General features: G+C 36.4%; 1 protein-coding gene and 1 pseudogene across 1 annotated transcript; both read left to right on the forward strand.

Annotated features, from left to right (window-relative positions):
- Window positions 1–193: 193 nt before the first annotated feature.
- On the forward strand, window positions 194–9064 carry LOC149214240 (putative L-gulonolactone oxidase 6). Its single transcript, XM_089389343.1, has 6 exons — window positions 194–868; window positions 1633–1881; window positions 2009–2191; window positions 3064–3279; window positions 8366–8594; window positions 8895–9064. The coding sequence occupies exons 1-6, from the start codon at window positions 194–196 to the stop codon at window positions 9062–9064; spliced, it is 1722 nt and encodes a 573-aa protein (XP_089245469.1).
- Window positions 9065–25923: 16859 nt separating this feature from the next.
- On the forward strand, window positions 25924–53302 carry LOC149214241 (L-gulonolactone oxidase 5 pseudogene; annotated as a pseudogene).
- Window positions 53303–72089: the final 18787 nt, after the last annotated feature.

The following is a 72089-nucleotide window of genomic DNA, read 5'->3' on the forward strand; positions in this document are numbered from 1 at the left end:
AGAAACTAAGTGAAGCTTAGTTGTACATGCAATAACTAAAGCTAAGTGTGCTTTATCTTATGTTAATGTGTACATGTGCCACATGCAGGCAATAAGTTAACTGGAGCTAATCTAGGTGCATGTACACCAACACAGCTAGTCTAAGTGCATGTACACCAACAACTCTGCTTCCGTTCATTACTTACGTTGCGCAATGGAGTTTCACATCGCAGCTATTTTGTTGTCATGCCATGCCTTTTTTCTGTTAGTCTCCATTGTGAAATCTAGCCCGCCTGGTCCCGTGGTGAAATGCTCTGATGGATCCACTAACTGCACAGTTTCTAATGCTTATGGTGTGTTTCCTGATCATAGCACCTACAGGGCTGCGCGGGTTGTGTATCCCTCCACCGAAGAGGAGCTTGTGGCCTACGTTGGCGAGGTCGTTCAAAAGAACCACAAGATGATAGTTGTGACTCGCTATGCCCACAACATTCCCAAACTTGTATGCCCTGCTGGAGACGCTGGTCTCATCATCAGCACTCTGCATCTAAACCACTTTTTTGCTGTGGATGAACACAACATGAGGATGACGTTCGAAAGTGGTGTGACCCTTAATGATCTCATTGATGCCGTTGCCAATGAAGGTCTTGCGTTACCTTATTCGCCATACTGGTTGGGTGTAACCCTAGGAGGAATGCTAGGCACTGGTGCTCATGGTAGTTCCCTCTTTGGCAAAGGCAGTGTTGTTCATGAATTTGTTGTGGGCATGAGATTAGTAGTGCCAGCTTCAGAAGACGAGGGATATGCGAAGGTTATGACCCTCACTGAAGCAAATAAGGAGCTAAATGCGCTCAAAGTTTCTTTGGGGGTTCTCGGAGTCATTTGTCAGGTATGAATGATTTGCAATATTTGTAAAAAGGAATTTAATTGCTCAGCCTAGGGTTTTGTCATTTAAATGTTTTTGATGTAATTTTTGGGATTGATTAAATTGAATGATTTGGGTAGTTGGGAAGCAGCCGTAAATTATCTATAATGATAAATCACACGAGTAAATGTCTATTCAAATTATTTCATGCAACTAATTAGCAAAATCCTAATAATGAACTATATTAGATAATTCTAAATATATCCACTAGTTTATTCTAAACTTAGACCCAAATTATTCAATGAATAAAAAGTTTACATGGAAGAATTTTATTAATATTTTTGCACTGATAATGAACATGTTATGGCCATTTTCTAAAGTGGGTGAAATGTTTATTATGATCTTATGGGCATTTTTAAAGGGTCCGAATTTGTGAAATTTTTGTTCGAATTTTGGAAAATAAGTTTTAAGAAATTTAATTTTGTGAATGTTTAAATTATGATGGTGGAAATGGATTGAACACCATCAAGAATTCTGAAATATTAAAATCCATCAAGAATTCTTCTGAAATATTAAAATCTTAAGATTTGACACTTCTAAAATTTTCAACTAAATTTTTCCAAAATCATACCAAAATTTTTATTATTTAAAAAAAAAAATTATGGTGTTTTCTCTTACCAATTCATTGTATGGATCAATGATTTTATTGATATAAGAGATCATAGCAAGGTTGAGTATTTCTTTCCATCAATACTAGGGATCTTTAGGTTTTTCTCTGTGCTGGGTAGGTCACCCTCCAATTGCAACTGATGTTCAAGCAATCCATCACGTACGTTGAGCAAGATGACTTTGATCTCGAGAACAGGATAGCACAGTTTGGCTTGGACCACGAATTGGCAGATGTTACGTGGCATCCTGCTCAGCAAAAGCTTGTCTATAGAGTGGACGATCGAGTGCCTGTTAATACATCCGGCAATGGAGTAAATGATTTCATAGGGTTTCGCCCTACCTTTTCTCCTCTGCTAGCCACTGCCAGGGTAGCAAGTAATAGAATCCAACATGCATGCCCATCCACATTGTTACACGTTTGATATCATCTAAGGTTGAGTTTATCAAATTTATTGTTCTTGATTTCTATTAATTCATTAATGTTTGAATTTGTAGAGGAGGTCGAACAAAGCCATAATAACACTCACAGCCGCCGTTCAAGTTAATTCCATTATGGAAGTGGATAGAGGACTGAAGAATAACGATCTTCTGTTTCATGGATATCCAGTGATTGCCTACCAGAATAACATGCAAGCTGCAGGAACTTGTCTTAGAAGCCCCGAGGACGGACTAGAGACAGTGTGTGCATGGGATCCTTCCAAAATCTGACAATTTCTTTCTGACATAAAGAATATTAGGGAAATGGTTCCGAAGAGTCTGTGTGGGGTTGAACTATACAATGGTTTTTTGATGCGTTATGTAAAAGCTTCAAGTGTTTATTTGGGGAATGATGGGAATTTATGGTTATTCAAAACATAAATTGAACAGAATAGAACAGAGAATAATTCTCTGTATTTACCACAGGATCTTAGCATAGGGAAGCAAAAATTGTTTGCTGAAGAACAAAGTTCACATGCACAATAAAACTTTGTTTTTACCACAGGATCTTAGCATAGGGAAGCAAAAATTGTTTGCTGCAGAACAAAGTTCACATGCACAATAAAACTTTGTATTCATTACACGAGGAATGGTTCAGTTCCACAAAAAGAACAAATTACTCTGTCTCTGTCTTCACAATATTACTGATGTGTGTAAATTTCTTACTTTACATTCACTGCTGTGTGAAAAAACAAAACACTCTGTTCCAGGTCAAAACTGAAAAATCAACACACTGCTGTGTAAAATTACATATATTTATGCTGTTGCATATTCCATTACAAGAAAAAAAAACTTACACTCTGCTGCGTTTTTCACATTCTGCGTTCAACAAACAAAAAACACTCCCTTCGCACTACAGCGAGTTTCACATTGCATATGCAATAATACAACATAACAAAAAAAACATAACAATACTATTACCTATTGCTATACTCCCGAAAATAATAATAAAAAATTAAAATTAAAAGTTTTACCTATATTTACCAATCGCCATAAAATTCATTAATTACATTGCTGAGAAAAAACTGGCGGTCAAAAATGAAACTTTCACTTCATGTAAGTTCATATTGCAGGCTTGTACACAACTTTGGTTTCAATCGACGGACATCAACCACGCTTTCAATCGAACGGCTGCAATCAATATCGCACGGCCTCTTCATACTAAACTTTATGCTCTGGGAAGAAACCACTTTGGAAAAACTGCCAGCCACGTGTCAGCTGGTGTACATTATCACTGCCCTCCGGAGGAAAACCACTTGCTCGTGAAAAGCGGTGCGATGGAAGATCTGGTGGTTTTCTGGAGTAAGTACGCGGCAGTTGAAATTATAATTTCAACACTCCCCTTTAATTTCAACTGCTGGGTTATCAGTCATACCCAGAAATTTTCTCAAAAATTCAAAACTTTTCTGCCCCAATGGTTTGGTCAGAATGTCTGCAACTTGCTCCTGAGTCCTGCAGTGTTCTAAAACAATTTCTCCATTGTTTACCAACTCCCTAATGTAATGAAACTTTGTGTCAATGTGTTTCGTTCTCTTATGAAACATAGAATTCTTGGATAATGCAATCGTTGAGCTATTGTCACAAAAAATCACAGTTCCTTTTGTTTTGCTCTTGGCATAAACTCGTTAACATCCTTCTAATCCAAATTGCTTGACATGCTGCTGCTATAGCTGCCACATATTCTGCCTCTGTTGTAGACAATGCTACAATAGGTTGTTTTTTAGAAGCCCATGAAATGGCTCCTGAACCCATGTGAAAAACATAACCGGATGTGTTTTTCCGATCATCTACACTTCCAGCCCAATCACTATCAGTGTATCCAATTAAATCTGAACATTCTAAAGTATTATATAAAATGTCAAACCTTTTAGTACCTTTAACATACCTCAGAATCCTTTTTGCTGCCTGCCAATGTAGTTCTTTTGGTCTCTCCATGAATCTGGAAATTAAACTAACAACATACATTATATACGGCCTAGTTGCAGTCAAATACATGAGGCTTCCAACTATGCTCCTGTACAAACTAGGATCAAAATCCTTGTTGCTGCCCTCTTTGCTGAGTTTTAATCCCATCACCGTGGGAGTGATTGCTGCTTTGCACTCCTGCATATTAAATCTTTCCAACACTTCATTAATATATTTTGCTTGTGAGATAAAAATCCCATTTCCATTTTGTTCTACTTCTATTCCTAAGAAGTATCTCAGCAAACCCATGTCAGTCATTTCAAATTCTTCTTTCATGACTGTTTTGAAATTTTCAAAGAGATAATCATCATTACCTGTGTAAATAACACCATCAACATATAACACAGAAATTAGTAATTTACCATCATTTTCTTTGATGTAGAGGGTGGGTTCTCCCTCACACTTTTCAAAACCATTTTCCAGTAGATAGGAATCTATCATACTATACCATGCTCTTGGTGCTTGCTTCAGCCCATAAAGAGTTTTCTTCAATCTACACACTTTGTGCTCTTGGCCTTTCTTTTCATATCGTAGAGGTTGTTCATTGTAGACCTCTTACTTTAACACTCCATTTAGGAATGCTGACTTCACGTCATTTGGTAAGCTTTCCACTTGTTTTGTGCTGCTATGGACAGCACTGCTCTCAATGTTTCCATTCTAGCAACTGTTGCAAAATTTTCCTCATAAACTCTCCCATACTGCTGCTTATATCCTTTGACAACCAATCTTGCCTTGTATCTTTCTATTTTTCCTTCAGCATTACTCTTGGTCTTGTAGACCCATTTAACTCCAATGACTTCCTTTCCTTTTGGTAGTTCAACCAAATCTCATGTCTTGTTTCTTTCTATGGCATTGATCTCCTCATCCATAGCTTCTATCCATTTCCTATCCTTAATTGCTTCTTCGAAATGAATAGGGTCATCAACATGACAATATAATGCAAACAAAGAATTCAGACCTTAATTTGCTGCCTCTTGTTCATAAATGTCACTTAAATTTTTGAAATTCTTACCTCTTTCATTTGGTGTACAAGTGCTTGAAGAAGCACTTGAATTTACTCCTTGTGATGTGCTTGAAGAAGCAATTTCATTTCTCCTCAAGGGTGTCCCTTGTTGTCCTTGTGATGGTGTTGCTGTTTGGGGATGTATTTCAGCCATCTCCTCATCATTTTCATTATGTGACAAAGGGTTTTTAACATTCACTGTCTTCTCTATGCTTGCATCCCAAGCTTCCTCCTCATTGAAATGAACATCTCTACTCACAATAAGCTTCTTGGTGGATGGGTTATACAACCTATAAGCTTTGGATTGCTCACTGTATCCAATGAAAATACATTTCTCCCCTTTGCTATCCAACTTCTTCCTTAGCTGATCTGGAATGTGTGCATAAGCCACACATCCAAAAACTTTCATGTGGGTGACTCCTTGCTTTGTCCCACTCCATGCTTCTTCCGGCACTCTGTTCATGACTGCTTTTGTAGGGCACCTATTCAAAATGTATGTTGCACAGTGTACAGCTTTAGCCCAATAATCACTTGGAAAATGCTTTGCCTTTAACATACTCCTCGCCATATCCATGATTGTCCTGTTCTTCCTTTCGGCAACTCCATTTTGCTGCGGAGTGTACCTAGTGGTAAACTGCTTATGAATTCCATTTTCTCTACAAAAACGTAGAAATTCCTTGGAGATATACTCACCTCCTCTATCAGTTCTTAGAACTTTGATATGCAGCCCGCTTTGGTTTTCTACAAGTGCTTTGAAATTGCAAAATCTTTCAAACACTTCACTTTTGTTCTTCAGGAAATAAACCCAAGTTTTTCTAGTAAAATCATTAATGAATGTTAGTATGTAGTGGTTGCCTGCAAGTGATGGAGTTTGCATCGGTCCACATAAATCTGAGTGGACAATCTCTAAGGGTGATTTTGCCCTTATGCTTTTCCAAGATGGAAAAATTTCTCTGTGTTGTTTCCCCAAGATACAACCTTCACAAAGGTTGTCTGGTTTCTCTATCAATGGTAATCCTCTTACCATTCCTTTTCGACTCAACAAGTTAAGACCTCCAAAGTTGAGATGTCCAAATCTCAAGTGCCGCAACCAATTTTCATCCTTTGGTTCGCTTTGGAAAGCCTCTTGAGTCACTGCTGCTATTACTTCTTTATTTTTTAAATTTGATTTCATTCTAAGAGGGAACATCCTGTTCCTTGTCATCTTCACTTCAGCAATACATTTTTTGCTGGGTGCTCTATCCATGATGGTGCATACATCATCCACAAAGAAAACATTTTACCCCTTTTGAACAAGTTGTCCAATACTTAAGAGGTTACATTTCATTCCAAGAACATAATAAACATTTGCTATGGTTTTCCTTTCACCTTTCTTTGTTAAAACTTTTACTTCTCCTTTTCCCATAACATAAACTTTATTATCAGTCCTTAGTTTGACTTGTGACTTCACATTCTGATCTAACATAGAAAACAGGGCTATGTTTCCTATCATATGGTTACTGCAACCAGAGTCTAGAAACCATACATCTTCACTATTTTCTTCAGTCATATTACAAGCTAAAAACAAATTATTTTCGCTGATATTTTCTCTAGTGAAATTTTCACTAGTTCTATTGCTCATATCACGCTGCTTCTTCCTACATTAATTTGCATAATGCTCATATTTTCTACAATAATGACATTGGACATTGGATTTATCATACCTTTGTCCTTGAGCATGATGTTGTCCACTTTGTTGGTTGCTGCCTTGGCCTTGGTTCTGATTTGGATTGTGTTCCTTGAGCATTTGCTGGACTGTTTCTTCCACCTCTGTTTTGACTTCTGCCTCTTCCTCTCTTGTTTCCTCTGCCTTGACCTCTTCCTTTTCCAACGAACATCTGGGTCTTGAAGGCATGCTCTAGAGATGAGTTCTCATTTCTACTCAATCTCTGCTCATGTGTTATTAGTGATGCATGTAGTTCATCAACTGAAAAGTTTGTGAGATCCTTTGTCTCTTCTATGATGGTGACAATCACATCGAACCTTTAGGGTAGGATCCTCAATAGTTTCTCCACAATCCTCCTTTCTTCAAGAATCTCTCCATGAGACCTTATCTGTGTGACCAGACCAATCACATGTGCGAAGAATGAGTCAATATTATCTGAATCCTTCATGCATAGATTCCCAAAATCTCTCCTCAGAAATTATAGTTTTGTTGTCTTCACTTTCTCCATGCCTTGATAGGCTGTCTTGAGAGTTTTCCATGCTTCTTTGGATGTCTTCGCTGCTGTTATCCTTGGAAACACACTCTCATGCACTACTTGATACAAAAAGCAAATGGCTTTAGAATCATTCTTCTTATAGCTCTTCAATAGATCTTTCTCTGCCTGAGTCAACTATTAAACTCATTTTCATCTGCTGGTTTTTCAAATCCATCCTCAACAAATTCCCATAAGTCTTGGGAAGCAAGCAAAGCTTTCATGGTTATTTCCCAATAGTCATAGTTTTTCCCATTAAATTGTGGGAGCTGAGTATTAAAGATACCCATGCTAGTTCTGGCTCTAGCCATTCTTGCACCCTTAACTATGCTTCCAAATACTTGACTGTGTATTTAAAATCACTGACTGTCCTCAGCAAAAAAACTAATCTTGAGAAATACCTTGGATTTTTTACTGAGTCTTCACTCTGTTGGAGAAGCTGCAGCAGCAAGAAATCCTTCCTTCAGTTGCTTTGACACCTTCAAAGAGCCTGGACAAGCTCTGATACCATGATGGGAATTTCTGGTAATTCCAAACAAAAACTGAACATAACAGAACAGAGAATAATTCTCTGTTTTTACCACAGGATCTTAGCATAGGGAAGCAAAAATTGTTTGTTGAAGAACAGAGTTCACATCCACAATAAAAATTTGTATTCATTAATAAAAATACCTGATACAAAAGGATCTTCCTCTTAACAGAGGGATTACACCAGGAACGGTTCAATTCCACAAAAAGAACAAATTACTCTGTCTCTGCCTTCACAATATTACACTGTTGTGTGTAAATTTCTTACATTACATTCACTTCTGTGTGAAAAAACAAAACACTTTGTTCCTGCTGAAAAATCAACACACTGTTGTGTGTAAAATTACATATATTTATGTTGCTACATATTCCATTACAAGAAAAAAATTATGTGTTCAACGAACAAAAAACACTCCCTTCGCACTGCAGTGAGTTTCACATTGCATATGCAATAATACAACATAACAAAAAAAACATAACAGTACTATTACCTATTGCTATACTCCCAACAATAATAAAAAAACATTAACATTAAATGTTTTACCTATATTTACCAACCACCTTAAAATTCATTAATTACATTGCTGAAAAAAATTGGCGGTCAAAAATGAAACTTTCACTTCACGTAAGTTCATATTGCAGGCTTGTACACAACTTTGGTTTCAATCGACGGACATCAACCATGCTTTCAATCGGACGGTTGCAATCAATATCGTGCAGCCTCTTCATACTGAACTTTATGCTCCGGGAAGAAACCACTTTTGCAAAATTGCCAGCCACATGTCAGCTGATGTACATTATCGCTGCCCTCCGGAGGAAAACCACTTGCTCGTGAAAAGCGGTGCGATGGAAGATCTGGTGGTTTTCTGGAGTAAGTACGTGGCAGTTGAAATTATAATTTCAACACGGAATCAAGAGGATTCAGTTGACATTTAAATGACTTATTATCGATCCAACGATCCAAACACTCCCAGGCTCTATGAAGATGTGTTGGAGGAAATTGAACAAATGGCTCTCATGAAATATGGAGGTTTTCCTCACTGGGAAAGAACAGGAACATTGCATTTAATGGGTCATGAAGAAATATAGCAAATATGAGGCCTTTCTGGTAGCCACAACCAAATACGAGGACTTTTTTCCAGTGAGTGGACGGATGGTGTTCTGGGAATAGGAGAGGCGGGAGTGATCATCAAGAAGGATGGATGTGCTCTGGAAGGACTGTGCGTGTGCTCAGAAGATTCGCAGTGTGCTCCTAATAAAGGCTACTTCTGCAAACCTGGGAGGGTGTACATAGAAGCACGTGTTTGCAGACAAGAGGAACATAATATTGCTACATTCTGAGTATCGCATAAGTTCATATGACCTTTATTTACTAAATGTTAGAAAAATTTTTGGTAAATTTAATTTTTCGGGTAGTTAGGTTCCGTACAGCGGAGTGGATTTTGTCCACCAATCTTCTTCGCGCATGGTGAAGTTGATTTCGTGTACTTGGATTTCGCACACGGCGGAACTATTTCAAAGACTATAACAAAATAGGTTTGCAGCAACACACTAAAACTTAGTATTCATTTCTTAAACATGAAAATACATTTACATGAGACTGCTGCTCATTCACCAAGTAAAGTAAAAGTTTTACAATGATTTAAACTTAGGTGGAATAACACACAGTAAAACACAGTAAATGTTGTTTTCACATGCCCACCAAAATTTGTTCCACCATTTTCTCTGAGAGACTTGCAATCTTTTTCTCCAACCTCTTGCTCTCTAACATACAGAAAATGCTCTCTGAGCTTCATATATAACTCAACATACAATTTTACATTTAATTCATGACAGGGAGAAATTAATATGATGTTGTTGTTGGGTGTGATCAAAATCGCGCAGGTGTTTCTGGAGTGTGGGCAATAGTCACTGAATGAAAGCTTGCCCATATCTATTTACTAAAGTACATTGACTGCTTTAAATTCCTTGCTGAGTTTCAGAATGGTTCACGTCTGGCTTCAGTCCTTCGATCTTCAAACAGAGACGCAACCTGCAAAAATACGTCTGACAAGTATGATTGTTGTCAGAATGTTTAGTGCAGTGGTTGGTATTATTATTTCCAACACTCCCCCTTAATCACAATTGTCACCATTGACAATTCCCAAACAGTTTATGAGATAAACAAAACTTTCACATGTCAATGGCTTTGTGAAGATGTCAGCAAATTGTTCCTGTGACCTACAGTGCTACAACACAATTTCATCATTGTTAATCAACTCTCTAATAAAATGATATTTAGCATCAATATGCTTGGTCCTCTTGTGGAAGACAGAATTATTTGACAATGCAATTGTTGAGGTGTTGTCGCAGAAAATAGTTGTCGCACCCTCTTGGTCATGGCGAAGATCCCTCAACATCCTTCTCATACAAACTGCCTGACACACTGTTGTTGTTGCTGCGAGATATTCAGCTTATGTTTTTGACAGTGACACTATTGGTTGCTTCTTGGAATCCCAGGAAGTGGCTCCGAAACCCAAATGAAAAAATATCATGACGTGCTCTTTTTGTCATTGACACTGCCTGCCCAATCACTGTCAGTGTAACGAACCAGCCTGAAATCACTGGTTTCTGTGTACAAAATGCCATATTGTTTTGTCCCAATGACATACCTCAGAATCTTTTTCGCTCCTTTCTAGTGTGTCTCCTTGGGTGTCTCCATGAACATCGACACCAAACTTACTGCATACATTATATCCAGCCTAGTGGCGATCAAATACATCAAGCTGCCTATCATGATTTTGTATAGTGTTGGATTGACATTGCTGCTGCAATCTTCTTTTCTCAACTTCAAACCTATGACAGTTGGAGTTGGTGCAGACTTGTTGTTTTGCATTTTAAACCTCTCCAAAATTTTTGCCACATACTTTGCTTGAGAGATAAAAATTTCATTTTCTGTTTGCTTCACTTCTATGCCCAAAAAATATCTTAACAATCCCAAGTTAGTCATTTCAAATTCACTCTTCATGACTTGTTTGAAATCAACGATGAGGAAATCATCGCTACCTGTAAAAATCAAATCATCTTCATATAAGACAACAATGAGAATCTTACCTTCGCTCTTTTTGGTGTAGAGAGTAGGCTCACTGTCACATTTATCGAAACCATTATCCAACAAATAAGCATCTATCCTGTTGTACCATGCGCGCGGTGCTTGCTTCAACCCATAAAGAGCTTTCCTCAACCAATATACTTTGTCTTCTTGGCCTTCAATCTCATAACCAGGCGGTTGCATGACATACACTTCCTCTTTTAGCACTCCATTCAAGAACGTTGATTTTATGTCCGTTTGATACACTCTCCATTTGTGTTGTGTGGAAATCGCCACAACTACGCGCAATGTCTCCATTCACGTCACTGGCATGAACGGTTCTGCATAATCTCTTCCATGCTGCTACTTGTATCCTTTGACAACTAGTCTTGCTTTGTGCATTTTAATCTTTCTCTCAACGCTGCTTTCGGTCTTATAGACTCATTTCACTCCAATGACATGTTTTCCTTTTGGAAGTCTAACTAACTCCCATGTGTTGTTCCTTTCTATTGCTTCTATTTCTTCCTCCATCACCGCAACCCATTTTTCTTCTTTGACTGCATCTTCAAAGTGGATTGGGTCATCTCCATGACAAAATAATGCAAATAAGGAATTTAGACCTGCGCTACTATCAACTTCATCTTGCTCACAAATTTCATTTAAATTTGTGAATTTTGGCCTTCTTGTGCTCGCTGAAGATGGGCTTGACATGTCACTTAGTGTCGCGCTTTGTGGTGTGCTTGGAGAAGCACTTGTATGGCTGCACGAAACTGTCTTGTTATTTGTTGATGGAGTTGCCTACTACCTTTGTTGTTGCGCTTGAATAGGAGTATAGGGAGTCACAGTTGAGAAATTACTTGATGTTGTTAATTCCTCTCTATCCTCACAGGTTATGCATGCTTTGACATTGATTGTCTTCTCTAAACTTCCATCCCATGCTTCCTCTTCTATAAACTGCACATCTTTGTTAATTATGACCTTCTTGGTTGATGGATTGTAGAGCTTGTATGCCTTGGATTCATCACTGTATCCAACAAATATACATTTCTCCCCCTTGTTGTCCAACTTCTTCTTTTAACTCATTCGGGACATGTTCATATGCCACACATCCAAAAACACATTTTGTTTTCTTCCACTACATGCCTCTTCAGGAACAATGTTTTGGATGCTTTTGGTTGGACATCTATTCAATATATATGCTACACAAGCGACAGCTTCAACCCAATAGTCATTTGGCAAATGCTTTGCCTTCAACATACTCCTTGCCATCTCCATAAGGGTCTTATTCTTCCTTTCTACAACACCATTTTGCTGTGGTGTATATATTGTTGTAAATTTCTTGTGAATTCCATACTCCCTACAAAATCGAAGGAAGTCATTTGAGATGTATTCTCCACCACTATCAGTTCTAAGAACTTTGATGTAGTGTCCACTTTGCTTTTCAACAAGAGCCTTGTATTGGTGAAAGTGTTCAAACACTTCACTTTTCTTATTTAGGAGAAAGGCCCATGTCTTCCTTATGTAATCATCTATGAAGGTTAGTACATAGTGACTGCCACCAATTAGTGGTGCCTACATTGTTCCACATAAATCTGAGTGGACAATCTCCAAAGGTGCCTTTGTCCTCATTGACTGTCCTACTGGAAATGTCTCTCTATGTTGCTTGCCCAAGATACATCCTTCACATATGCTGTCTGGTTTTTCTATCAGTGGTATATCCTTCACCATGCCTTTCCTATGCAGCAAATTCAAACCTCCAAAGCTGAGATGTACAAATCTCAAGTGCCATAACCAGTTTTCATCTTTTACCTTTGCTTGAAAGTTTACTTGTGTGACAACTGTCGTATTTCTTCCATCTTCTTGTGAGTCCATAGATAGTTGTGCTTGTACACCATGTTTTTGGAAGTCTGATATTATTTTTAGGGGTAACATTCTATTGTTTGTCATCTGAACCTATGCAATCAGCTGTCTGCTTGGAGGCCTATCCAAAATTGTGCATAAATCATTCTTAAAGAAGACAATGTAGCCCTTTTGCATGAGTTGTCCAACACTGATGAGGTTATGCTTCAGACCGAGGACAAAGTAAACATTTGAGATGTATTTCTTCTCCCCATTCTTTGTTAGGATATTAACTCTTCATTTTCCCATGACAAAGACTTTGCTATCAATCCCTAATGTCAGTTCAGATTTCACACTTTCATCTAGATTAGAAAACATTTCTATGTTTCTTGACATGTGGTTGCTACACCCTAAATCTAGATACCATATATGACTCTATATTTTTTGTGCTACATTACAAGCTAAAAAAATGTTATCATGATTTTGATTTTCTCTTGTGAAATTTACACTTGGTTTGTTACTAATGTCATATTGCTTCCTTCTACATTCATTTTCATAATGACCATACTTTTTACAGTAATGAAATTGAACTTGAGATTTATCATACCTCTGACCTTGTGCTTGATTTTGGCTTGGGCCTTGACTTGGATTTTGATTGTTGCCTCTTCCATTTGAGCTTGAAGAGTTGCTTCTTCCACCTCTGTGTGGGCTTCTTCCTCTTCCTCTAGCATATGATCTTCCTCTGCCTTCACCTTGACCAAATGATACTTTTGTCTTCAAGGCATTCTCCAATGAGGAGCTTGCTGCTCTATTTAGTCTATATTCATGAGAAATCAGTGATGCATTAAGCTCATCCACTGAGAACTATGAGAGATCCTTTGTCTCTTCTATGGCCACAACAATGGCCTTAAACCTTGCTAGCAAACTTCTCAAAAATTTCTCAACTATTCTTCTTTCCTCAAGTGTCTCACCATGAGACCTAATTTGAGTAACTAACCCACTTACATGTGTAAAAAATGAGTCTATATTCTTAGACTCTTTCATACAAAGTATTTCAAAATCTATCCTCAACATTTGCAGCTTTGATGTCTTGACTTTTGCATGCCTTGGTAGGTTGTCTAGAGGGTGTCCCATGCTTGCTTTGACTTCATTGCTGTTGCAGCCCTTGGGAAAACAATTTCATGAACTGCTTGGAAAATATAAAACAGGGATTTTGAATCCTTCTTCCTATTGTCCCTTAACAAATCCTTTTCTTGTTGACATAAGGCATTGTATGTTGCTGCATCTGTTGGTTCTTGAAAACCATTCTCCACCAAATCCCAAATGTCTTGAGAAGAAAATAGAGTCTTCATTGTGATAGCCCAATAATCATAATTTTTTCCATTAAACTGAGGTATTTGAGGATTAGTCAAGCTTGTGCTTGATGTTGCCATTTCTGAGTGTAAAAAAAACTTTCTACCTGCTGGTAAATATGCTAAAAAAAAAAATATGTGCTCAAAACAATTTTCACTATTAGTAGGAACACTTGCTTTTACGCTAACAATATTTAACCCGCTTTGATACCATGTTAGAAATTTTTTTGGTAAATTTAATTTCGCGGAGGGCAGAAAGCTATGACTTCCGCATAGCTAGGTTTGCGCATCGTGGACCTGATTTCATGCACCGCGAAGCTGATTTCGTGCACTTGGATTTCGCGCACTGCGGAACTATTCCAGAGACTTAATGAATACTCACAACAAAAATAACAATATTTCACGCACCACAAAGCTGATTTCGCGCACCGCAGAACTATTCCAGAGACTTAATGAATACTCACAACAAAAATAACAAGATAGGTTTGGAGCAACACACTAAAACTTAGTATTCATTTCTTAAACATGAAAATACATTTACATGATACTGCGGCTCATTCACCAAGTAAAATAAAATTTTTACAATGATTTAAACTTACGCGGAATAACACATAGTAAAACAAAGTAACTGTTGTTTTCACACGCCCACCAAAATTTTCTCCACCATTTTCTCCCAGAGACTTGCACTCTTTTTCTCTAACATTTTGCCCTATAACCCATTACAAAATGAATTTTACATTCATATATAACTCAACATACAATTTTACATTTAATTCCGCACAGAGCGAAATTAATATGATGTTGTTGTTGAGTGTGATAAGAATCGTGCAGGTGTTTCTGGAGTGTGGGCAATAGTAGCTGAATGAAAGCTTGCCCATATCTATTTACTAAAGTACAGTGACTGCGTTAAATTCCTTGCTGAGTTTCAGAATGGTTCACATCTGGCTCCAATCCTTCAATCTTCAAACAGAGACGCAACCTGCAAAAATACGTCTGACAAGTATGGTTGTTGTCAGGTTGTTTATTACGATGGTTGTGATTATTATTTCCAACACTAAGTTGATATCATATTTTACTGTTGTCTTTGTTTCAGGTGTCTGGTTTTATTGGTATGTTTTAAAAGAGTACTCTCACCCAATGGAAAATTTGGTGGAAATTTAGCGGGTCACCATTGTGGTTAAATTTTAAGATTCTGAATATCTGGATTTTTGATAGTGTTAAATCAACTTATATTATAAAAAAATTATTCAAATGCTCAACAACTTGATATTTTAAGATTTTCTAACCAAATTTAATCCCGCAAAAAAATTTCTACCCAGTCCAAATTATATCATCTATAGAGAACGCTAATTTTAAATAACTGTCATCATTGAAGATTGTTGTATTTCCTTCGGGAGCATGCTATTGTGATAAGTTATTCTTTTGAATAAAAGTACCAACCTCTTCTCAAATACACAAAACTTTGACCATTTTAACAAGAAATTAATACATCTAATATGAAGATACAATTAATATGCTCAAATTGATGATTTCCCCAATATCCAAGAATTAGGGAGGTCAAATGACCCAACTGGACACCAAGATATCCTGGGATGGATAAAACCAGAGTAAACTATGTTTATGGCTGGGTTCGAACTAACTTTATTTAGTTTTATTGTAGATTTTGAAATATTTTAGTTTTATCCCCTATATTTATATATATCTATTAAATGAAATAATGTGAATTTTAGATTAAATTCTACCTTCGTCATTCTTACATTCCCCAGCATTAAGCACACTCTCACAAACCTTAGAAATAATCACATTTTTATGAGAGCTAGCCAATCTTTTCTCTTCTCAGAAATTACCAAAACTTGCGCTCATCTTTCAATCTTAATCTAAAATTCAATCTCCTTCATTCCTACATTAGCCAGAATCAAGCACACCCTCACAAACCCTATAAATAATCACATTTTTATCAGAGCCATCCAATCCCTTCTCCGCTCAAAAACTACCAAAACCCACGCTCATCTTTCAATCTTAATCTAAAATTCAACCTCCATCATTCCTACATTCCCCAGCATCAATCACACCCTCAAAAACCATAGAAATAATCACATTATTAAGTTTTATTATTAATTATTACTTAACCTTCCCTAAGATATGGTTGGCTACCATCATTCTTGTTCCATCACTATCTCATACCTCTATTTTTTCATTCGTCTTATACACTTATTGATCTTCCTGATGATGAGCCATGGTGGAAGGCTCGAAATGTCGATTCAACCAATTATGGATGCGATGATTCCCGAAGAAAGCTCTACATAAAATCAAAATAGCAAAAGCCTAAAAACAATAATCTCATCCTCATTGTGGTCATTTGGTTGGTTGTTGATATTACAATCAAACATGAAAAAGAAATGGTAAAAATATTTCACTTTCACTTTGGGAGTTATAAATAAAATATTTCCATGTCTATGTTAAATAATATAGTTTTATATAACTTTATAAAAATAAAGTAATTAATATATATATACACTTATCATTTTTATATGCATAGTGTTTGTATATATGTGTTAATATTGACCTTAATAAAATATTTCGATACTGAAAAAGAAATGTATTTAAAGATAAAATATTTTGGTACTTCTTAATAAGAGAGAAATATGTGACTTTGGATTAAAAAAATAATTATAAATTGTAAATTGATAAATACCAAACAAAATATCTCTCATTCTCATTAAGGTTTCTAGCCACTACTCTGTGAAGTTTGGCGCCGTGGTTTTGGATCCTTTTGATGCCATGGTGGCCAGGGGCAAGTGGGACTAGAGATATTTAGTGAAAACAAACATGGATATCATCATGGTTTCTATTTTCTGGTGAGAACTTATTTGGATCGATGACACTTTGTTCCCATGGGTCTCCTTGAAATAAGAAAGCAAGATTTTATGGTTGCATGTTGTATGGAGGATAGTCAAAAGACAGAAGACGACACCCTTTTGGTTGATTAGTGGACCATGACCGTGTATGAAGAAGATTTACAAATGTGGTGGTGGTTAATTTGGGATGGATGGGCCAGTTTTGTGAGGTTATTCCTCTCTTCACACTTATATTTTTCTTTTATATTAAATTTTCAGGTTCCCCTAGTGGGGTTTCACTTGGCATTGACGATACATGTAAGCACGTTGCGATTGGTGCCTCCTTGTGTGGGGTTTTGTATGTTCTTGGTCATTGTGTCGAGACCCTTCACCGTGGATTTACATATGATCATGCTCCCAAATTGTTGATCTTCCCACGCCCCACTCATGGCGAATTGGGTGCACCTTTGTGATCTACGTCATCTCCCTTCCTTTTTTTGTCGGGGAGATTACTTTTCGTCTCTTCCCATCTATCAGTCGGTTCATTAGACCATTCCTTGGTTCCTTATGGAATCAATCTCGATGTGTTAGCATTGTATAGGGTAGACGTTTGTGGCCCTCGGAAGATTAAAGAGTCTGAACATATGAACCATGACTTTGCTAGGAGCCTGTTGTTCCCGAGTCTCGTGTAGAGCCCATTACATTCCATATTTTTATTAAAAGCTTACAAGGGAAAACATCGTTGTATTAGATTAATGCCTTAGATGCTATCTACATCCTAAAACATAGTATAAATAACTCATGGAATATTCCAGTATAGGATCAAAATCTCATTTATGTAGGGTTTTACTTAAAGGCAGTACAAAGATTCAATAAAATGGCATTTGCAGGAACTCTTCCATTACCTTGAATTTGCGGTTGCGTGGTGGGGCTCCAAATTTCAAGGCATCAAATGGAGATTTTTTTTACAGGGACATAGCCTAGGGAAACACTACCTTTCCTTTTGGTCTTCAACAAAAAAAACATTGGACCTTAGATCCAAAATAATCTCGGTCCCTACATTTAAAAAAAAATGGTGAATTCTCTTACCATGGTAGTAAATTTTACAGAGGTAAACACTCTCTTATCTTCCATCAAATCAAAGGTTGTTATTTGTAGATTCAATGGGTTCTAGTCCAAACTTGAGGATCTATACCAATGGATTTTAACAATTTGGATGCCAAATTGCACCATTTTTGGTTGTCCAATTTGACACTAAAAAAGAAACGGAAAATGTGTTAAATGAGGGCCCATGATTTTCGAGTAAGGCAGTCCTTTTCATTATTCCATGGTTTCCAGAATTTGATGCTACAACTATGGTGGTTTACACCATGCTTGTTTGGGTGAGACTCCCAAATCTTCCCCTTCCTTTTTGGCACCTCAAGGTCAGAGAGGACATTAGGAACACACTTGGGAAATTCAAGAAAATGGGCAATGAAAGGATAGAGAAAGATATCTTTACTTTTGCTAGAATATGTGGTTAGATTGACCTCAGTAAAGAGCTTCCTCCTCATTTTCTTTTGAAACACAAGGATATATATTTATTAGACACCAATTATAGATTACAAGAACACAAATTTTCGATGTCAAGAATGCTTCCAAACCAGCGATTTATAAAACACATGTCCCTAGGTAAAGAAGAACCCAAAAGTCAAGAAGAGGCTGACAAATAAATAAATAAGATGGCAGTATACAGAGCCACACCTTATAGATGATAAGGAGGAAGAAACTTTGAAAAACAAACCAGTACAAACATAAAAGGAAGCTCAGGCACACTAGGGTTTACAGGAGAGTGGGGTCACTCCTGTTGATGTCACTCTTAAACAAAATATGGCAGATTATGAAACTCACATGGTTTCAGAACAACAAAATACATAGATACACACGGAGGAAGGTCTGGGGAGCACAAAATGTGTCCATGTATGTGAAAGCTCAAACTCGGACAAAGAACACCATCCAAATATGTCAGAAGATACTTTCGCTTTGGTCCCAGTTGGATCTGACTTGGGGGTTTGGCAGTAAGTCTAAAAAAAAGGAAAAAGGAAAAAAGGAGAAGATTATCTCTACTTGATCTTCCATAAAATTTACTTTTATATTTGTATATTTTTTCTGTGCCATTTGGCCATTATTGTGTATGATTTATGCATTTTTCTTCTTAGCATCATGTGTGATTAGCGCATATCCCCAAGAATGCATACATCTTCGGTGCATATACATAATGTATTTTAACTTCAATTTATGAATGAAAATACAAACTTTCTTTTCAAGAAATATGTATAATTCATTCAATTTATAATCCTGATGATGAATCACCTTTGTTGGTTCGAAACATTGATACAACCAATACTTATGCAATGGATTAAAAACGATTTCTACACAAAAATAATCATAGAAATCTAATTCTGAAATAAAAAATACAATTTAAACAATAAAAAAATACTCATAATCTATATCAAAACACAAAAAACCACCATAAATCCATCTAAATCATTGATTAATTAAACACTAAAAAAATCCTTTGACCTATAAATCCTTTTCCAAATTTTACATTCTAAAAAATAAATCCTTTTCAAATTTTAGATTCTAAAAAATAAATCCTTTTCAAATTTTACATTCTAAAAAATAAAATCCTTAGCCAAGATCAAACAATACTAATCATTAAGCGAAACCTTTGAAATTTGAAGACATAAAATAATCATATTCCACGTGGCAACGAATTAGACGATAGGGAAATTACACGTTTATAATGGTGCCACATGAATATGCAGGCTATGCATGTATTTAAAGCATTACGACTTCTAATAGAGTTAAAATTGATTTTTGATATTATTTTCTATATCCACATGGAGAACTAACATGAGACAGTCACGCCTTCTAATGGAAATCGAAATTTTTAATGAAATTTTTATGACGTAGGACAATTACACTAAGGGAATTTGAGAAGCATCAGATAAAAAAATATGTAGACAAATAAAATAATCATTTCACTTAAAAACAAGGTATCTCGTGAGGAATATTGACCCACAGGTAACATGGAATAAGACAAATAGGATATGACAATTACGTGTCCTCCAACTCGAGTTTGATTAATGTTGCTGAATAAATAAATAGGTACAGATTCTCCATCTTAAATGTGCTCTAATAGCATTACTTCTAATAGTGTTAAACATCAATTTTAAAGAAAAGGAGAAATAAGCTAAGCTAATCACAACTTCCAAAGGATAAGAAAATTATATATATATTAGGGATCAATTGCATGCATGGTATTTATATTTATTATTTATGTAAATATTTACTTGCCTTTAATAATAGATTTTTATCAAGTGCTAATTTTTATTTCTATTTGTAAGTACATGAATTTGAAAACTTTTCATGGAAGATGACATTTGCTAACACTAACCATATGATGAGGTACATATTGAGAAATGTAGATTGAGTAGGAATTTGCAGATGTTTAATGTGGATATGTATGAAGTTGTTTGAGACATTTCTTTAGTGAACACTTAGGAAATGTGAGAAATAATTTCAATTTATAATTTAAATAAAAAGTAAAAGTCTTAGCTTTTGAAGTCAATTAGTCTTAGAAATCTAAACGAAATGTTCAAGAAGTTCTAGAACATTATTGGTTTAGATTAGGATATAATCTTAGCTACACATCTCATGACCGACATAGATAGTTGCTAGGATTGAGAAAATTAGTTATCTTCTCTTAAGACATAAGTAGGAACTAATGGGAGAGGTCAATCAAACACATGAGAAGATAACAATAGAGCTAGAGCTAGGTAGAGTGCATTCAAGCAAGACAAAAGCAGTATATTATTGAAGTAACTAGTAAGTATGGAAAGCTATAAAGGCCATAATAGTAATATAATACTCATTTATATATACATAGGTTATAACTCTTAGATTTGGCCATATACTAATATTTGAGGCGATTTCATTGATTGTAAAAATGCTAGTTTAAAGCAAGTTGTAGAGGTCATCTAGTAAGCTTTGATAAAAGTAACATGACAATATGATTAAACGGAAAAATCCATGTGTATGTGTTTTATTTCTTCCATTTCTCATTTTTCAACAATTGTGTGATGCAATGTTTAAAAAATTAATTTGATGTTCTTAAATACATTTTATTTTTTATTTATTTCATGTGAGAACTAGGACAATAGTCAACTAAATTGAAAATTTTACAAGATATTAGAGTGATTTGTCTTATTGGGATTCCAAAGCATTTTCATTGGAAAATAAAATATCGAAAAAAAGGATCAATAGTTAGAGGGTTTCAATAATCCTCTTAAGGACTAATTTTCAAATCTATGAGTCTTTTCATTAGATCTTAAAGATGGCCTTCGCTAACATTACATTCAAGGATAGTTTAGATGGAACCTCAAGTTTCATGCCATGTAAATGGAGGGTTGTGCTCTTATTAAAAAAGAATAATCTCTAAGATGTTGTCAAAGATGTTATGCCTTCACCTACAAACTTGTAGCAATTGACAACTCACAAGAAGAAGAAAATAAAGGCCTAGTGGACTATCATGGATTCAATAAAGAATCATTCGATCCTACATATATATAAGTAGAAAAGGACAAAGTAAATTCTTGATGCATTGGTAACCCTCTACTATAAGAAGAACATCAGGATGATGTTGTGAAATAAACTTACATCTATAGAGATACTAGATTATATTGAGCTTCCATTTACCTTATGAGATTCACAAAGAATCATAATCAATTTGTAGTACATGGGGAGAATGTCGTATATGCAATGCTAGTGAACATGGCATTGGATCAATTCCTAACTTCATGGAAATCATTACCAAAGGTATTTTTTTTCTCGTGAGATATTTCCCAACTTTGAAAGCAAATTGGATGACTATATCTAGAAGGAGACTCATATGGAGTCAAAGGCCAGTAAGAAGGCTGATGATTAGGACGTATCTCTATTTGGTTAGAAAAATAAGGGCAGAGGAAAATAACCTAATAAGGGTAAGGGAAAGAGTGAAGAGTTATTCTTCACAACTAGAATAGGACTTAAATAGAATCAATTTCTCTTTATTTTGTAAGCATGATCATTATGTCACAATGCCTGAATAATAGGAATGTTAAAGGGAATCAATAGTAGAAGCAAGTGTAAACCTTTGCAAAATCTTAGATGATGAGTTTTTGCCAAGTTTGAGAAGGAATTCCTAATGGCACCTTACCTTTATACTAACATGATTCCTACAAATGCATAGTATGTGGACAATGGGGCATTTTTTTCATATGACATTAGAATGAAAATATTTTTTTCATATAATGGAGGACTGAAGAATACTAGTTAAGTTTGGTGATGATTCCAAGTACCTAATAGGAAGAGATGATAGTATTCCCTTCTGACTCAAGTCAATTAACCTTTTAAACACAAAAGATGTTTTTTTTTCGTTCCAAGTTTTACAAGAAATTTTTGCAGTTTTGGTTATGGAGGATGAAATATTTGTAGTTGAATTTAATAACTAATAATTCCTCATCAAGTAGAAGGAATCTATCCTAGATGACTCAAGTAATAGGAATAAGAGAAGTTAATATTTATAGGTTATAGGGTGAACTTGTCACTAATGCCTAATTCATAAAAATGATAGCTTGTGTTAGGTGTCACAAGAGGATGGATAATATACATCACAAGGAATTTCCTATTTTGAGAGAGATAAAAAAACATCTCCCAAAGTTCAATATTGAGTAACATGGAGTATGTAAAGGATGCACACTTGGAAAAGGTTTCTTTCCCAATAAGTGAGGATAGCTCTAAGAGAGTTTTAAACCTATTACACAAATGTTTGTGGACTAATGTTAATAGCATTATTTATAGGAATCAAGTATTATGTTTCCTTCACTAATGAATTCCTCTCTAAACTAGGATCTATTTCTTAAAGACCAAGGATGAGGTATTAAGTAGTTTTTATGAGTTCAAAGATCTAGTTTAAAACTAGATGGGGGGAGAGAACAAAATATTGAGATCACACAATGGTAGTGAGCATAGCTCCAAGGAGTTCGAGTGTTCTACATGGAGGTAGGAATCAATAGGGAGTTGGTTGTTACATATAAAATACAAAAAAATGGCATTGCACAGTATATCAATCAATCCTTCATAACAAATGCTAAGGCCATGATTCATGAATAGGGGTTGTGATCCAAGATCTTTTACCTATAGATGCATTAGAATTACATATAACATAACTAGTTAACAATGGAACTTAAAATAACGTAAATAATGCAGAAATAAACAGAAGAACATGAAACCATGACACAACGATTTGACTACGGAGTTCGACCAATTTGGACTATGTCTCCAGGCCCTCCTCAATAGTGGGGAGGCCTCCATTCATTAAGTGGCATAAAAAGAGATTAAAATACAAGAAACATATTATACAATCCTTATACCTCCAAGCTAGAAACTGGGCAAAAAATGGAGAGACCAACTTCAAAAACAGATAGAACCACTGAACTACTGGCAAAAAATCACGTAAAAACACCTATCCAAACACCCAATTTGGATAATCAGGCCTTCTGCAACTTCTCGGAACCTCCCTACTACTCAAGGCGAGGTCTCGGTCTGCTACGTGCAATTCTTCTGAACCATTCTATTGATTCCCTCTGCCTTTCTTCCAACACAAAATGGCCTTTTATAGGCATGGCGGCGAACCGTCAATACCCGGGCAGTTCTAAACGATGAACCAAGTTGAGCAGGCGGGATAGTCATATTTTTGGCTTAACTTGGCTATCTATTAGTAGTAGCACTAGATATGGACTCACTCCTTGCTATGCACCTTGGTATGGGCCTTTAATTGCTCCTATCCCTATTGGAACCACATAATATTGTACTATTATTAGTTTTGAAATTTCTTAACCAATAAAACCAACATCAAACTTTTATGTTGGATCTACCACTAAGTCAACAAGAATTTATGGGAATTTAAAATCTTGGCTTTATCTATCTACCACAAACATCCATATATACTATTACATGTGTAATTTTTGGATATTCTGTATATATTTGTGTTGATGTTCTTAATATTATTGGTAGATATGTTTCTTCTACTACTTGATATTGAATACTATAATCTCGATCATGAACGTATTTTTTGGTTCTAGACCTATAATTGCTCATAGGAGTAGAACTCTATATTTATTTGGAAAATATTCTATACATAGTGTAGTGCAAAAATGGTATGCTAGATAATGGGTTAGGGGTAAACTAGTGGAAGATATGCTACATGTAATGGTAGTGGGTAAAGGGGATGCTAAATTATGAGTTAGGGGATAAGTGGATAATTATGAAGGATAAGTTAGTCCCACTTCCAAGCTTCAAAGTACTCTAATAAGCTATAACTTAGTATTTTCTATTGTTCCTAGGTGTAGAAATCTATCTTTATTTGGAAAATATTCTATACATAGTGTGGTGGGAAAAGGGTATGCTAGATAATGGGTTAGGGGTAAACTAGTGAAAGATATGCTACATGTAGTGGTAGTGGGTAAAGGGGATGCTAAATTATGAGTTAGGGAATAAGTGGATAGTTATGAAAAATAAGTTAGCCCCACTTCTAAGCTTCAAAGTACTCTGATACACTATAACTTTGTATTTACTAGTGTATATTATAACCATGTATCTCAATTAAAAAAGATATAATACCATGTACCCGACTTCATTTATATCAACTGCTCCTAAAATACAAGAAAATATTTATGCTCTAGTTAATTTAAAAATAGATATAAATATGCAAGATCTTGCCATAAATATGTTATGAGGTAATAAAGCTGGTGACTGAGCTTACCTAATAACCCTTATATAGATTTTATATGTTCTCATCCATTTAATTTTGTAGCCCTTATATAGATTTTATATATTCTCATGCACTCAATTTTGCAACACCTATGAACTTCTTAATTTAAATGTACCAGTTCTTGATGAAAGACTTCAACGTTATGCTTTAGCTGCAAATATTTAATAACTCATATCACCATTAATTCTGAATTAGTTACACCATTAAACCTCAATTGGACACCCTACAAGTGGTAGGGCTGTCAGCAACTCCAGTAACTATATTTAGATGGATAAGACAAGGGACATTTTATAAATGAAATATGTATTGGCCACGTAGCTACCAATATGTAATAACTTCAACATCTTTAAATCTCAATTGGACACCCTGCAACTGTAATTACACCATTAAACCTCAATTGGACACCCTACAAGTGGTAGGGCTGTCAGCAACTCGAGTAACTATATTTAGATGGATGAGACAAGGGACATTTTATAAATGAAAAGCTACCAATATGTAATAACTTCAGCATCTTTAAATCTCAATTGGACACCCTGCAAGTGTAATTACACATTAAACCTCAATTGGACACCCTACAAGTGGTAGGGCTGTCAGCAACTCGAGTAACTATATTTAGATGGATAAGACAAGGGACATTTTATAATGAAATATGTATTGGCCAGGTAGCTACCAATATGTAATAACTTCAACATCTTTAAATCTCAATTGGACACCCTGCAAGTGGCAGGGGTGTCGGATCCACGGTAACTATATTTAGATGGATAAAGAAGACAAAAAGAAGAGGACATTTCATAAATTTGCGCATTAAAATCTTTTAAGTGGTGAAATTTTTATTGGACTGCTAGCGACCAATATCTAATAACTTGCAACACCATTAAAAATCAAATGGACACCGTGCAACTGGCAGGGGTGTCAGCAACCACATAGAAACTACGTTAGGATGGATACAGAAGACAAAAACAAAAGGACAAATTTGCCTATGAAAAACATTTCAGTGATTAATTTTTTATTCGACAGGCAGGGCTTGGAAATTGTTAAATTCCTGGTATGGTTTACAAACCCACGTGCAAGAGAGGCGAACTAAGTCGCTGATAGCAACGATTTCAGCTACCTCTCGGACCAGAACAGAACGTGAGGCCACCCTCACTCGTCCTGTGCTCAGTATACGCCTGTCAAAACTAAGTTCTTATGCGTACTCTGCTTCCGTTCATTAGTTACGTTGCGCAATGGAGTTTCACATGGCAGCTATTTTGTTGTCGTCCCATGCCTTTTTTCCGTTAGTCTCCGTTGTGAAATCTAGCCCGCCTGGTCCCGTGGTGAAATGCTCCAATGGATCCACTAACTGCATAGTTTCTGCTGCTTATGGTGTGTTTCCTGATCGTAGCACCTGCAGGGCTGCGCGGGTTGTGTATCCCTCTACCGAAGAGCATCTTGTGGCCTACGTTGCCGAGGCCGTACAGAAGAACCAGACGATGAGTGTTGTGACTCGCTACGCCCACAGCATTCCCAAACTTGTATGCCCTGCTGGAGATGCCGGTCTCATCATGATCAGCACTCTCCATCTAAACCATGTTGTTGCTGTGGACGAACACAGCATGAGCATGACGTTCGAAAGTGGTGTGACCCTTAAGGATCTCATTGATGCCGCTGCCAACGAAGGTCTTGCGTTACCTTATTCGCCATACTGGTTGGGTGTAACCCTAGGGGGAATGCTAGGCACTGGTGCTCATGGTAGTTCCCTCTTTGGCAAGGGCAGTGCTGTTCATGAATTTGTTGTGGGCATGAGATTAGTAGTCCCAGCTTCGGAAGACGAGGGATATGCTAAGGTTGTGACCCTCAATGAAGCAGATAAGGAGCTAAATGCGCTCAAAGTTTCTTTGGGGGTTCTCGGAGTCATTGGTCAGGTATGAAAGATTTTCAATATTTGTAAAAATGAATTAATTTCTCAGCCTAGGTTTCTGTGATTCAAATACCCTTGTTATATACTTGGGATTATGTAGATAATGATGAGGTTTCTGTGATTCAAATACCCTTGTTATATACTTGGGATTATGTAGATAATGATGATGAATCATACTAGCTTTTTCTAAATATCTATCCAAGTTATTTAAGGTAATAATATTCAAAATTTTAATAATACATTATACTAAATAGAAAATCTTAATAATGAATTATACTAAACTAGCAATTGCACTACATGTTGCAATGGAAACCCCTTAACGGTGTAGGATGTTATAAAAAATTTTAGAAACTAGATAAATCTTGAAAAGAAAATATTTAATTGGATCATCCATATGAAGTTTTCTTTGACTTCTTACTAGGAAAATATTTTTACAAAGTTACCAAGATATAGCTAAGATTTTTATTAGTATTAAAAATGATGAGGAAAGCCATTATGGAGTAATTTACTATGTTTTTTACTAGATTACATCATTTGCTTGTATACTAAGTAATAATAAAGCTAAAACGAAATCATAAATGTGGGCACATGACTTTTGTGGCCCATGGTCTTAGAGCCTGTCAATTATATGTGATGAAGTTGTTAAAATCTTGAGGATTCTCTATTGTAATATTCCTGAATTGATTGGAGGGCTCACTTTGGCTAGTTTGGATTCTTTTAAGCCATGAGAAATAGTAGATATATTATTCAATTTTCTCGTAAGGGATTCTAGGGTAAAATATGGTGTTCATGTATTTTTAATTGTTTTTGTGTTATCATGTATTATAAAACATATTTATTTCTATCTCATTTTTTACTACAAGTGGTTTCAAAGCCAAGAGATTGTGGCTTGTAGAAGGAGGTATGGTTGCAAATGACAACATGTTGAGAGTAAAACTAACATTGAGAAGCCTGATTACAGAGAAGCCTGATTGGGATTTTATGTACATACATGAATATTGTATGAGAGGATAGATGTCTAGTAGGGTGATAAGCAACTAATTATTTAGATATAGGAAATAGATCTTACAAACTAATAACACCTTACTAAGATTATTTGCAACCAAATAAAATAAAAAATAAAACATTATTAGAATTATTCTTTCATTAATAATAAAACTAGCTATTCAATTATACAAATTTCCTTCTATAATGATATAAAAATAATCTAATTATTTTATTACTCTTAAAATTATATATATATATATATATATATATGATAAAATAATCTAATTATTTTATTACTCTTAAAGTTAAAAGAATTGACTAAATAAACAAAAATATATAGTTCAAAAACCAAATCCATATTAAAAGCATTTATAAAATTGCACCACAAATACCAAAGGGCCAAAACTCTTAATATGTATAATTTAAAAACCAAATTCATATATACATATTAAAAACCAAATTCATATTAAAAACATTTATAGAATTGCAATACAGATACCAAAAGGTCAGATTTCTTACTATAGAAATCTCTTATAGCCAGAATGAGAAACAATGTGCACTATGGATTCCAACAATCTAATATGAAATTCTTTTAAATATTTTAGAAAAAATAATAAAAAAAATTGAGACGAAAAAATAATAAATAGCAATGTGCATTATAATTTATGAAAAGAAAAAATAATAAATAAAAATATGTAATATAATTTATTACAATTTAATTTAGAAATTTCTTAGACATGAACTTAAAAAAACAATAGCGAACAATAATAAAAATATTTGAAAAGAAAAAATAATAAATAACCATGTGCATTATAATTTATTACATTTAATTTAGAAATGTCTAAATTAAATTTCTTAGACATGAACGAAGAAGAAACAACACGAACAACTAAGAAAAAACAATATAAATCTGAAGAAAAATAGAATATATATATATATATATATATATATATATATATATATATATATATATATATATATATATATATATATATAAACATTCAAAAACCAATCTTTGAATTTTATGTTTAAACTGCTCTTTACATGATTTTTAAAATTGATTTTTCCCCATTTTATTTGATTTGTGAAAATAATTTAAATAATTGTGATTTGTGTCATTGGTTAAAATCATTAAAAGATTAATCATAATATAGTGTTAATACTCATCAAAGTTGATGAGTGAATTTGATTACCACGGAACAGAAAGTAGGCCCCTCTCTTTAAAGTTGTCAATGTCCTTAAGACGGAACAAATTTGGCTGGATCCTTAGACTTCTCAATGAAGAAAGCTCCCAAAAACTACTAGGGAGCATTTTCAACCCCATAATTTTCAAATCAAGCTTTCGCAGCAGTAATGCCATTTGTGAACTGCAGCGTTAGATTATAATATCTTTCATAAACCTATTTCCCTTCTTCTATTTGCTGGCTTTTTTGAAAGTTTCTATAATGTGCCTTTCAATAGGTAGTGGAATTCAGACCAAGTCCTCAACATATAAGCCGTCACATGAGCAGAAATGGAAGTTCGGTGATTTTTCAAGGGGGTGAATCCTTAAAAATGAATACACGGGCAAAAGTTATAATTATAGCTGACCACCATTGGGACTTTATAGTTTTTTATTACGAAGTACTCTGTGTTTCTGCAGACTCTTAGTGGCTCTATACAGTCTCTTCTGAGATTGATTGAAACTTGGGAACAAACTCCTCTCATTTCCCTTGGGACCATGTCAAAGGTTTAGGAATGTTTGCACAGTGGATAGTACTCTCACAAGATTCCCTTGCCATTACCCTTATCATGTCTGAGACCTCACCGCTAGCTTCTAATATATGTATTTTTCTTGCCCCGTAGTTCCTTCCCTGCAAAACTCCAGTATTAATGGCAATATCATTTGAAATGATCATGTGGTTATAACAAAGAGAATGTGGAACCCTGGGAAATTGGGGATCTAAGTTGAGAAACATGATAGCTACAACAAGGCCATCTCAGCAATTCAAATATGATGCGGGAAACTATGCTCTGAACTTTGATGATGGGTGCTAGAAGGAACTGCATGAGCATTACATGGCCTACAAATATCATGCCTTAACCCTGGGAAATTAGGGAGCCAAGTTGAGAAACATGATAGCTACAACAATGCCATCTCACGAATTCAAATATGATGCTAGAAGCTATGCTCTGAACCTTGATGATGGGTGCTAGCAAGAACTGCATGAGCATTGTTTGGCCTGCAAATATCATGCAGATGCAGTGCACCCAGTAGTAGTTGACACATGCAAACACAACTCTTAGGTTTGAACGTACTGTGATATAACAGTTGGTTGAAGTCTGAGACAAAATAGCAATGGGTTTGGATTATTTTGTAGAGTCTTTGATTAGTTTCTCCTTGCTATTTGAATTTGATTACTTGTTGAAAAGGGACAAAGCACATCCAAATCCGGAGGGGATGAAATTCACTATTATACTGTTATCTGTTTCCACTTTAGTAATCTACTCCCTTGCCTTACTGTCATGACCAACTACAACATCATATCCTCATTAATCGTCATGAACAATTCATTACTCAAGTTGTCAACTCTCCATAAGGGATTGTTAGATTGCATTAAACTAGATATCATCACCCTTATATGCCAAACCAATTCCATCCCTTTGGGTGTGGAAGTTCCAAGAATGCATGTCGTCCCACTAGAAGAGGCCATCAAATTGACCTTGGGTTGAATTAAATCTGTTAGTACAATTTTTTTCTACAACTACGCCAACCACTATAACCATACAACAACATTAACTATACAACAAATATATCTATATGCATATAATTAATATGATTTTTAGGGAGTAGCTTGTAAGCAGAGGTTGTCAAGACCTCAAGAGCTCATGAAACTTAGCTTCATAATGAGAGGAATTTCCCAATCTTGTATGTTAAAATTAGTTTATACTGTCTCACCATTTTTCTCAAACTTACGTTCCTATTTTCAGAGGAGTATGGTATGGAATTGAAGTTTTTGGTAAGAAAATGTCATCATGCCCACACTATTTTGTTACAAATGTGGGACGAAATGAATGTTGTCTGGGAGTAATAGATTTTGGTTATCAGAGATTGGGACTGCTTCTCTCTTTCATTGTATTTAGAAATGCCTTTATTGAAGGAGTGGTGGGGAATCTGTTCCATGTTGTAGTTGTTGATTGCATAATTGGTTGGATGGTTGGCATGGCTTTCTACTATTGCCTTGGCACAATTTGAGGTCGGTGAAGCTGAAGTTGTAAAAGCAGCAAGTAGCAATATTCCTAATGTAGGAATTGCTTGGGTAGGAAATATAGCAATTTTTGTTGCAAGCCTATTAAGGGGTAGGTTCAAGCTGGAGATTGGTGCCAGAGATGTTTTGCCTACCAATAGAGGTCCTGAGATGAAGGAAATTAATGGGTTTGGATCGACCACATGTACAAGGAAATCTGAAGATGAAAATAAATATGGTAATGTTGTTGTTATAATGTTGTCAGGTCACATGCCTAGTTCCTCTATGAAGCAATTCATGAAGTATATCCACCATTCCCATGGTGTGGATTCCATATGCTTGAATTTCCTTTCTTTAGGGTCTACACCAGTCCATGCAGAGGTTTTCTTATGTCAATACATTGCATTCTGGACAGTCTCTGTTGCATAGGAGCAGAGATTTCAATGCATTGCATTCTGGATAGTAGAAGAGATTACAACCATTCTTTCTCTTCGGATGCCTTGTACATTAAAAATACTATCATTCCTCGTGCCTATTGCCATGTTCAAATTTCCTAACAAATGGCTGCCATGGGTATAAACAGGACCTGTTGCATGTCACGGAGAATGGGGAAGAATCCCTTGTTGCATTCTGTGAAATTCTTCATCATATTTCTTCGATATCGAAAGAAAACAATTTCATCTACATTCTAGTGCGTCTAGTGGGCAGTGATGACTAGACCAAGCAAACACATCAAGCACCAATTCATAATGAAATGCAAGTGGAAATCCCTATACTAACTACTATCTAGATGCTCCTGAAATGACAAGCATTGTGAAAACAAAGACATTAAAGCATACTGAAGCTGCATCCAAAGGTCTAACTGGTGAATTATCAGACATCACAAGTATCTCCAACATTGACATGTTTTCTGGTTTGAATATCCCAACTGCCATAGTGCAGAATAAAGCACATCAAACTTCAGGTCATAGTGAAAATGTTAGTGAGTAAGAGGATCAATGGACAAATATTTTATCACTTGGATCACCAAGTTAGTGATATAATTAATAGGATTTTTAGGGAGCCATTTGTAAGTAGAAGTTGCCAAGAGCTCATGAAGCTTAGCTACATAATCAGAGGAATTTCACAATCTAGTATGTTAAAATTAGTTTATATTTTCTCATCATTTTTCTCAAACTTAAGTTCTTGTATTCACACGTGTATGGTATGGAATTTAACTTTGTTTTAAAGAAAATGTCATCATGCCCTCACTATTTTTTTATAAATGTGGGACGACATGAACGTTGTTTGGGAGTGATAGATTTTAGCTATCAGAGATTAGGATTGCTTCTCTCTTTCATTGTATTTAGAAATGGCTTTATTGAATAAGTGTCAGGGAATCTGATCCATGTTGTATTTGTTGATTGCATACTTGGTTCCATGGTTGGCATGCTATCTGTTATTGCCTTGGCACAATTTGAGGTAGGTGAAGCTAAAGTTATAAAAGCAAGTAGCAATATTCCTGATGTAGGACTTGCTTGGGTAGGAAATTTAGAAATTTTTGTTACAAGACTATTAAGAGGTAGGCTCGATCTGGAGATTAGTGCCAGAAATGTTCAGGTTACAAATAGAGGTCTTGAGATGAAAAAAATTAATGGTTTTGGACTGACCACAGGTACAAGGAAATCTGAAGATGAAAAGGAATATGGAAATGATGTTGTTTTAATGTTGTGAGGTCACACGCCCAGTTCCTCTATGAAGCAATTCATGAAGTATATCTAGCATTCCCATGGTGTGGATTCCATAGGCCTGAATTTCCTTCCTTTAGGGTCTGCACCATTCCATGTAGACATTTGCTTATGTGAATGCATTACATTATGGACAGTCTCTGTTGCAGAGGAATAGAGATGTCATTGCATTGCATTCCAGACTATAGAAGAGATCAAAACCACGCTTGCTCTTCGGATCCCAAGTAAACTAAAATGACTCTAATTCCTAGTGCCTATTGCCAAGTTCAAATTTCCTTACAAATGGTTGCCATGGGAGTAAATAGGACCTGTTGCATGTCACCGAGAATGAGGCAGAATCCCCTACCACAGCCTTTGAACTGCTTCATCATGTATCTTCGATATCAGTAGAAAACAGTTGCATTTGCATTCTTGTGTTTCCAACAGGCAGTGATGATTGGACCAATCAAAGTAAAATCTGTCAAAGAATTAGTGTTGCAGGGGGAGGCTATCAGTTCTATAAATTTATTGAGGGATTGTTTTCTCCTTAGGAGCTGTGGGAATGATCTAATGAAATTCATGGTATATAGTACATGCAATTCAATCCTAGTCTAGGCTCCATAGAACAAACTAGGACCATTGATCTATGCCAAACAGGTGGTAACAAAATTGATTTAGAGAACGTCACAAGTAGCTCCAACATCAATGCAATTTTATGTCTACTAGTTAATTTTACAGATTCTTTATTTTTGTTTTCCTTTTCTAGGTCATGCTTCAAAAATTTTCCCTACAACAAAACATTATGTTTTAAAAAAATTCTATCCTGGATTTATGATTAAAATAATTTCTTATGATGCAAAAGCATCCTAGATTTATTGTGAAACTATTTACTTATGATGCAAGAAAGAAGTAGAAGGTGGAGAGAAGGGCCATCACATCCTAATTAGAACCTGGAGTGGAACCTAAAATTCCAATAGGGCCTCCATAATCTTTAGTAAGAACTCAAATGCATTGGAAGGATAGGGAATGGAGCTCGCGCTGCATGAAGAAATGGCGATGGCTAGGGTTCTGCCCTAGCCCCCTTGCGAGCCAAACCCATCCGTGATCTAGCTTCTCATGGCTGGATTAACCTCATCAAGCTTTGATTCTAGGCATTTGTCCTCGAGGATGGTTGATCAGATCCTTTCAACCTCCCCTCAAAACTCTGACATTTGTCTTTTCAAGCTCATTTAGTTTCAGCTGTCTTCCTCCCCTGGTGCATCTGAGTCCTCCGTGACAGTGATGGCTACCCTCCTAGAGTTGATCTGCACAAATGAACTTCAGAATTGTGAAAACCTTAGTTAAAAGAGGAGGCTATTTTCTTAGGAAAACCAATACATAGTTCAATGTTCAAAATATTCAAGATATCCCTTTTCAAATGTCTCCATGTTCAACATTCTATGTATATACAAATACTAACTGCTACAACATTCAACAGATACAAACTATCAAAACTCTATATCTAAAGCCATACGGAAAGCATATAATGGGCCAGAGTATCCATGTGCACCGAGCAAAAATAGAGAATCCATGGGACCTATTTTTCAGTAGACATACATTCCCATCAAGTCTATCCATCCATACGCACCCATATTGTAAACAAATCCATTTTTATGGCCAGAAGGAAATGGCAGTGGAACACACCAGTTATAATTACAGCTGCCCACCATTGGGACTTTACATTTTTTTATTACGAAGTACTTTGTGTTTCTGCATACTCTTAGTGGCTCTATACAGTCTCTTTGAGATTAATTTCATTCTAGTGCATCCAGTGGGCAGTGATGACTGGACCAAGCAAAACATCAAGCAACAATTCATAATGAAAATGAAAGTGGAAATCCCTATTCTAACTACTATCTAGATGCCCTTGAAATGACAAGCATTGTGAAAACAAAGACACTTAAGCATACTGACGCTACATCCAAAGGTATAACTACTGAATTAGAGGACATCACGAGTATCTCCAACATTGACATGTTTTCTGGTTTGAATATCCCAACTGCCAAAGTGCAGAATAATGCACATAAAACTTCAGGTCATAGTGAAAATGTTAGTGACTAAGAGGATCGGTGGACAAAGATTTTATGGCTTGGATCACCAAGTTATTGATATAATTAATAGGAATTTTAGGGAGCCGTTTGTAAGCAGAAGTTGCCAAGAGCTCATGAAGCTTAGCTACATAATCGGAGGAATTTCACAATCTATTATGTTAAAATTAGTTTATATTATCTCATCACTTTGCTCAAACTTAAGTTCTTGTTTTCACACGAGTATGGTATGGAATTTAACTTTTTGTTAAGAAAATGCCATCACGCCCTCACTATTTTGTTATAAATGTGGGATGGCATGAACGTTGTTTGGGAGTGATAGATTTTAGCTATAAGAGATAGGACTGCTTCTCTATTTCATTGTATTTAGAACTGGCTTTATTGAAGAAGTGTCAGGGAATCTGATCCATGTTGCAACTGTTGATCGCATACTTGGTTCCGTGCTTGGCACGCTATTTGCTATTTCCTTGGCACAATTTGAGGTTGGCGAAGCTAAAGTTGTAAAAGCAAGTAGCAATATTCCTGATGTAGGACTTGCACGCCCTCACTATTAGGGAGCCGTTTGTAAGCAGAGGTTGCCAAGAGCTCATGAAGCTTAGCTACATAATCGAAGGAATTTCACAATCTAGTATGTTAAAATTAGTTTATACTATCTCATCACTTTGCTCATGCTTAAGTTCTTGTTTTCACACGAGTATAGTATGGAATTTAACTTTTTGTTAAGAAAATGCCATCACGCCCTCACTATTTTGTTATAAATGTGAGACGGCATGAACGTTGTTTGGGAGTGATAGATTTTAGCTATCAGAGATTAGAACTGCTTCTCTCTTTCATTGTATTTAGAAGTCGCTTTATTGAAGAAGTGTCAGGGAATCTGATCCATGTTGTAGCTGTTGATCACATACTTGGTTCCATGGTTGGCACGCTATTTGCTATTGCCTTGGCACAATTTAAGGTCGGCGAAGCTGAAGTTGTAAAAGCAAGTAGCAATATTCTTGATGTAGGACTTGCACGCCCTCACTGTTAGGGAGCCGTTTGTAAGCAGAAGTTGCCAAGAGCTCATGAAGCTTAGCTACATAATTGGAGGAATTTCACAATCTAGTATGTTAAAATTAGTTTATACTCTCTCATCACTTTGCTCAAACTTAAGTTCTTGTTTTCACACGAGTATGGTATGGAATTTAACTTTTTTTTAAGAAAATGCCATCATGCCCTCACTATTTTGTTATAAATGTGGGACAACATGAACATTGTTTGGGAGTGATAGGTTTTAGCTATCAGAGATTAGGGCTGATTCTCTCTTTCATTTTATTTAGAAGTGGCTTTATTGAAGAAGTTTCAGGGAATCTGATCCATGTTGCAACTGTTGATCGCATACTTGGTTCCATGGTTGGCAGGCTATTTGCTATTTCCTTGACACAATTTGAGGTCAGCGAAGCTGAAGTTGTAAAAGCAAGTAGCAATATTCCATATGTAAGACTTGCTTGGGTAGGAAATTTAGAAATTTTTATTACAAGCCTGTTAAGAGGTAGGCTCGATCTGGAGATTAGTGCCAGAAATTTTCTGGCTATAAATAGAGGTCATGAGATGAACGAAATTAATGGTTTTGGACTGACCACATGTACAAGGAAATCTGAAGATGAAAAGGAATATGAAAATGATGTTGTTGTAATGTTGTGAGGTCACAAGCCCAGTTCCTCTATGAAGCAATTCGTGAAGTATATCTGGCATTCCCATGGTGTGGATACTATAGGCCTGAATTTCCTTCCTTTAGGGTCTACACCATTACATGTAGATGTTTGCTTATGTCAATGCATTGCATTTCGGATAGTCTCTATTGCAGAGGAATAGAGATGTGAATGCATTGCATTCCCGATTATAGAAGAGATCACAACCACGCTTGCTCTTCGGATGACTAGTACATTAAAAGACTCTAATTCCTGGTGCCTATTGCCATGTTCAAATTTCCTAACAAATGGTTTCCATGGGTATAAATGTGACCGGTTGCATGTCAGCGAGAATGAGGAAGAATCCCCTACCGCAGCCTTTGAAATACTTCATCATATATCCTTGATATCAGAGGAAAATAGTTGCATCTTCGTTCCTGTGCGTCCAGTGGGCAGTGATGATCGGACCAAGCAAAGTAAAACTCCCAAAGAATCAGTGTTACAAGTGGAGGCTATCAGTTCTATAAATTTATGGAGGGATTTTTTTCGCCTTAGGAGTTGTGGGAATGATCTAATGAAATTTGTGGTATATAGTACATGCAATTCATTTCCTATTCTAGGATCCATAAAACAAACTGGGACAACTGATCTATGCCAAATAGGTGGCAGGAAAATTGATTTAGAGAACATCACAAGTAGCTCAAACATCAATGTGATTGTATGTCTGCTAGTTAATTTTACAGATTCTTTATTTTTGTTTTCCTTTTCTAGGTCATGCTTCAAAAATTTTCCCTGCAACAAAACCATATGCTTAAAGAAAAATGATATCCTAGATTTATGATTAAAATAATTTCTTATGATGCAAAAGCATCCTAGATTTATTGTGAAATTATTTAGTTATGATGCAAGAAAGTAGTAGAAGGTGGAGAAAAGCGCCATCACATCCTAATTAGAGCCTGGAGTGGAACCTAAAATTCCAATAGGGCCTCCATAATATTTTGTAAGAATTTGAATGCATTGGAAGGATAGGGAATGGAGCTCGCGCTGCATGAAGAAATGGCGACGGCTAGGGTTCTTCCCTAGCCCCCTTGCGGGCCAAACCCATCCGTGATCCAGCTTCTCATGGCTGGCTTAACCTCATCAAGCTTCGATTCTAGGCATTCGTCCTCGGGGATGGTCGATCCGATCCTTTCGACCTCCCCTCACAACTTTGACATTTGTATTTTGCAGCTCATTTCATTTCAATTGTATTCCTCCCCTGGTGCATCTGAGTCCTCCGTGATGGTGATGGCTACACTCTTAGAGTTGATCTGCACAAATGAACTTCATAATTGTGAAAACCTTAGTTAAAAGAGGAGGCTATCTTCTTAGGAAAACCAGTACATAGTTCGATGTTCAAAATATTCAAGATATCCCTTTTCAAATGTCTCCATGTTCAGCATTCTATGTATATACAAATAGTAACTGCTACAACATTCAACAGATACAAACTATCAAAATTGTATATCTAAAGCCATATAGAAAGCATATAATGGGCCAGAGTATCCACGTGCACTGAGCAAAAACAGAGAATCCATGGGACCTCTTGTTCAGTAGACATACATTCCCATCAAGTCTATCCATCCATACGCACCCATATCATAAACAAATCCATTTTTATGGCCAGAAGGAAATGGCAGTGGAACACACCAGTTATAATTATAGCTGACCACCATTGGGACTTTACAGTTTTTTATTAGGAAGTACTATGTGTTTCTGCAGACTCTCAGTGGCTCTATACAATATCTTCTGAGATTGATTGAAACTTGGGAACAAAATCATCTCATTTCCCTTGGGACCATGTCAAAGGTTTAGGAAACATCTGCATATGGGATAGTACTCTCACAAGATTCCCCTGCCATTACCCTTGTCATGTCTGAGACCTCACCGCTGGCTTCTAATATATGTATTTTTCTTGGCCCATAGTTCCTTCCCTACAGAACTCCAGTATTAATGGCAATATCATTTGAAATTCTCATGTGGTTATAGCAAAGGGAATGTGGAACCCTGGGAAATTAGGGATCCAAGTTGAGAAACATGATAGCTACAACAAGGCCATCTCAAGGATTCAAATATGATGCTGGAAGCTATGCTCTGAACTTTGATGATGGGTGCTGGCATGAATTGCATGAGCATTACTTGGCTTGAAAATATCATGCCTTAACCCTGGGAAATTAGGGAGCCAAGTTGAGAAACATGATAGATACAACAAGGCCATCTCAGGGATTCAAAAATGATGCTAGAAGCTATGCTCTAAGCGTTGATGATGGGTGCTGGTAGGAACTGCATGAGCATTGTTTCGCGGCTGGCCTGTAATATCATGCCTATGCAGTGCACCCAGTAGTACTTGACACATGCAAACCCAACTCTTAGGTTTGAATGTACTGTGAAATAACAGTTGGTGGATGTTTGAGAGAAAATATCAATGGGTTTGGATTATTTTTTAGTGTCTTGGATTAGTTTCTCCTTGCTATTTAAATTTGATTACTTGTTGAAAAGGGACAAATCACATCCAAATCCGGAGGGGATGAAATTCATTGTTATACTGTAATCTATTTCCACTTTAGTAATCTACTTCCTTTCCTTACTGTCATGACCAAATAAGACATCATATCCTCATTAATTGTCATGAATAATCCATTGCTCAAGTTGTCAACTTTCCATAAGGGATTGGTAGATTGCATTAAAATAGATATCATCACCCTTATATGCCAAACCAATTCCATCCATTTGGATGTGGAAGTTCCAAGAATGCATGTCGTCCCGCTAGAGGAGGCCATAAAATTGACCTTATGTTGAATTAAATCTGTTAGTACAATTTTTTTTACAACTACACCAGCCACTATAACCTTACAACAACATTAACCATACAACAACTATATCTATATGCATATAATTAATATGATTTTTAGGGAGCAGCTTGTAAGCAGAGGTTGCCAAGAGCTCAAGAGCTCAAGAGCTCATGAAGTTTAGCTTCATAATGAGAGGAATTTCACAATCTAGTATGTTAAAATTAGTTTATACTGTCTCACCACTTTTCTCAAACTTATGTTCCTATTTTTAGAGGAGTATGGTATGGAATTGAACTTTTTGCTAAGAAAATGTCGTCATGCCCACACTTTTTTGTTATAAATGTGGGACAAAATGAATGTTGTCTAGGAGTAATAGATTTTGGTTATCAGAAATTGGGATTGGTTCTCTCTTTCATTGTATTTAGAAATGTCTTTATTGAAGGAGTGGTGGGGAATCTGATCCATGTTGTAGTTGTTGATTGCATACTTGGTTGCATGGTTGGCATGGCTATCCGCTATTGCCTTGGCACAATTTGAGGTTGGTAAAGCTAAAGTTGTAAAAGCAGCAAGTAGCAATATTCCTGATGTAGGAATTGCTTGGGTAGGAAATATAGAAATTTTTGTTACAAGCCTGTTAAGAGGTAGCTTCGATCTGGAGATTGTTGCCATAGATGTTCTGCCTACCAACAGAGGTCATGAGCTGAAGGAAATTAATGGGTTTGGACTGACCACATGTACAATGAAATCTGAAGATGGAAAGGAATATGGTAATGTTGTTTTTATAATGTTGTCAGGTCACATGCCCAGTTCCTCTCTGAAGCAATTCATGAAGTATAACCACCATTCTCATGGTGTGGATTCCATATGCTTGAATTTCCTTCCTTTAGGGTCTACACCAGTCCATGCAGAGGTTTTCTTATGTCAAGGCATTGCATTCCGGACAATCTTTGTTATAGAGGACCATAGATGTCAATGCATTGCATTACGAATGGTAGAAGAGATCACAACCATGCTTTCTCTTCAAATGCCTCGTACATTAAAAAGACTATCATTCTTGCTGCCTATTTCCATGTTAAAATTTCCTATCAAATGGATGCCATGGGTATAAATAGGCCCTGTTGCATGTCACTGAGAATGGGGAAGAATCCCTTGCTACATTTTGTGAAATGCTTAATCATATTTCTTCGATATTAGAGGAAAACAGTTTCATCTGCATTCTAGTGTATCCAGTGGGTAGTGATGACTGGACCAAGCAAACACATCAAGCACCAATTCATAGTGAAAATGCAAGTGGAAATCCCTCTACTAACTACTATCTAGATGCTCTTGAAATGACAAGCATTGTGAAAACAAAGACACTAAAGCATACTGAAGTTGCATCCAAAGGTCTAACTGGTGAATTAGTGGACATCACGAGTATCTCCAACATTGACATGTTTTCTATAGAATAATTCACATCAAACTCCAGGTCATAGTGAAAATGTTAGTGAGTAAGAGGATCAAAAGACAAAGATTTTATGGCTTGGATCACCAATTTAGTGATATAACTAATAGTATTTTTAGGGAGTCGTTTGTAAGCAGAAGTTGCCAAGAGCTCATGAAGCTTAGCTACATAATCAGAGGAATTTCACAATCTAGTATGTTAAAATTAGCTTATACTGTCTAATCACTTTGCTCAAACTTAAGTTCTCGTTTTCACATGAGTATGGTATGGAATTTAACTTTTTGTTAAGAAAATTCCATCACGCCCTCACTATTTTGTTATAAATGTGGGTACGGCATGAACGTTGTTTGGGAGTGATAGATTTTAGCTATAAGAGATTAGGACTGCTTCTCTCTTTCATTGTATTCAGAAATGGCTTTATTGAATAAGTGCCAAGGAATCTGATCCATGTTGCAGCTGTTGATCGCATACTTGGTTCCATGGTTGGCACACTATCTACTATTGCCTTGACACAATTTGAGGTCAACGAAGTTGATGTTGTAAAAGCAAGTAGCAATATTCCGGATGTAAGACTTGCTTGGGTAGGAAATTTAGAAATTTTTGTTACAAGTCTTTTAAGAGGTAGGCTCGATCTGGAGATTAGTGCCAAAAATGTTCTGGCTACAAATAGAGGTCTTGAGATGAAGGAAATAAATGGTTTTGGACTGACCACATGTACAAGGAAATCTGAAGATGAAAAGGAAAATGGAAATGATGTTGTTGTAATGTTGTGAGGTCACATGCCGAGTACCTCTATGAAGCAATTCCTGAAGTATATCTAGCATTCCCATGGTGTGGATTTCATAGGCCTGAATTTCCTTCCTTTAGGGTCTGCACCATTCCATGTAGAGGTTTGCTTATGTCAATGCATTCCATTCCGGATAGGCTCTGTTGCAAAGGAATAGAGATGTCAATGCATTGCATTCCAGTCTATAGAAGAGATCACAACCATGCTTGCTCTTCCGATGCCTAGTAAATTAAAAAGAATCTAATTCCTGGCGCCTATTGCCATGTTCAAATTTCCTAACAAATGGTTTCCATGGCTATAAATAGGACCTGTTGCATGTCACTGAGAATGAGGCAGAATCCCCTACCACAGCCTTTGAAATGCTTCATCATATATCTTCGATATCAGAAGAAAACAATTGCATCTGCATTCCTGTGCGTCCAGCAGGTAGTGATGATTGGACCAAGCAAAGTAAAAACTGCCAAAGAATCAGTGTTGCAGGTGGAGGCTATCAGTTCTATAAATTTATGGAGGGATTGTTTTCGCCTTAGGAGTTGTGGGAATGATCTAATGAAATTCGTGGTATATAGTACATGCAATTCAATTCCTAGTCTAGGCTCCATAGAATAAACTGGGACCACTGATCTATGCCAAACAGGTGGTAGGAAAATTGATTTAGAGAACATCACAAGTAGCTCCAACATCAACGCGATTGTATGTCTGCTAGTTAATTTTACAGATTCTTTATTTTTGTTTTCCTTTTCTGAGTCATGCTTCAAAAATTTTCCCTCCAACAAAACCATGTTTTTAAAAAAATATGATATCCTGGATTTATGATTAAAATAATTTCTTATGATGCAAAAGCATCCTAGATTTATTGTGAAACTATTTACTTATGATGCAAGAAAGTAGTAGAAGGTGGAGAAAAGGGCCATCACATCCTAATTAGAACCTGGAGTGGAACCTAAAATTCCAATAGGGCCTCCATAATTTTTAGTAAGAACTCAAATGCATTGGAAGGATAGGGAATGGAGCTCGCGCTGCATGAAGAAATGGCGATAGCTAGGGTTCTTCCCTAGCCCCCTTGCAGGCCAAACGCATCCATGATCCAAATTCTCATGGCTGGCTTAACCTCATCATGCTTCGATTCTAGGCATTCGTCCTCGAGGATGGTCGATCAGATCCTTTTAACCTCCCCTCACAAATTTGACATTTGTATTTTGCAGCTCATTTCGTTTCAGCTATCTTTTTCCCCTAGTGCATCTAAGTCATCCATGACAGTGATGGCTACCCTCCTGGAGTTGATCTGCACAAATGAACTTCAGAATTGTGAAAACCTTACTTAAAAGAGGAGGCTATTTTCTTAGGAAAACCAGTACATAGTTCGATGTTCAAAATATTCAAGATATCCCTTTTCAAATGTCTCCATGTTCAACACTTTATGTATATACAAATACTAACTGCTACAACATTCAACAGATACAAACTATCAAAACCGTATATCTAAAACCATATAGAAAGCATATAATGGGCCAGACTATACATGTGCACCAATCAAAAATAGAGAATCCATGGGACCTCTTGTTCAGTAGACATACATTCCCATTAAGTCTATCCATCCATACGCACCCATATCATAAACAAATCCACTTTTATGGCCAAAAGGAAATGGCAGTGGAACACACCAGTTATAATCATAGCTGGCCACCATTGGGACTTTACAATTTTTTATTATGAAGTACTCTGTGTTTCTGCAGACTCTTAGTGGCTCTATACAGTCTCTTCTGAGATTGATTGCATTCTAGTGCATCCGGTGGGCAGTGATGACTGGACCAAGCAAACACATCAAGCAACAATTCATAATGAAAATGCAAGTGTAAATCCCTATACTAACTACTATCTAGATGCTCCTGAAATGACAAGCATTGTGAAAACAAAGACACTAAAGCATACTGACGCTGCATCCAAAGGTCTAACTGGTGTATTAGCGGACATCACGAGTATCTCCAACATTGACATGTTTTCTGGTTTGAATATCCCAACTGCCAAAGTGAAGACTAGTGCACATCAAACTTCAGGTCATAGTGAAAATGTTAGTGAGTAAGAGGATCAGTGGACAAAGATTTTATGGCTTGGATCACCAAGTTAGTGATATAATTAATAGGATTTTAAGTGAGTCGTTTGTAAGCAAAAGTTGCCAAGAGCTCATGAAGCTTGGCTACATAATCGGAGGAATTTCACAATCTAGTATGTTAAAATTAGTTTATACTATCTCATCACTTTGCTCAAACTTAAGTTCTTATTTTCACACGAGTATGGTATGGAATTTAACTTTTTCTTAATAAAATGCCATCACGCCCTCACTATTTTGTTATAAATGTGGGACGACATGAACATTGTTTGGGAGTGATAGATTTTAGCTATCAGAGATTAGGACTGCTTCTCTCTTTCATTGTATTTTGAAGTGGCTTCATTGAAGAAGTGTCAGGGAATCTGATCCATGTTGCAGTTTTTGATCACATACTTAGTTGCATGGTTGGCACGCTATTTGCTATTGCCTTGGCACAATCTAAGGTTAGCGAAGCTGAAGTTGTAAAAACAAGTAGCAATATTCCTGATGTAGGACTTGCTTGGGTAGGAAATTTAGAAATTTTCGTTACAAGCCTGTTAAGAGGTAGGCTCGATCTGGAGATTAGTGCCAGAAATGTTTTGGCTATAAATAGAGGTCCTGAGATGAAGGAAATTAATGGTTTTGGACTGACCACATGTACAAGGAAATCTGAAGATGAAAAGGAATATGGAAATGATGTTGTTGTAATGTTGTGAGGTCACATGCCGAGTTCCTCTATGAAGAAATTCATGAAGTATATTTGGCATTCCAATGGTGTGGATTCCATAGGCCTGAATTTACTTCCTTTAGGGTCCGCACCATTCCATGTAGAGGTTTTCTTATGTCAATGCATTGCATTTCGAACAGTCTCTATTGCAGACGAATAGAGATGTGAATGCATTGCATTCTCGACTATAGAAGAGATCACAACCACGCTTGCTCTTCAGATGCCTAGTACATTAAAAAGACTCTAATTCCTGGTACCTATTGCCATGTTCAAATTTCCTAACAATTGTCTGCCATGGGTATAAATGTGACTGGTTGCATGTCAACGAGAATGAAGCAGAATCCCCAACTGCAGCCTTTGAAATGCTTCATCATATATCTTCTATATCAGAAGAAAATAGTTGCATGTACATTCCTTTGCATCCAGCAGGCAGTGATGATTGGACCAAGCAAAGTAAAAACTGCCAAAGAATCAGTGTTACAAGTGGAGGCTATCAGTTCTATAAATTTATGGAGGGATAGTTTTTGCCTTAGGAGTTGTAGGAATGATCTAATGAAATTTGTGGTATATAGTACATGTAATTCATTTCCTAGTCTAGGCTCCATAGAACAAACTGGGACCATTTATCTATGCCAAATAGGTGGCAGAAAAATTGATTTAGAGAACATCACAAGTAGCTCCAAAATCAATGCGATTGTATGTCTGTTAGTTAATTTTACAGATTCTTTATTTTTGTTTTCCTTTTCTAGGTCATGCTTCAAAAATTTTCCCTGCAACAAAAGCATATGTTTAAAAAAAAATTATATCCTGGATTTATGATTAAAATAATTTCTTATGATGCAATAGCATCCTAGATTTATGGTGAAATTATTTAGTTATGATGCAAGAAAGTAGTAGAAGGTGGAGAAAAGGGCCATCACATCCTAATTAGAGCCTGGATTGGAACCAAAAATTCCAATAGGGCCTCCATAATCTTTAGTAAGAACTCGAATGCATTGGAAGGATAGGGAATGGAGCTCGCGCTGCATAAAGAGATGGTGATGGCTAGGGTTCTACCCTAGCCCCCGTGCAGGCCAAACCCATCCGTGATCCAGCTTCTCATGGCCAGCTTAACCTCATCAAGCTTCGATTCTGGGCATTTGTCTTCGGGGATGGTCGATCAGATCCTTTTGACCTCCCCTCACAACTTTGACGTTTGTATTTTGTAGCTCATTTCATTTCAGCTGTCTTCCTCCCCTGGTGCATCTGAGTCCTTCATGATGGTGATGGCTACCCTCTTAGATTTGATCTGCTCAAATGAACTTCATAATTGTGAAAACCTTAGTTAAAAGAGGAGGCTATTTTCTTAGGAAATCCAGTTCATAGTTCGATGTTCAAAATATTCAAGATATCCCTTTTCAAATGTCTCCATGTTCAGCATTCTATGTATATACAAATAGTAACTGCTGCAACATTTAACAGATACAAACTATCAAAACTGTATATCTAAAGCCATATAGAAAGCTTATAATGGGCCAGAGTGTCCATGTGCACCGAGAAAAAATAGAGAAACCATGGGACCTCTTGTTCAGTAGACATACATTCCCATCAAGTCTATCCATCCATACACACCTATATCATAAACAAATCCAGTAGTATGGCCAGAAGGAAATGGTAGTGGAACACACCAGTTATAATTATAGCTAACCACCATTGGGACTTTACAGTTTTTTATTACGAAGTACTCTGTGTTTCTGCAGACTCTTAGTGGCTTTATACAGTCTCTTCTGAGATTGATTGAAACTTGGGAACAAACTCACCTCATTGCCCTTCGGACCATGTCAAAGGTTTAGGAAATGTCTGCACAGGGGATAGTACTCTCACAAGATTCCCCTGCCATTACCCTTGTCATGTCTGAGACCTCAACATTGGCTTCTAATATATGTATTTTTCTTGGCCCATAGTACCTTCCCTGTAGAACACCAGTATTAATGGCAAAATCATTTGAAATGCTCATGTGGTTATAGCAAAGGGAATGTGGAACCCTGGGAAATTAGGGATCCAAGTTGAGAAACATGATAGCTACAACAACGCCATCTCAGGGATTCAAATATGATGTTGGAAGCTATGCTCTGAACTTTGATGATGGGTGCTGGCAAGAACTGCATGAGCATTACTTGTCCTGCAAATATCATGCCTTAACCCTGGGAAATTAGGGAGCCAAGTTGAGAAACATGATAGATACAACAAGGCCATCTCAGGGATTCAAATATGATGCTGGAAGCTATGCTCTAAGCTTTGATGATGGGTGCTGGCAGGAACTGCATGATCATTGTTTGGCAGCTGGCCTGCAAATATCATGCCTATGCAGTGTAGCCAGTAGTACTTGACACATGCAGACCCAACTCTTAGGTTTGAACGTACTGTGAAATAATAGTTGGTGGATGTCTGAGACAAAATATCAATGGGTTTGGATTATTTTATAAAGCCTTGGATTAGTTTCTCCCTGCTATTTGAATTTGATTACTTGTTGAAAAGGGACAAAGCACATCCAAATCCGGAGGGGATGAAATTCACTGTTATACTATTATCTATTTCCACTTTAGTAATCTACTTCCTTTCCTTACTGTCATGACCAAATACGACATCATATCCTCATTAATTGTCATGAATAATCCATTACTCAAGTTGTCAAATTTCGATAAGGGATTGGTAGATTGCATTAAAATAGATATCATCACCCTTATATGCCAAACCAATTCCATCCCTTTGGATGTGGCAGTTCCAAGAATGCATGTTGTCCCACTAGAAGAGGCCATCAAATTGACCTTGGGTTGAATTAAATATGTTAGTACAATTTTTTTTTACAACTACACTAGCCACTATAACCATACAACAACATTAACCATACAACAATTATATCTATATGCATATAATTAATATGATTTTTAGCTAGCCGCTTGTAAGCAAAGGTTGCCAAGAGCTCAAGAGCTCATGAATTTTAGCTTCATAATGAGAGGAATTTCACAATCTAGTATGTTAAAATTAGTTTATACTGTCTCACCACTTTTCTCGAACTTATGTTCCTATTTTTAGAGGAGTATGGTATGGAATTGAACTTTTTGCTAAGCAAATGTCATCATGCCCACACTATTTTGTTATAAATGTGGGACGAAATGAATGTTGTCTAGGAGTAATAGATTTTGGTTATCAGAAATTGGGACTTCTTCTCTCTTTCATTGTATTTAGAAATTTCTTTATTGAAGGAGTGGTGGGGAATCTGATCCATGTTGTAGTTGTTGATTGCATACTTGGTTGCACGGTTGGCATGGCTATCTGCTATTGCCTTGGCACAATTTGAGGTCGGTGAAGCTGAAGTTGTAAAAGTAGCAAGTAGTAATATTCCCGATGTAGGAATTGTTTGGGTAGGAAATATAGCAATTTTTGTTACAAGCCTGTTAAGAGGTAGGTTTGATCTGGAGATTGGTGCCAGAGATGTTCTGCCAACCAATAGAGGTCCTGAGTTGAAGGAAATTAATGGGTTTGGACTGACCACATGTACAAGGAAATTTGAAGATGGAAAGGAATATGGTAATGTTGTTGTTATAATGTTGTCAGGTCACATGCCCAGTTCCTCTATGAAGCAATTCATGAAGTATATCCACAATTCTCATGGTGTGGATTCCATATGCTTGAATTTCCTTCCTTTAAGATCTGCACCAGTCCATGCAGAGGTTTTCTTATATCAATGCATTGCATTCCAGATAGCCTCTCTTGTAGAGAAGCATAGATGTCAATGCATTGCATTTCGGATGGTAGAAGAGATCACAACTATTCTTTCTCTTTAGATGCCTCGTACATTAAAAAGACTATCATTCCTGCTGCCTATTGCCATGTTCGAATTTCCTAACAAATGGCTGCCATGGGTATAAACAGGCCCTGTTGCATGTCATTGAGAATGGGGAAGAATCCCTTACTACATTCTGCGAAATGCTTCATCATATTTCTTGGATATCAGAGGAAAACAGTTTCATTTGCATTCTAGTGGATCCAGTGGGTAGTGATGACTGGGCCAAGCAAACACATCAAGCACCAATTCATAATGAAAATGCAAGTGGAAATCCCTATACCAACTACTATCTAGATGCTCCTGACATGACAAGCATTGTGAAAACAAAGACACTAAAGCATACTGAAGCTGCATCCAAAGGTCTAACTAGTGAATTAGTGGACATCACGAGTATCTCCAGCATTGACATGTTTTCTAGTTTGAATATCCCAACTGCCAAAGTGTAGAATAATGCACATCAAACTTCAGGTCATATTGAAAATGTTAGTGAGTAAGAGGATCAATGGACAAATATTTTATGGCTTGGATCACCAAGTTAGTGATATAATTAATAGTATTTTTAGGGAGCCGTTTGTAAGCAGAAGTTGCCAAGATCTCATGAAGCTTAGCTACATAATCGGAGAAATTTCACAATCTAATATGTTAAAATTAGTTTATACTGTCTCATCACTTTGCTCAAACTTAAGTTCTCGTTTTCACACAAGTATGGTATGGAGTTTAACTTTTTGTTAAGAAAATGCCATCATTCCCTCACTATTTTTTTATAAATGTGGGATGGCATGAACGCTGTTTGGGAGCGATAGATTTTAGCTATAAGAGATTAGGATTGCTTCTCTCTTTCATTGTATTTAGAAATGGCTTTATTGAAGAAGTGGCAAGGAATCTGATCCATGTTACAGTTGTTGATTGCATACTTGGTTCCATAGAGGTCCTGAGATGAAGGAAATTAATGGTTTTGGACTGACCACATGTACAAGGAAATATGAAGATGAAAAGGAATATGGAAATGATGTTGTTGTAATGTTGTGAGGTCACATGCCCAGTTCCTCTATGAAGCAATTCATGAAGTATATCTGGCATTCCCATGGTATGGATTCCATAGGCCTGAATTTCCTTCCTTTAGGGTCTGCACCATTCCATGTAGAGGTTTTCTTATGTCAATGCATTGCATTCCAGACAGGCTCTTTTGGAAACATATAGAGATGTCAATGCATTGAATTCCAGACTATAGAAGAGATCACAACCATGCTTGCTCTTTGAATGCCTAGTACATTAAAAAGACTCTAATTCCTGGTGCCTATTGCCATGTTCAAATTGCCTAACAAATGGTTGCCATGGGTCTAAATAGGAACTGTTGCATGTCATCGAGAATGAGGCAGAATCCCCTACCACAGCCTTTGAAATGCTTCATCATATATCTTCGATATTAGAAGAAAACAGTTGCATCTGCATTCCTGTGCGTTGAGCAGGTAGTGATGATTGGACCAAGCAAAGTAAAAACTACCAAACAATCAGTGTTGCGGGTGGAGGCTATCAGTTCTATAAATTTATGGAGGGATTGTTTTCGCCTTAGTAGTTGTGGGAATGATCTAATGAAATTCGTGGTATATAGTACATGCAATTCAATTTCTAGTCTAGGCTCCATAGAATAAACTGGGACCACTAATCTATGCCAAACAGGTGGTAGGAAAATTGATTTAGAGAACATCACAAGTAGCTCCAACATCAACGCGATTGTATGTCTGCTAGTTAATTTTACAGATTCTTTATTTTTGTTTTCCTTTTCTGGGTCATGCTTCAAAAATTTTCCCTGCAACAAAACCATATGTTTAAAAAAAATATGATATCCTGGATTTATGATTAAAATAATTTCTTATGATGCAAAAGCATCCTAGATTTATTGTGAAACTATTTACTTATGATGCAAGAAAGTAGTAGAAGGTGGAGAAAAGGGCCATCACATCCTAATTTGAACATGGAGTGGAACCTAAAATTCCAATAAGGCCTCCATAATCTTTAGTAAGAACTCAAATTCATTTGAATAATAGGGAATGGAGCTCTCGCTGCATGAAGAAATGGTGATGGCTAGGGTTTTGCCCTAGCCCCCGTGCAGGCCAAACCCATCCGTGATCCAACTTCTCATGGTTGGCTTAACCTCATCAAGCTTCGATTCTAGGCATTCGTCCTTGAGGATGGTCGATCAGACCTTTCGACCTCCCCTCACAACTCTGACATTTGTATTTTGAAGCTCATTTCATTTCACCTGTCTTCCTCCCCTAGTGCATCTGAGTCCTCCGTGACAGCGATGGCTACCCTCCTGGAGTTGATGTGCACAAATGAACTTCAAAATTGTGAAAACCTTAGTTAAATGAGGAGGCTAGTTTCTTAGGAAAACCAGTACATAGTTCGATGTTAAAAATATTCAAGATATCCCTTTTCAAATGTCTCCATGTTCAGCACTCTATGTATATACAAATACTAACTGCTACAACATTCAACAGATACAAACTATCAAAACTGTATATCTAAAACCATATAGGAAGCATATAATGGGCAAGAGTATCCATTTGCAGCGAGCAAAAACAGAGAATCCATGGGACCTCTTGTTCAATAGACATAAATTCCCATCAAGTCTATCCATCTATATGCACCCATATCATAAAAAAATCCATTTTTATGGCCAGAAGGAAATGGCAGTGGAAGACACTTATGAGCAGCGTGAAACATTAAAAGCCCTAATGTTAAAACCCTAAAATTTATTGGTCGAAACCCTAAAGGTCAAGAATGAAAGCCTTATAAGCCTTTGTAGAACCCAAATGGAGGTAACCACTAACTTGGTGGCGTTCTGCCTCCTCAGAGCCTTTCCTCCAATGGAGTTACGAGCGCCATGGAGCCAAACTAAAATTTCGAATAAAGATTCGAAGAAACAACCAGGTCTGAAAAAATTTGACATATCCATCAAAATCAAGTATGTGAGAGGCGAGCATGGCATTCCCTGTAACTTCTTGCTTCATTCACGACAGAAAACATTGCGTGCAATTCCAATGAAGGGTACTTTGTAAGACACAGGTTCTTCGATAGCTCTTTCTGGCCAAAATGATGAGTTGCAACTGGATGAGTTCGTTAACCATGGTAATGGCACGGGAAGATGCATGCCCAACACATACCCCAATGCCCATGCCTCAAAACTCAATTATGTCACATTCGGGAAAGATAGCAAGGTTTTGGCATGTTCAATCAACTGGGTGAAAGATGACCCGAATTTGACATATTAAATCAATGGTTGGAAACACTCCAATCGTCTAATGATTCATCATACGGAGGGGAGATATGACATGAGGGCAAGGAGGGGAATTCATTTCAGAGGGAACGTCTTACGGCGTAATAATTTCAATTAGTTGATTACAAACTTAGACCAAAATTATTCAATATGATGAATTATAAAATTATATGAAAGAATTTTATTAGTTATTGTGTATTGATTATGAGCATTTTATGATTTTATGGGTGTTGTCTAAAGAGGCCCAATCTTTATTATGATTTTATGGACATTGTTTAAGGAGATCAGAATCTTATTTTGATAGTGAAATTTTTTTTAGAATCTCGTGAGAATTTTTTGAAGAAATCTTATTGTATAAGTATTTGAATCATGATGCTAAAAATAGATTCAACACCCTAAAAAATACTGAAATACCCAATAGTATATAAATGTTTGAATCATGGTGAAAATCAATTCAACACCCTAAAAACAGTGAAATACCCAAAATCATTATACTTGACACTTCCAAAAATTTCAGGTAGAATTTCCATTTCTTCCAGAGAAATTATAGCGTTTGTGGATCAATGAGAAATTATAGCGTTTGTGGATCAATGATTTGATTGAGATCGTTTTTGCGGATAAATGATTTGATTGAGATGAGAGATTATAGCAAGGCTGATTATGGTGTTTTCTCTTACCAATTCATTGTATGGATAAATCATTTGATTGATAGAAGAGATTATAGCAAGTTGAGTATTTATTTTCATCAATACTAGGGATCTTTAGGTTTTTCTCTGTGCTGCGCAGGTCACCCTCCAATTGCAACCGATGTTCAAGCGATCCATCACGTACGTTGAGCAAGATAACTTCGATCTCGAGAACAGGATAGCGCAGCTTGGCCTGGAGCACGAATTCGCAGAAGTTACGTGGCATCCTGCTCAGCAAAAGGTCGTCTATAGAGTGGACGATCGAGTGCCTGTTAATACATCCTGCAATGGAGTAAACGATTTCATAGGGTTTCGACCTACTTTTTCTTCTTTGCTAGCCACTGCCAGGATAGCAGGTAATAGAATCTAACCTGCATGCCCACCCACATTGATGCACGTATTGAAATTTATATCATCTAAGGTTGAGTTTATCAAATTTGATGTTCTTGATTTCTATTAATTCATTAATGTTTGAATTTGCAGAGGAGGTCGAACAAAGCCATAATAGCACTCACAGCGTGTGTACTGTTGCCGCCGTTCAAGTTAATTCCTTTATGGAAGTGGGTACAGCACTGAAGAACAACGATCTTCTGTTTCAGGGATATCCAGTGATTGGGTACCAGAATAACATGCAAGTTGCAGGATCTTGTCTCAGAAGCCCCGAGGACGGACTAGAGGCAGCGTGCGCATGGGATCCTAGAATCAAAGGTTTGTCCAAAATCGGACAATTTCTTTCTGACGTAAAGAAGATTAGGGAAATGGTTCCGAAGAGTCTGTGTGGGGTTGAACTATACAATGGTTTTCTGATGCGTTATGTAAAAGCTTCAAGTGTTTATTTGGGGAAACAAGAGGATTCAGTTGACATTGAAATGACTTATTATCGAGCCAACGATCCGAACACTCCCAGGCTGCATGAAGATGTGTTGGAGGAAATTGAGCAAATGGCTCTCATGAAATATGGAGGTTTGCCTCACTGGGGAAAGAACAGGAACATTGCATTTGATGGGGTCATGAAAAAATACAGCAAATACGAGGCCTTTCTGGCCAAATACGATCCTCAGGGACTCTTTTCCAATGAGTGGACGGATGGTGTTCTGGGAATAGGAGAGGCGGGAGTGATCATAAAGAAGGATGGATATACTCTGAAAGGACTGTGCGTGTGCTCAGAAGATGCGCAGTGTGCTCCTGATAAAGGCAACTTCTGCAAACCTGGGAGGATGTACACAGAAGCACGTGTTTGCAGACAAGAAGAACATAAGATTGGTACAGTCTCAGTATTGTATAAGTTCATATGGCCTCTACTTACTAAGTTGATATCGTATTCTACTGTTGTCTTTGTTTCAGGTGTTTGGTTTTATTGGTATGTTTTAAAAGAGTAGTTTAGCGCTCACAATTTCGCCCAATGGAAAATTTGGTGGAAATTTAGCGGGTCACCATTGTGGTTAAATTTTAAGATTCTGAATGTATGGATAGTGTTAAATCAATTTATATGATAAAAAAATTTATTCAAACACTCAACAAGCTGATATTTTAAAATTTTCTTGGCCCAATTTAATCCTGGAAAAAAATTTCTACCAATCCAAATTATTGTTGAAGATAATGGAGAATATCTTAGAATAGGTAGAGTTAGTTCACGTAGCCTCAGGATAGGAATTAGTTTCTATTTCTTAGGATTCTTTTCTAACATCCCTAAAACCATGTATTCTATTTAATGTGTAATGTTGATGATCAATGTAGAGCGTTCTGCAGAGCCAGACTCTCTTGATTCAGACTCTCTTTCTTAGAGCTGACCAGTGGGTTTTACTTCTTAATACAAACATTATCATTTTTATCGTGGTATCAGAGCGTGAGGCCTGAGCATCAGGGCTGAGGAACCTGTACGCTGGCTGGTGGGTGGTTCTTTGAACCGAAATCGCGCTGGCTGGTGGGTGGTTCTTTGAACCGAAATCGTCGCAGGTTTTGAGTAGCTAGCCGCGATGGTAGCACGACTACACTTTTATTTTTCGATCGTCACAGTTTTTCAATGTATTTCTGCGACGGTTGCAACTAGTCTGAGAAAATTGGTGTATTTTTGCGACAGTTGCGACTAGTCTCAAAAAATTGGTGTATTTATGCGACGATCGTGTAAATCAAAGAAATTGCATGAGGGAGCCAAGAACAAGGTTGTAGCTGTCAGAGAAGCTGAGTGGGGAAGCCAAGAACAAGGTTGTAGCTGACAACAAGAGGTTGTCTGGAGGCTGAGAAGGAAGCCACGGTGATCTGCATGTGTGTTGCGAGATCAAACAACAATGATCTGTCTCTGTCACAGATCTGGGGTAAAGTTAACATCTTTTGCCTGTCGATTTTCTTTTTTTCTGAATCGCCAAGATGAATAACAAATTTTTTTAAGCATGCATGAACGAGCATAACAAGCACGATGGTTCCAATTATGCAAATTGGAAGTTTAAGATAAAGACTTTGCTAGAAGCACAGAATGCTTGGACGATTGTGAATGGGGATGAGCTGAGGCTCGCCGCTGGTTCAACAACAGTCCCAAATTGGGAGAAACGAGAAAGCAAAGCAAGGACAATGTTAAAGATGTCACTGAAAGACTCATTATACTATACATCAGACAAGGTAAGTCAACTAACGAGACCTAGAGAATTCTGAAGGAATTATATGAGATCAGAAATTCAAATCGTCTTTTGTTCCTCAAGAGTAAAATTTTTTCCATGAAGATGGAGGAGAATGAAAGGATTGCTTCATTTGTAGCAAGGATCAAGGATCTGAAAACCAAATTATCAAATATTGGTCATACAATGGACGATATAGATCTTGTGACCATTACAATGAATGGTGTCATTGATGATTATCAGATGTTCATCACTGGGATTAATGCTAGAGAAAAGATCCTACATTTTGAATAGCTAAGAGGTATACTAATGGAGGAAGAAGAGAAGAGATTGACTATGAAGCCCTGGAGTGTCAATCTTGCATTGGTGGCAAGGAAGAACTTCTAAAAAGGGAAAGGAGGTCCAGAATAGAAAAATGGAGCAAATTCATAGAAACGGCCAAATCTGACTCAAGGTATGCACCCGAATAAAAACTACTTTGAAACGAAATGTTTTTATTGCTAAAAATTGGGTCATATTGCCAGGGAGTGTAGGAAAAAGAAGTATCATGAACAAGAGCAGAAGCCAAAGAGACATGCAAGTCATCTCGTGAATGGTGATCCGGTATAGAATTTAAGGTTGTTAATGGCAGATCATGATGAAAATGTTGATGCAGACATCTAGTATGTATATTTAGGAGCGTCAATACACATGACAGGGAAAAGCACTGGCTAGAGGATTTTAAAGAGATCAACGAAGGCGCATATATTTACCTAGGTGATGAGAGAAGTCATCAAATCAAAGGATGTAGGAAAGTTTCTGTCATTCTACCTGATGGTAATATCAAACAAATTTATAATGTAATGTATGTGCTTGGCATAACAAAGAACTTGATTTCTGTATCTATGATTACAGATCAAGATTAGAAAGTTGAATTTTTAAAATCTAATTGTTACATTAAGGATCTACTAGATGGAATGACGACAATTGCTACAAGGATCCAAATAGGAGGATTGTACAAGTTGGATGTGAGACCTGCACCCGTTCGAGCATTGACAACAGCGAGCCTGAGTACAGAAGAGATTTGGCACCAGAGATTCAGTCACATCAATTACAATGATTTTTTGTTACTACAGATAAAAGAAATGGTGAGAGATCTTCCTATGCTAAAGCAAGTACATAATGATTGCGATTTTTGTACTTTAGGAAAAATGCATAGAGAATAATTCCCTGTTAGAGTAGAAAAGAAACAGAGGGATATACTGGAGTTAGTGCACACAAACCTTTGTGGTCCCATGCAAACAAAATCATTAGGAGGTGCAGTGTATTTCCTACTGTTTATTGATGATTGTACGAAGTTTTCTTGGGTGTATTTCTTAAGTAAGAAGAGTCATACATTCGAATACTTTAAGCAGTTTAAAAATATGATTGAAAGACAAACAGGGAAACAGATAAAAATTCTTCATTCTGATCAAGGGGGAGAATATAGGAAAGATGAGCTGATCAGATATTGTAAAGATCATGGAATTTTGCAGCAATTTACAGTACCCCATACTCCACAGCAGAATGGAGTAACAGAAAGGAAGAACAAAACTCTGGTGGAATGTGTGAGAAGTATGCTGAAAGGTAAGAATCTTTCAAATTATTTTTGGGCTGAATTAGTGAGTACTGTGGTTTATTTAAAAAATAGGAGCCCTGCAAGAAGTATCGACTTTAAAACTCCTTTTGAAGCTTTGTATGGATATAAGCCTGTAGTAAAACACTTAAGAATATTTGGATGTAAAGCACTTGCCCACATACCCAAGGAAGATAGAAAGAAAATAGACTCAAAAGCCATCATATGCACTTTTATAGGGTATTGTTCATCATATAAAGCATACATATTATTTAATCCCTCTACTCAAATGATATTTGTTAGTAGAGATGTTAAATTCCATGAGCAGGATAATGAAGAAATTGATAAGCACTATGACAGATGGGACATTCTGTACTTTGAGGAAGAAGAAGCAGAGAACAATCAGGGTTAGCAACAAACAAACACAGAGGATGAATAGCAACAACACCAACAACAACAGCAATGGCAACAACAACAACAGCAACAACAGGAAGAAATAAGGTTTGAAACCACCACCCCACCACTCAGGAGATCAGGTAGGAAAGCTCAAATGCCTGCAATATATAGGGAAAATGAATTTATAACTAGTATGATGAATGTTGTTGAACCATCTAGTTATAAAGAAGCAAATGAAAGTAATGAATGGAAAATAGCCATGGAGCAGGAATATGATTCAATAATCAGAAACAACACTTGGGAATTGGTATAACTCCCTAGAGGAAAACAGGTCATAGGTTGCAAATGATTGTATAAATTGAAAATCAATGTAGATGGAACTATAGAAAAACTGAAAGCTAGGTTGGTTGCACAGAGGTATACACAAAAAGAAGGGATAGATTGTGAAGAAACCTTTGCCCCTGTAGCTAAATTGAACACCATCAGAATGTTAATCGCTTTAGCTACTAAGAAACATTGGATGATGCACCAACTAGATGTAAAGTCTGCATTTCTGAATGGAGAACTGAAAGAAGAGGTTTATTTAGAGCAACTGGAAGGGTTTGTCCAAATGGGAAAAGAAAATTTACTCTGTAGGTTGAAGAAAGCACTCTATGGACTAAAACAAGCTCCCAGGTCATGGTATGAGAAAATTTATTCATTTTTTCGACAAGTTGGCTACAATAGAAGTAAGAATGACCCTAATCTTTACACCATGAAAGATGAACAAGGGTGTGTAGTGTTGATTTCATTATATGTAGATGATTTGATAATTACAGGTGATGTTATATATTTAATTGATGAAATCAAGCAATAGATGTCACAAATGTTTGGGATGAAGCATCTTGGTGAACTCAGATACTGTTTAGGTCTTGAGATCTAGAGAGATTTAGGTCAAACATTTCTGTCTCAGCAAAGACGTCAAAGGCCTGTTAGAGAAGTTTAGAATGGATCAATGCAAGTTTGCAGTAGTACCATTACAGCAGAACATCAAATTTCAGTGTGAGGATGGCTCAAAAGTGGTGGATGCAACACTTTATAGACAACTGGTTGGGAGTTTAATCTACCCAACCACCACTAGACCTGATTTGGCTTATGCAGTCAGTGTGTTAAGCCAATTTATGTCTAAGCCACTGGAATGCAACGAAGAATGTTTTGAGGTATCTATAAGGTACTGTAGATTATGTAATTATTTACACTGACTCTTCTGATGTTAGATTGGCAGGATTTGCAGATTCAGATTGGGCAGGAAATGTAGATGCTCACAGATCTGTAAGAGGTTATGCATTCAATCTTGGATCCAGGGTGATCACTTGGAGCAGCAAGAAGTAGAACACAGTCTCTTTGTCCTCAACAGAAGCCGAGTATCAAGCCATGTGTGCAACAACGTGCGAGGCAGTTTGGTTACGGAGACTTCTCTAGGATGTTGGGGAAGAACAGATAGTCGCACCAACAATCAGATGCGACAATTAAAGTTCAGTCAAGCTGGCCAACAATCCGATGTTTTACAGAAACACTAAACATATTGATACTCAATTTCATTTTGTCAGGGAGAAAGTGCAATCTAAAGAAATTCATCTGGAATATTGTAATACATGTGATAATGTTGCGGACATTTTCACTAAGCCCCTTGGAAAAGTAAAATTTCAATTGTTTAGGGAAATGTTAGGCATATATGTGAACCCATTCTCCATTAAGGGGGAGTGTTGAAGATAATGGAGAATATCCTAGAATAGGTAGAGCTTGTTCACATATCTTTAGGATAGGAATTAGTTTCTATTTCTTAGGATGTTGTTCTAACTTCCCTAAAACCATGTATTCTATTTAATGTGTAATGTTTATGAACAATGTAGAGCGTTCTGCAGAGCCAGACTCTCCTGGTTCAGACTCTCTTTCGTAGAGCTGACCAGTGGGTTTTATTTCTTAATACAAACATTGCCATTTTTATCAATTATATCCTCTATAGAGAATGCCAATTTTAAATAACTATCGTCATTGAAGATTGTTGTATTTCTTTTGGGAGCGTGCTATTGTGCGCAGTTATTCTTTTGAATAAAAGTACCAACCTCTTCTCAAATACACAAAACTTTGACCATTTTAACTTGAAATTAATACATCTAAGATGAAGATACAATTGATATGCTCAAACTGATGATTTCCCCAATATCCTGGAATCAGGGAGGTCAAATGACCCAACTGTTGTTTTTCGGACACCAAGATATTCTCGGATGGATAAGACCAGAATAAACTATGTTTATGGTTAGGTTCGAACTAACTTTATCTAGCTTTATTATAGATTTTGAAATATTTTAGTTTTATTTCATATATTTATATATATGAATTATATGAAATAATATGAATTTTAGATTAAATTCAACTTCCATCATTCCTACATTCCTAGTGTCATGCACACCCTCAGAAACCCTAGAAATAATCACATTTTTACTATGTTGCACAATTTTCTGGTATGAGAGTGTTTCTCATATGTGGTAAATAATATAATATATTAAAATTAAATATATATCTTAAAAATAATTTATTTATTTCCATCCAAAACTTGCTAATCAAATTCTATCGTGCAAAGAAATATGTTAAAGGTTGAACTTTGAAACATGCAAAACTCCCAAACCGGAAAAAAGGTTATTATTACTAGATTATTAGATGATTTAATGCAATGTTATATGTTAAGTCACCAGTTCAATTCCTCGCCCTTGATATCACCTCACCATATATATATATATATATATATATATATATATATATATATATATATATATATATATATATATATATATATATATATATATATATCATCTAATATAATGGAGATAAGAGAAAATAAAATACGTATTAATAATAATGAAAAAAAAAAATTAGAGTTTAAAACCAATATTATTTTAAAGAGAATTTGTATAATAAAATTATAAATTTCCATGTTAATATATATTTTATACTTAAATAAATATGAAAATTAAATTAAAAAATGTTTTTTTAATAATATTTATATTTCATAATTTTAACTAATTTTTTTTTTAGTATTCCATCTTTTGTCCATTAAGCCCAAGGGATAATGATCGTTTTTTGAGTGGCCAACAATCTGTCTGAATGCTTTTATATCCCATCCACCATCCACGTATATGAGGAGAATGAATAGCTTTCCAATGACAAAGATCAGGATTGGCCAGGGGCCTCATCTTCATTTGGATAGAATGGCATTCCATAAATGGGTTGTTTCTCTTAGTTCCAAACTCATATCTAGATCTAAACCAACAACATACCCTTCCCTTCACACAATTCCATGAGTTGCAACGTCAAATACACCGAAGTATGCAATTATTCATTGTTGTGAAGCTCCTAAAATGTCAAAAAATTGTTACAATGAAGCTTTGAAAAGCTCCAAAGTACCCATTGAAGCTCCCGGCAGTTTTGGAGCATTTTTGACCAGCTCCCAAGCTCCCAGGAGTGGGGTAGCTTGGGGTACGTGCTCTCCAATGCCTGGAGTCGGTACCCGTGTAACTATGCATTATTATCAAGCGAGCAAATCCCTTCTCCGCTCATAAATTACCAAAACCCTCGCTCATCTTTCAATCTTAATCTAAAATTCAACCTTCGTCATTCCTACATTCACCAGCATCAAGCACACCCTCAAAAACCCTAGAAATAATCACATTTTTATTAGATATAGTCAATCCCTTCTCCGCTCAGAAATTACCAAAAGCCACGTGCTCATCTTTCAATCTTAATCTAAAATTAAACCTCTGTCATTCCTACATTCACCAGCATCAAGCACACCCTCACACCCTCAAAAACCCTACAAATAATCACATTTTTATAAGAGCCAGCGAATCCATTCTCCGCTGAGAAATTACCAAAACCCGCCTTCATCTTTCAATCTTAATATAAAATTCAACCTCTGTCATTCATACATCCCCCACATCAAGCACACCCTTAGAAACCCTAGAAATAATCACATTTTTATCAGAGCCAGCCAATCCCTTCTCCACTCCCATAAGAAACCCTAAAAATAATCCCATTTTTATCAAAGCTAGCCAATCCCTTCTTTTCTCAGAAATTACCAAAAGCTGCGCTCATCTTTCAATCTTAATCTAAAATTCAACCTTTGTCATTCCTACATTTACTAGCATCAAGCACACCTTGAGAAACCATAAAAATAATCGCATTTTTATCAGAGCCAACCAATCCCTTCTGACCTAAGAAATTACCAAAACCCATGCTCATCTTTCAATATTAATCTAAAATTCAACCTCCATCATTCCTACAATTTCTGACATCAAGTACACCCTCAGAACCCCTAGAAATAATCGCATTTTTATCAGAGCCAACCAATCTCTTCCCCGCTAAAAAATTACCAAAATTAGCACTCATCTTTCAATCTTAATCTAAAATTCAATTAATTATAATAAAATTATTAATTGTAATAATTATTAAGTTTTATTATTAATTATTAATTAGCCTTCCCTAAGACATGGTTGGCTACCATCATTCTCGTTCCATCACTATCTCATACCTCTATTTATTCATTCCATCGTCTTATACACTTATTGATCTATCCTGATGATGAGCCACGGTGGAAGGCTCGAAACATCAATTCAAAAAATTATGGATGCGATGATTTTGGAAGAAAACTCTACACAAAATTCAAATCGGAGAAGCCTCAAAACAATAATCTCATCCTCGTTGTGGTCATTTGGTTGGTTGTTGATATTACAATCCAACATAAAAAAGAACTCGTAAAAATATTTCACTTTCACTTTTGGAGTTATAAATAAAATATTTCCATGTCTATGTTAAATAATATAATTTTATATAACTTTATAGATATAAATTAATTAATATATATATATATATATTTATCATTTTTATATGTAGAATGTGTTTGTATATATGTGTTAATATTGACCTTAGTAAAATATTTCAATACTAAAAAGGAAATGTATTTAAAGATAAAATAATTTGGTACTTCTTACTAAGAGAGAAATATGTGACTTTGGATTAAAAAAATTATGATAAATTGTAAATTGATACGTACCAAACAAAATATCTCTCATTCTCATTAAGGTTTCTAGTGACACAAGAAAAACCTGCAATACCCACAGTATGCATATAACATGCATAATCTCGTCTATCTCAGGAATTTCAATGACCTTCTTGGTCAAACCTTCATTAATTATGGTTTAAGGCTCACTCTACGATCCAACTCATCCTTTAACGCAATCGTGGAGTTCAAAAGACTCCATAGAACATGCATACAGGATTCTTGACTTGCGATATGTGATTTCCTTTTTCCATTGTTGATTTCATCTGTGAGATCAACGGTTTTCACAATATTGCATCGTAATATCATGTGACTTCATCGCCTCTTGCATCCGATATGTGATAACACATCCGGACTTCAAATAAAATGAAACCACGCTTATAACCTTCTCGAGTCCTCTCTCCACAAATCTTATCACTTCAATCTCCACCATCGATCTTACCTTCAATTTGACGGTTGATACTTTCTTCGATTAACAGAGTTGTTCGGTGATCTTGCACCATAGATCAAAACCCATTTGATCCAACGGTCCTCAATGATATCGCATCGGGAACTTTCACGACACTTACCTGCTTCACGGAGCCGATATGGTTCATAAACCTTGGTCTATAAAACTTCAGGTACGCTCTTAGACTTAACCTCCGACCACTTTAAAACCCGATATCCATTCGATAATGGAGGCACTTAAATCCTATGGTCTACAGCCCTTCAACTAGAACGCAGGTTACAAATAGATGAACCCCAGTAGTTACTTGTCACGTCAGCGTTTGGAAATAAGATCGACGGTCAGGGTTTATTGCGAAACTTCAACCGGGTTCAAGGAGTTCCGCTCTCTCCTACTCCCGCTAGTATTTTTCCACCATTTATGTTCATTGATCTTACATGATCTGGCAGTCCTCATTCTTTTCTTCTGACCTTCCGTTTGGGCCCTTTCTTCAATGTTTTCCATGGTATCGATTTTCTTCAAGATTCTGGTCTTTCATTGTTCTACATCATAACTTCCTCCTTAACTTAGCTCCGCTTACGCCTTTATGCTTCCTTCACTTTCATTGTAGCATTAAAGGCTTCCTTCTGTACTGTCAGTGCATACAAAGCCGTAACACCTCTTTGTTATTCTTCTCTGTATTCTGCCTCTGATTATGCACATGCAACTTCTGTTATATAGAACTCACTCTAGTTCACACACAGATTACTACTAATTTTCTCCATACACGCACATACAATCAGAATTGAGTTGTTTGTATTAATAAACAAATATTTACACAACGAATTTCTTCTCGGCCTAATCTCCTATATCAGTGGCCTTTCTTCTCCTGTCCATAGGCTTACAATCTGACTGACTCCTTGACTAACTACTTCTCTAACTACTGACTCTCTATGCCTTTTAGGCTTACCTTTATACAAAAAGGTTCTATTGAACTAATTCTAGTTCAGATCCTTAATTTGCTGAACTAACTCTTGAAATCATATAAATCCACTTTTAACTCCTACTTATCCTTAAGAATCCCCTCTATTTCCTCGAATCATGAGACCTATAAGCTTTACAATTGATTTCCAACTCTGTCATCATCATTAATCACTCTTGTTCTCCTACACTTGAGACAATTTAAAAATAGCCTCTCACTTATCTAATTAATTCCTATTTTAACCACTCAAAACATTAATAATTGCATACATAGGAATCCAACTTCCTTGAAAACACAAGACCCCCTATGTCTACTAAAATACAATGATAGTTTCGAGTCAATTCTCCTGCATCAGAGTCCCAAAGTAGAAAACATTCATGATCTCCTGATCATGTGTCTTCATGTGTTGATAGGAAACCTCCAAGGTCCCAAACTTTAGTTTGTAGTTGTCTGAATGCTCTGCACCTTTGCTGCTATTGTATGTCAGTTGTCTTCTATTTCATTTTCCTCTCCTTTTCAATCAGGTTCAAGTTATGATTCATTATTCTTACTGTTGCTATAAATCTCCTCCATATAGATTGCTTCATCATTATTTTCCATAACTCTTCAATCTCCATCTCCAGCGCATCCTTGGGCTGGTCTATACTCTGCCACTTATTGGCTATCTCTTTCTCTTTGCTTCAGTTTGATGTTCTTGTCCACTATCTCTTCAAACTGTTGTTCATTGTCTTCTCTTTGAAGTTGTTGGATCCTTACTACCACCCTTTCATCCTTACCCTCTTGTTTCTTTCCAAACAACCTCTGTTCAATATCTGTAAATTTACTTTCAAAAAGTAAATTGTCCTCCAATTTCCTTTATACTTGATTCCCCTCAAATACATCACTATTTTGTTCATGAGTTCCAACATATTTTCCTTCTTCTTCCTTGACAACCCTCAGTAATTGTCCATTACTTTCTTGACTGATTCTAACAATCAAGTTAACTTCTTAAAGCATAGTATCTTCATGCTTTTCTTTTTCTTCATCAGGATGTCTATCTTGGTAACTTCCAGTCTTATTCAGTTCTAACACTGACTCCTCAATTTGAAACATCTTTGTCTCATTTTCAACAAATCCTGTAATTATAAAACAATTATCAGAATTAAAAATATAAGGCCTCATTACCTTTTCCTTCTCTGGAAACATCTCAATATGCTACTCTGAGTTTTTCTTCAATTACTCTGTCAACACATTAGTATGTTGATTTAAACTCTCCTCTATATCATCTGTTTCAATGATATCTCTCTGCTCTGGTTCACAATAATGAACTCCTCCTTCTGTAATGTTAATTTGCTGAACTTTCATAACCATCTCCTTTTCCTTATGATTGTAATTAATGACAATTTCTTTGTCTTCCTTTTTCAGCAATCTATCCTGAGTATATGTCCTCTTCTTTTCCAACTCCCTTCTTTGAAAGTCTAATTTTCCATATAACTCAATAATTTCAATTGGAGTAGAATTTGGAAATTTCACACAATTTTCCATACCTTCCTTTTTTATTGACAAATCATCAGATGTCCTTTCTCCCTTTGCTAAATCTTTTGCATAAACTTTTTTTTTCTTAACATCTTTCAGTAGATGTCCTTCTTCTTCAATACATTTTACCTTGTTGTCCCTCTTTAATCTTTCTTCCAAAGTTATCCTTGTCTCATCATTTGCATTAATATTCTCATGCATTTGTTCTTCATCAATAACATTAATCAAATTCATTAGATTAGCTCTCCGAGACAATATTCTTTCATTCTTCATCAGAATAAGATCCTGATCTCCCATCTCTATGACATCTTTAAATGATTGTCTTCTCTCATTGAGTAACTCATCCATAGACTCTTCGTGCTGTAACCAGTCAAATTCTTCCTCTTCTGAGAAATTTCCTTTGTCACCTTTTACTTATAGATCTTCATCTATTTTGAAGACATCTTCAAAAGTTTGTTTTTCTCCTGCAATACCTACAACCATACACAAACTATTAGTTTTAAAAACATAAGACCTTTTGGTTTCACTTGATGCTTTAGCCATCATATCTACTTGCTATTCTGAATGCTTCATATGATTAATAAGATCTTCCACATATCTCCAGTCTTCATCTTCACCTAGGACTCCATCCTCTTCTATTCCACAAATGGGAACTTCCATTCTCAACTCAGCTTCTCTGAGTTCTTCCACCAGCCACTTCACTTGCCTCTGTTATACCCTTTTCTGTAACTCAGACCATTTCACTGCCTTTTTCCTCAAGACCCAACCTTGTCTTTGGTTTTCCGCTAGTATCATCCTTAATACATTGAGTTGTTCATTCATCTCTGAAATTTCCTTGTCAATTTCCTCTTGACTCGTCCTCTTGAAATTTTCCTTGGCATTCTCTTTCTTCACTTTTCTTCTGTTGTGGTCTTCTTTAGAACCTCTGTTATGACTATTGGTAGCCATCTTCTTCTCCATCTCTATGAGTTCCTCACTCATTCCCTATGAGCTGCATTAAAGCCCATGCAATAGTGAGTCCTCCCTGTTGTCACTTACCTCACCAAGATTTCCTCTGTACTTGGCCTTTTGGCAAGCCCTTGGTTCTCTATCTCTAGAACCTCTTTTGAGCACTTCTGCTCCTTTAGGCTCAACTCGTCTACATATTCTAAGAACACAACTGTCCAATGTACCTCAATCACATTGAAATACTTGGATCTGACCACCTCTTCTTTTACTTAGAAGGTCTTATCACCTTCTTTCATTACTTAGCAATTCTACCCACATCCTTTGTGGAATTTCCCTTATGATATTATTATGAGTTGCAACAATACCTCTGCAGTAACAAGGCTCCTTCTTGCCACATATGCCTCACTAAGCTTCTTTCCTCTAAGCTCAGTCTTTTATCATTTCTCTGGTTCTTTCCTCTGGAACCAATTGAGCACTCCTTGCTCTAGGTTGCTGCAATATTCTCCCCTTCCTTTGCTATCACCTTCAAGACTTCTTCACAATCTTTCCCTTCCATTCACCTGCAATTTGAATGGATTGTCCTCTGTTCCCTTGTATTTGCAATTCTCCCAATATTCTGGTATACTTTATCTCTGTGTGCTTACTGTTTGTCAGATTAGAATCTGATCTCCTCTTGCGTGCATAAACATCGTAACACATAACTCTGTTATAAATTATTTTCAAAGAAATTTCCACACAGAATTTCTTCGTGCTTTAATATCAAATGTTTCAGCCACGCTTCTGCTCTAATACCACTATGATGCAGGAAAAACCTGCAATACCCACATTATGCATATAACATGCATAATCTCATCTATCCCAGGAATTTCAATGACCTGCCTAGTCAAACCTTCATTAAATATGGTTTAGGGCCCACTCTACGATCTAAATCATCCTTTATTGCAATTGCGGAGTTCAAAGGACTCCATATAACATGCATACAGGATTCCTGACTTGCGACATGCAATTTCCTTTTTCCACCGTTGATTTCGTCCGCCAGATCAATGCTTGTTGCAATATCACATTACACCATCATGTGACTTTGTTGCCTCTCACATGCAATATGCGATAACACATCCAGACTTCAAATAAAATGAAACCGCACTTATAACCTTCTCGAGTCCGCTCTCCACAAATCTTATCACTTCAATCTCCATCGTCGATCTTACCTTCAATCCGACGGCTGATACTTTCTTCGATCAACAGAGTTGTTCAGTGACCCTGAGCAATAGATCAAAACCTATTTGGTCCAATGATTCTCAATGATATCGCATCGGGAACTTGCGCGACACTTACCTACTTCACGGAGCTGATACGGTTCATAAAAAACTTCGGGTCCACTCTTATAATTAACCTCTGACCACTTTAAAACCCGATATCCATTTATTTAACAGAGGCACTTAAATCCTACGGTCTGCGGCCCTTCAACTAGCACGTGGGTGACAAATAGTTGAACCCCCGTAGTTACTTGTGACGTCAGTGTTTGGAAATAAGATCGACGATCAGGGTTTATTGCGGCACTTCAACCAAGCTCAAGGACTTCCGCTCTCTCCTATTCCCGCTAGTCTTTTTCCACCATTTATGTCTGTTGATCTTACATGATCTGGCAGTCCTCATTTTTTTCTGCTGACCTTGCGTTTATTCTCTTTCTTCAATGTTTTCCATGGTATCGTTTTTCTTTAGGATTCTAGTCTTTTGCTATTCTGCATCACAACTTCCTCCTTAACTTATCTCCACTTGCGCCTTTATGCTTCCTTCATTTTCATTGTAACATTAAAGGCTTCCTTCTGTACTATCGGTGCATACAAAGCCATAACACCTCTTTATTATTATTCTCTGTATTTCGCCTCTGATTATGCACATGCAACTTCTGTTACATAGAACTCACTCTAGTTAACCACAGATTATAACTAATTTTCTACATTTACACACATACAGTCATAATTGAGTTGTTTGTATTAATAAACAAATATTTACACAACGAATTTATTCTCGGCCTGATCTCCTATATTGGTGGCTTTTCTTCTCCTATCCGTAGGCTTACAATCCGATTGACTCCCTGACTAACTACTTCTCTAACTATTGACTCTCTAAGTCTTTTAGGCTTACCTTTATACAAAAAGGTTTTGTTGAACTAATTCTAGTTCAGATCCTTAATTTGCTGAACTAACTCTTGAAATCTTCTAAATACACTTTTAATTCCTACTTATCCCTAAGAATCCTCTTTAGTTCCTCGAATCATGAGACCTATAAGAGTTACAATTGATTTCCAACTCTCTCATCATCGTCAATCACTCATGTTCTCTTACATTTGAGACCATTTACAAATATCCTCACACTTATCTAATTAATTCCTATTTTAACCACTCAAAACATTAATAATTACATACATAGGAATCGAACTTCCATGAAAACACAAGACCCCCTATGTCTACTAAAATACAATGATAGTTTCGAGTCAATGCTCCCGCATCATCTAGCCACTACTCTATGAAGTTTAGCACCATGGTTTTGGATCCTTCCTTCTTTTGATGCCATGGTGGCCAGGGGCAAGTGGGACCAGAGATATTTAGTGAAAACAACCATGGATATCGTCATGGCTTGGTTTTTCTGGTGAGAACTTATTTGGATCGATGACACTTTGTTCCCATGGGTCTCCTTCAAATAAGAAAGCGAGATTTTATGGTTTCATGTTGTATGGCAGATAGTCAAAAGATAGAAGACGACACCCTTTTGGTTGATTAGTGGCCCACGACCATGTATGAGGAAGATTTACAAATGTTGTGGTGGTCAATTTGGGATGGATGGGCCAGTTTTGTGAGGTTATTCCTCTCTCCACCCTTATATTTTTGTTTTATATTAAATTGTCAGGTTCCCCTAGTGGGGTTTCATTTGGCATTGATGATATATGTAAGCATGTTGCGTTTGTTGCCTCCATGTGTGGGGTTTTGTATGTTCTTGGTCATTGTGTTGATACCCTTCACTGGGGATTTTACATAGGATCATTCTCCCAAATTGTTGATCTTCCCACGCCGACGCCGCCCATGGGGAATTGGGTGCAACTTTGCCATCTACGACATCTCCCCTCCTTTTTTGTCGAGGAGATTACTTTTCGTCTCTTCCCATCTATCAATTGGTTTATTAGACCATTCCTTTGTTCCTCATGACATGAATCTCGATGTGTTAGCTTTGTACAGGGTAGGCGTTTGTGGCCCTGAGAAGATTAAAGAGTCTAAACATATGGAACCATGACTTTTCTAGGAGCTTGGTGTTCCCCAGTCTCGTGTAGAACCCATTACATTCCATATTTTTATTAAACGGTTACAAGGGAAAACATCATTGTATTAGAGTAATGCCTTAGATGCTATCTACATCCTAAAACATAGTATAAATAACTTGTGGAATATTCTAGTATAAGATCAAAATCTCATTTATGCAAGGGTTTTACTTAAAGGCAGTACAAAGATTCAATAAAATGGTATTTGCAGGAACTCTTCCATTACCTTGAATTTGCGGCTGCGTGGTGGGGCTCCAAATTTCAGGGCATCAAATGGAGATTTTTTTTACAAGGACACAACCTAGGGAAAGGCTACCCTTTCTTTTGGTCTTCAATGAAAAAAGACTTTGGACCTCAGATCCAAAATAATCTTGGTCCCTACATTTAAAAAAAATGGTGAATGCGCTTGCCATGGTAGTAAATTTACAGAGGTAAACACTCTCTTATCTTCCATCAAATCAAAGGTTGTTATTTGTAGATTCAATGGGTTCTAGTCCAAACTTGAGGATCTACACCATTGGATTTTAACACTTTGGATGCAAAATTGTGGCATTCACTTATGTTCCAAAGGCTTTTTTGTTGTCTAATTTGATACTAAAAAAGAAACATAAAATATGTTGAATGGGGGCCCATTATTTTGGGGTAAGGCGGTCCTTTTCATTATTCCATGGTTTCCAGAATTTGATGCTACAACTATGGTGGTTTACACCATGCTTGTTTAGGTGAGACTCCCAAATCTTCACTTTCATTTTTGGCACCCCAAGGTCAGAGAGGACATCAGGAACACACTTGGGAAATTCAAGAAAATGGGCAATGAAAGGACAGAGAAAGATATCTTTACTTTTGCTAGAATATGTGGTTAGATTGACCTCACTAAAGGGCTTCCTCCTCATATTCTTTTGAAACACAAGGATATATATTTATTAGACACAAGCTCTAGATTACGAGAACACGAATTTTCAGTGTTGAGAATGCTTTCAAACTGGCCATTTATAAAAAACATGTCCCTAGGTAAAGAAGAACCCAAAAATGAAGAAGAGGCTGACAAATAAATAAAAAGGATTGCAGTATACAAAGCCACGCCACACCTTACAGATGATAAGGAGGAAGAAACTTTGAAAAGCCAACCAGTACAAACATAAGAGGAAGCTCAAGCACACTAGGGTTTACATGAGAGTGGGGTCACACCTATTGATGTCACTCTTAAACAAAATATGGCAGATTATGAAGCTCACATGGTTTCAGAACATCAAAATATAGAGATACACATAGAGGAAGGTCTAGGGAGCACAAAACGTGTCCATGTATGTGAAAGCTCAAACTTAGACAAAGAACACCATCCAAATATGTCAAAGGATACTTTTGCTTTGGTCCTAGTTGGATCTGACTTGGGGGTTTGGCATTAGGTCCAAAAAAATGAAGGAAAAAGGAAAAAAGCAAAAAAGGAGAAGATTAGTTCTACTTGATCTTCCATAAAATTTACTTTTAGATTTGAATATTTTTTTCCTGTGCCATTTGGCCATTATTGTGTATGGTTTATGCATTTTTCTTCTTAGCATCATCTGGGATCAAGGCATATCCCAAAGAATGCATGCATCTTCAGTGTATATACATAATGTATTTTAACTTCAGTTTATGAACAAAAATACAAATTTTTTTCAAGGAAAAAAAGAGAGAAATATGTGTAATCCCGAAGATGAACCATGTGTGTTGGTTCGAAACATTGATACAACCAATACTTATGTGATGGATCCGAAAACAATTTCTACACAAAAATAACCGCAAAAGTCCAAATTGTAAAATAAAAATACAATTTAAACAATGAAAAATTATTCATGGTCTATATCAAAACACAAAAAACCACCATAAATCTATTTAAATTATTAATTAATTAAACACTAAAATAATTAAATCTCTTAACATATAAATCTTCTTTCCAATTTTACATTCTAAAAAAATAACATTAATCTGATTTGAATCCGTAACCAAGATCAAAGTATACTGATCATTAATGAAGCGAAGCCTTTGGAATTTGTAGAAATAAAATAATCATATTCCACGTCTTTGTAGAAATAAAATAATGATATTCCACGTGGCAACAAATTGGACGATAGGGCAATTACAGGTTTATAATGGTGAATACGCAGGCTATCAGTGCTTCATGTATTGAAAGCATTACGACCTCCAATAGAGAACTAACATAAAGACAGTCATGACTTCTAATGGAGGTCGAATTTTTTAATGGAACTTTTATCCAAATGGAGACATGACATAAGACAATTACACTAAGGGAAGTTCAATAAAAAAATATGTAGACAAATAAAATAATCATTTCAATTAAAAACAAGGAATAAGACAAATAGGATATTACGTGTGTCCTCCAACTCGAGGTTGATTGATTAATGTTGCCGCATAAATAAATAGTTACAGATTCTGCATCTTGAACGTGCTCTAATAGCACTTCATGGTTAAAGGGCATGACTTCTAATACTGTTAAACACCAATTTTAAAGAAAAGGAGAAATAAGCTATTATTATCACAACTTCCACGGGATAAGAAATATATATATATATATACTAACTACAATTAATTGTCAAAATTATGGATCAAATGCATGTATGGTATTTATATTTATTATTTATGTAAATATTTATCTACCTTATAATAATGGATTTTTATCAAGTGCCAATTATCAATTCTATCTGTAAGTTGGAACATGAATTTGAAAACCCTTTATGGAAGATGGCATTTGCTAATGCTAACCATATGATTTTGTAAGTTGGAACATGAATTTGAAAACCTTTCATGGAAGATGACATTTGCTAACACTAACCATATGATGAGGTGCATGTTGAGAAATATAGATTGAGTAGGTGCAAATGCTCAATGTGGATATGTATGAAGTTTTTTTGAGACATTTCTCTAGTGAACACTTAGGAAATGTAGGAAATAATTTCAATTTATAATTTAAATAGAAAAATAAAAAGTAAAAGTAAAAGTCCTGGCTTTTGAAGTCAATTATTCTTAGAAATATAAACGAAATGTTCAAGAAAATCTAGAACATTATTGGTTTAGATTAGGATATAATATTAGCTACACATCTCATGACTGACATAGATAGTTGCTAGGATTGAGAAAATTAGTTATCTTCTCTTAAGACATAAGTAGGAAATAATGGGAGAGGTCAATCGAACACATGAGCTAGAGTACGGTAAAGTGCATTCAAGCAAGACAAGAGGAGTATATTATTGAAGTAACTAGTAAGTATGGAAAGCTATAAAGGC

The sequence above is a fragment of the Pinus tabuliformis genome, chromosome 1_1 (genome assembly GCF_031772625.1).
Source record: "Pinus tabuliformis cultivar Carrire ecotype Pingquan chromosome 1_1, CPIR1, whole genome shotgun sequence".
Taxonomy (NCBI): domain Eukaryota; kingdom Viridiplantae; phylum Streptophyta; class Pinopsida; order Pinales; family Pinaceae; genus Pinus; species Pinus tabuliformis.

Bases quoted from the DNA above. Each gene is read 5' to 3' on its own strand.
- LOC149214240 (XM_089389343.1), top strand. From the start codon at position 194: ATGGAGTTTCACATCGCAGCTATTTTGTTGTCATGCCATGCCTTTTTT. The intron at 1,882-2,008 runs GTAGCAAGTAAT...TTGAATTTGTAG, and splicing joins CTCTGCTAGCCACTGCCAGG to AGGAGGTCGAACAAAGCCAT. The intron at 2,192-3,063 runs GTGTGTGCATGG...TTCATATTGCAG, and splicing joins CCGAGGACGGACTAGAGACA to GCTTGTACACAACTTTGGTT.